Source organism: Thamnophis sirtalis, unplaced genomic scaffold (genome assembly GCF_051295495.1).
Source record: "Thamnophis sirtalis isolate CommonGarterSnake01/CBP01778 unplaced genomic scaffold, rThaSir2_p1.2 scaffold_6, whole genome shotgun sequence".
Classification (NCBI taxonomy): Eukaryota; Metazoa; Chordata; class Lepidosauria; order Squamata; family Natricidae; genus Thamnophis; species Thamnophis sirtalis.
In genome coordinates, this window is record NW_028261386.1 from 21,643,666 (window position 1) to 21,711,484 (window position 67,819).

The window sequence follows — 67,819 nt, forward strand, 5'->3', positions numbered from 1 at the left end:
ATAGCAATTATATGTAGCTCAGTATATCTAGCTCAGAATATCTAGCTCAGTATATAGCAATTATAAGTTTTCCGCGAAGTCCTAAAAGGCGAGATGGAGTTGTGCAAACTAAGTTTCCAATGGTTTCTATTATCAGTTTCTCCCCCCGCCCCACGGCTTCCTCAGTGCAGATTTGAAGACTGCTCCCACAAATAAGTGTCTATTTTGGCGTATCTCTATGGTCCGCGTGGCTCTCCTTTACGTTTCACGCGGAGCCCGTGACGTCATCAGAAGGGGACGTTACTCGGGGTAACAAGAGGAGACGCGGCAATCTCCGGCGGTGGCGATGCAGCTGCGACACGTTCGGACTCTGCTTACTCCGCAGGTTACTTGAGCCGAAGGAAAAACCAGTTTGGGGAAGGAGAAGTTCGAAACCTGGGGAGAAATACCACACCTCCAGTCCCTCGCCCATAGACTGAACCGTAGCATATTTTCCCTTCCCCGGGGAAAAATTGGGCTGGCAAAACGGGTCATTAGACCTGAAGAAGTTCTCCTCTGGCTTGGTGGAAGTCTGCCTGCATGTCCTACCTGTAACTTTTCTTGCATTTCTTTCTTCCAGGATGGGGCAGCTAAAGTTACCTGCATGGCCTGGGCCCCAAATAATGCCAAATTTGCTGTTTGCACTGTGGATCGCGTGGTTCTCTTATATGATGAACAGGGCGAGCGTAGGGACAAGTTTTCCACCAAGCCTGCAGATGCTAAGGTAAACTGTTATTTGAGTGGCCGAGCTGTATGAAATCGTATTTCAGAGTTTGTCCAAAGTTAAGGTTTGAAAAAGGGAGTCATAGGTTGTTCATTTGGTATATTAGACTCAACAAAGGGGAAGATTCATTCCCTCTCATTACATGCTGCCCTTCTGGATGTTGTTAGTCATGAAGTCGTGTCCCACCCATTGCGACCCCATGAACAACGTTTTTCCAGGCCATCCTGTCCTCTGCCATCCTCTGGAGTCCATTTAAGCTGGCATCTACTGCTTCAGTGACTCCCTCCAGCCACCTCATTCTCTGTCATCCCCTTCTTTTGGCCTCAATCTTTCCCAGTATTAGGCTCTTCTCCAATGAGTCTATTCATCCCTCTGGATGAATCAGTGTTAATTATTTAGTACTTCATTGTTGTAGAGCTATGCGTTGAGAGAGGAAAAATGCACTCTATTCTATGAAGATTTCTCCTAAACCGATCTTCAGAAGTTTTCAAAAATGCATTTACATTGGAATTGCTTGAGTAATGTTTTACAAGATAGTCGTCAGATTATTCTTATACAAAATACTTATTAGAAATGATGAATGCAAACATGAAGGAAAGAGACAAATTTTGTAACTGGCAGCAAGTAGCATAATTCAATATACCAGCATCATTTATGTATTGTGAGTTCTTGTACAGAAGCTCAATTATCTCCCAAGGCTTTAAAAGTACAGTAAAACGAGAAGAAATCATTTCAGGAAATAATTAAAAATCAGTTTCACAATGTTGCAATGAAGCAGAAACCATACTAAACCACAACTAAGGTCCCCCTGAAGGACGGAAATACTACTTGTTCCTTTTAGTCCAGTGGTTCTCAACCTGTGGGTCGGGACCCCTTTGGGGGTCGAATGACCCTTTCACAGGGGTCGCCTAAGACCATCAGAAAACACATATTTTCGATGGTCTTAGGAACCGAGACACCAATTTTATGTGGAACTGTATTAAAGGGTCACGGCATTGGGAAGGTTGAGAATCACTGTTTTAGTCGGAGACCCAGCCATAACTCAAACAAATGTCAATTTCCAGTTTCTACAGTTGATGTTTTTTAACTAAAAACATCACTCATTTACATATTTATATATGTTTGTCAAAATCACAGTCGCGGAAAAATTGCAGATGCCCATGTATTATACCTCTTTCTGGATGATGACTCCAAAGCACTACAGTTTCCACACATTTTTATATTTTTTAATGATTTGACCAGTCAATTAAATTGGGCCAGTTTCATTTTGGCATCTATCACAGACCTGGTAATTTTCTAGAGTGTTGTCTCATTGGTTCTAGAAAATAGCCTTTTTTGTTATATATAACCCCACAACTTTTGTCCTGAATAAACTATTTCACATTTTTGGCCTAATTTGCTGGATTTCACATATTCCAGCTTTCATGTATGTCCATAATATATGGCATAAAGCCACACATTAATAGTGACACATTGGCATCAACATATTGATACATGGTTGACATATTCTGGATATATTCTCAGCCTGTAGTAAATTGTATAATCTCATAGCTTTTTTTGTTGATCTTGTCTCCTATGTATATTATTGATATTATTTTTGAATGCCCCAGAAATTTCTTTCATCTCTTATTGTTTGTATTTCTGTTTTGTAAATCTGGGTTCCTTTTTGCCTGCTTTGTTTGCAAAACGCTTCCTGCTCCCTCAATGAAATAACCTTTTCTTCTAATAGTTTTTCTTGGTGCACTGATGTGAGTGACTTTTTCAGTCATGATGATACCTCTTGATATACAATTTTTTTGGATTATGATTTTGAATAAGCATCAGGCACATTATGTTACAGCCTTTACCTTTCTTCTTTTTCCAGTATGGCAGGAAGAGCTATGTGGTAAAAGGAATGGCATTTTCCCCAGATTCTACTAAGATTGCTGTTGGACAGTCGGACAACATAATCTTTGTATACAAAATTGGGGAAGAATGGTAAGTGCCTTTGGGAGGATATAATGAAAATGGAAATTCATTCTTTTAAATAACAATAGATTGTGTTGAATTGATAGCCCTTCAGTTGCACATCTGGTGTTACTGTGGATATGGATGAAGAGGATTCATTTCCTGCTTCTTGGAGTTCTAAATTGCAAGGACCGTCACATTAACCAGGAGACTATGGGGATACTCTGGGTGCCTGTCCCCTGCTTTACTGGCACTATTCCTATATTACTTCATCCATCTGGATCTCTTAGGGGAGCTTTGTAATATTTGTTGGTCCTTGACAGTAATGTTGTCTCTGTTTATTCCTGTCCAGGGGTGACAAAAAAGTGATCTGCAACAAGTTTATTCAGACGGTAAGTGTCCTTGTAATGAGAGACCTTATACATCCTTGCCTACTGTCAGGTCTACTTTTCTTTTTGATTAATACGAGACAGGTGCCTGAACTGAAGTTTGGGAGGGAGGGAAAGAGCTGGATATTGGATTCGCTACGCTGACCAAGATTTGTGAATGGAATAAACAGGAAGGGAAGACAATCAGAATAGCTCTGCCTAATAGTACTATCATTTTTCACAGTTGCTAAGAGGAAGTTCAGCCATGGGAGGAGTCAGCATTGCCACTCCAATTTCAGAAACAGACCATTCAGTTGACAGATTTCTTTGTCTTCATGCAGAATAGCTTTTTTTCTTCTGCTCCTGATTATCCTGTTTACTTTGTTCTTTATTAGAGCGCTGTGACGTGTTTGCTATGGCCAGAGGAGAATACCATTGTGTTTGGACTTGTTGAAGGCAAGGTGAGAGAAGCTGAGTCATAGAGTCTTTTGGGGAAATGAACTGGGGAAAAATACACCCACATCTAGATGCTGCTGCAGATTGATTCATCTTAGATGTCATTGGCTGTCCCCAAAGTCTCCCTAAGCAATACAGATATTGAGGGGTGTCTATTCTGGTTCTCTTCTTGCTCCCTGATTGTTGTGATGACCTGATTTTTTTTCTTTTCTGAAGATTCGTTTAGCTAACACCAAGACCAACAAATCCTCTACCATTTATGGAACAGATTCCTATGTGGTGTCATTGGCCTCCAAGTAAGTGAGGGGATGGGAGAGGTGCCTTGACTGCTTAGAAGTTGCTAGCTCTGATTCCTCTCCTGGCCAGCTCTGGCCAGGAGCGTAGAGCACAGGTCCCCAATCCCCAGGCCCTGGCCTGTCACTGGGCTGCGGCATGCCAAAAACCAGGCCATGCATGCAAGTGAAGGCCCATTGGCGGGATGCAGGCAGCACACAAAACCATGCCTCCTTCCGGTCTGCAGAAAAACCTCTCCACAGAACTGGTCCCTGGTACCCAAAAGGTTAGGGGCTGCTAGCATAGAGTACTAGTTTATTGTAAGTACCTGTTTTTAGGCTGCAGTTTAGGAGTAGATTAGCTACATGATACTTAGCACATCATTGTAACACTGTTGTTACATCATTGTAACCAGTGTTTACAAGCACTGTTGTTACATCATTGTAACCAGTGCTTACAAGCACTGTTGTTACATCATTGTAAACAGAATTACAAATGATTGTGGAGAATCTTTTCTCCACAAAAAGTGGAGTGGCTTAAAGAAATGATTCCCTGCAATACCATATTGATCACTCCTTATATATCCCCTCTGCAGTGTCTCGGGGAAGGGTATCCTCTCTGGACATGCAGATGGAACCATTGTGCGTTACTTCTTTGATGATGAAGGCTCTGGGGAATCACAGGTACGAAAAAGTTTGTCCTCCTCCTCTAACCCAACTAAGCCTGTAAAGAGGTGAGTGTAAAATGGAAAGCAATTATTCCTTCAAGATATAGTGTTACTCCTGGAGTGGCAGCTTTATTTTAGCCTTATTTCATTCTTCTGGAAAAGATGGATACTTCCCTAACAAGAATTTCCACTAAACTGGAGAGGTAGTTTAGAATGAGGTGAATGGAGCACCTCTTAGTTAGAGACACGAAGGTTGCTGTGATAGTCTTCTTATATAGAGAGATATTTGTGTGCATACACACACACACTGTACATTTTCTTTTCTATTTTGTGAAAGATTTTGTATACTGTTCCAAACTTTCATATACTTCAAAGGCAATGGAGTTGTACAGTTCATACAGTCTTCATTCTTTCTACCAACGTCATCTCATTTCCTGATTTTCTGCCTTTCTTTCAAGATGATGCACTCTCCCTACTCTTCTTCCCCTGGCATGTGAAGAAGAAAGTAATTTAAAATATCATTGTATACCCCCACCCCATCTCCTCTACTTTGGCCTTTTCCCTGCAGTACTGGGTAGAATAGGAAAGCAATTTGTGTGTACTACTATACACAGAAAAGGATATTTGTACGAGACAGGAAATGAAGGAAAGATTTCCCCCTGGTATTTTATGTTATGAGCAGGAAGTTCTCCTTAAAAAATGGAAAGGTTATCCTATCCTAATAAGGTTATTCCTTATTGCATCTATCTAGTTTGTTATATTGGCTGTGTTTGTTTTAGAACAAATGTGCACTTGGAGCCCAAGCTAAATTAGGCTGCTGAAGCTCCCCACAGCGGGGGAAAAAAAAACCTATTGCATTTCCTGTGCAGATTAATAAGCTTATACCTGGAATTTAACAGAGAAAACAAGACTGCCTTTTTAGGCGAACCTGGTTGTAGAATTGGTCTTAAGAGAAATTAGTCTGATTAAAATAGTTTTTCAGTATAATGTCTAGGAAAGGATATCTAAAATGCCATTGCGTATCCAGTTAATGGATAGAAGAAAATGTCATGGGTCTTCTCAGCAGCATGATATTTTATGTTAGCTTGTGTTAAGTATTTGCACAACCTTTATTGAGAGCACTGTACAGTATTTGCTGTCTGTTGCCACCTGCCTCTTTCACCTCTCTCATTTTTGCTTCTGGATTTTCAACAGGGCAAATTGGTGATGCACCCCTGTCCCCCTTATGCCTTGGCATGGGCATCCAACAGCATTGTGGCTTGTGGCTGTGACAAAAAGATCGTAGCCTATGGGAAAGAAGGGCATGTGATCCAAACCTTTGACTACAGTCGAGATGCTTCAGAGAAGGAGTTCACTGTCGCGGCCGCCAGTCCAGGGGGCCAGTCAGTAGTAATTGGCAGTTTTGACAGGTGTGATGCTCGAGGATGGAACAAGGGAACAGATTGAAGTAGGGCAAACCTCTCCTGGCTACTCATTCCATCTTTGATCTCCCAGGCTGAGAGTGTTGAACTGGAGTCCTCGTCGCAGTGCATGGGAGGAGGCCAAGCCCAAGGAGATTTCTCATCTATATACCATCACAGCCTTGGCCTGGAAACGAGATGGCTCACGACTCTGTGCGGTGTGTTTCCCCTCTCCGTGGATACATGTATCATGCCAATGGATACAATTCCTGGATGGCCTTGTGTTGTGATCTCATGTTCTGGGTTGGAGGGCTGGTACACAAAGGATACCTGAAGGAAACTTTTGTTTGCACAGGGTACCCTGTGTGGTGGAGTGGAACAGTTTGACTGCTGCCTTCGCAGGAGCATTTACAAGAACAAATTTGAAATGACGTATGTGGGGCCAAGCCAGGTATGAGTGTGAAGTTTAGAATACAAGAACCTTTGCTCTTGCTGGCATCAAATACCAGCAGAACTGGAACTAAAAAATTGTTTTCCAAGTGGTATGGACAGTGATAGTTTGTTAGTCACAAAATTGATGCTATTGCCTTAGTGAATTAATGCATACAATGTTATAACAATGTATATGTGAATGTTGTATGTGTACCTGTTTTATATATCGCTTCAGAGTGCTTTACAGTTCTCTCTAAGCGGTTTATAGAGCCAGCATATTGCCCCCAACAATCTGAGTCCTCATTTTACTGACCTCAGAAGGATGGAAGGCTGAGTAAACATTGAGCTGGTGAGAATCGAACTGCTGACAGTTGGCAGAATTAGCTTGCAATTCTGCATTCTAACCACTGCTCCACCACAGCTCTTTTATGCCTAATATGTGCAACACACATTTATGTTGTAGTAATGACAATAGCACTTAGACTTTACAGCACACTCTGGCTGGTTTACAATGTCAGCGTATTGCCCCCAACAATCTCATTTTACTGACCTCAGAAGGATGGAAGGCTGAGTCAACATAATGATATACATAGTGCTACTAAAAGCACATAACAGGACATATCCATTTCCATCCATACCCAGTACTTTTCCCCCTAAAGTCTAAAAATCTTTGATTTCACCTGCCTTATGACACTGGCATATCACTTAATATATTCTGATTCCTACCTTTGATCAGGAAAATACGTTGCCTTTAAAGTATCTCTGGCAAACTAGTGATTTGTGGAGATAAAACTTGAAAATGTATTATTGGAAGGCAGAGGCAGAAATATTAGCATGGTATGAGGCTGTGCTATTGATCTGTATAGTCTTCTTAAAGTTCAATGTAATAGTGAGTGAATACAAAATGACAGAATTTGATGATTGCAACAATTTAGCTAATAATGCTAGGCTGTCTTACCCTCCGGGAAACCAACTTGGCTTTCTTAGGACCAGCTAGTCTCTAATGAGCTGTCCTCATCTTTTTGCTCTACACATAATTCTACAGATCACCCATATACATGTATATAGGTTGGGGGAAAGAGAATGCTGCTTTGCTATGATATCTTTTGATCTATATATGCCAGGTCATCGTGAAGAATTTGTCCACTGGTATGCGAGTAGTTTTGAAATCCCACTATGGCTATGAAATTGATGAGGTGAAAATCCTGGGAAAGGAACGCTACCTTGTTGCCCACACCTCAGATACGCTGCTTCTGGGTGACCTGAGTTCCACCAAACTCAGTGAGGTAACGTGTTTTACATGTAAGATGGTGGGCCAATAGATTTTGGGAGACTGCATAAGGTCTGTTTCTGAATTAGTTGCTGCCCATTGCATTCAGTTAGATACAGTGATTTATTTGTTCAAGCCATAGATTTAGGCTTCACGCATTAAAAAAAAATTCCAAACAGGCAAGGCCTTGATCATACCATTGTGGCTGCCATTTTGACTTTTTTGACCACACTCTGCAGACATCCCTGATTCAGATGTCTTTTTGGATTCCTCCAGCCAGGCTTGTTTCTGTATCTACAACCATGATTAATGGCAAGAGATCAAAGCTCTCCCTGAGTGCCTTTGGCTGTCCTCAGGCTTTCAATTCCCCTGAGGCCTCTGCTGCTTATCACTTTGGCTTGGATTGGCTTTTCTGCAGCTTTTTTCCCCGGAAGGATGGTTGTTCATTCATTTTTGCTGGATAACCTTTAAAGAAATGGATGTGAATCTCTTTTTCCCCACCCCGTTCTCTCTTTTTCCAAATGTCAATCCTCAGTGCCTGGGACTTCACCATTTTCCTGTGATTTCCCAGAGAGAGACAATAGTTTATAAAAGTCAGCTTAACCTTTTTGAATACGTCTGTCTCTTTTCAGTCATGGCACCTTAAATTACCGGCAGTTGAAATATAAAGCCAGTCCTGACACTGCTTGAACAGGCTGGTTATTTATGGGTGAGAGTCTGCGGACTGGGGCTTGGCTGACAGAACTTAATCACTTTGTAGAAAGTTATAAATGATGTGAGCAGCATGCATGCTGAGAAATGGGTGTCAAACTGGATTTCTTCGAGGGCCGGATCAGCACTGTAGTTCTCCTCTGCAGGTGTGTGTGCGCGTATGTGTGTAGACAGGACAGCAGGAGGCCATCCAAGCCAAAAATGGGGCGCGGGGGGCTGAGCATGGGCCCCTGTGCTCTGTTTTGACTGCTAGCAGTACTGTGGGCCGGTCCTTTGCTATTTCCAGGATGACCTTGCAGGCAGATTAAACCTTGCGGGCCTTGAGTTTGACACCCCTGTGCTAGTGGAAGCATATTATGTGAAGAACAATCTTGTCAAATTGTATCAGACAGGTGTGAATGGCGTGAGCAAGGTAAGATTGTCTGATTTCATGCACACTGTCTCTTCTTCTCAGGTGGCCTGGCAGGGATCTGGTGGGAATGAGAAGTTTTTCTTTGACAATGAAAATGTAAGTCTGTATATGCTACCCATTTGAATCTTGCCAGTATTTCTGTTGCTTCACTTTTTGTCTGCAAGAGCATGCTCTACTCTTCTGGTTGGCACTTCTATAATATTGGAAGGGGAAGAAGTATGAGAAACCATAACGTATGAAGGCCCTATGCCCCTTTTCCTTGCCATTCAGGTGGTCATGTTTCCCATCTCACTCTAGGTCTGCATGATCTTCAACGCAGGAGAGTTGACTGTAGTGGAATACGGGAGTAATGAGATTTTGGGTTCTGTGCGCACCGAGTTTATGAACCCCCATCTCATCAGGTGAATAATGAGACCTTTTTCTGATGTTAGAACTTGAAGAGTAAAAGCACCTGCCCTCCCAACATGCACATACATGTTCCTATTTTTGTACTTTCTTTTAGTGTCCGACTCAATGAGAGGAGGCAACGAGGCACTGAGGAGAACAAACGCCTAGCTTATTTAGTTGACATTAAGACCATTGCAGCAGGTGAATGACGTTCCTATTTTCTACCCAAGCTTTGACTGCTGGAGGTTGATCTCAACTTTAATTCTCAGCCTTGTACTTTTTTTTCCTGACTATAGTGGACCTTGTGGCCAGCTATAATATTGGCACGATCAGCCATGACAGCAAGATTGACTGGCTGGAGCTGAATGAAACTGGTCATAAATTGCTTTTCCGGGATAAAAAGATGAAGGTAACAGGAGGAGATAGAAGGGGAGGGAATTATATACCCTAAGTGGAAGGAACAAGGAAGATAGCATGAAAAACATGCCTCTGTTGATGCTGTGTTTCTTTTCTCCCACCCACCTCACCTGTTATAATTCCCAGCTGCATCTCTATGACATTGACAATGCTGTAAAGACCACCATCCTTAGCTACTGTTCCTATGTGCAGTGGGTTCCAGGGAGTGACGTGGTGGTAGCCCAGAATCGAAACAGTCTCTGTGTATGGTATAATATTGATACACCAGAACGAGTGACCATGTTCCCCATGAAGGTAATATTTGCTCTCCACCTGCTGGCATCAGGCCAACAGACTGGCTTAAGTGCTTAGTTGGAAAAGATTAGCTGGAGTTTGTGAGGCTGCAGAGGGTCACAATCTCTCAGCTAGGGAAGGGAAGAGCTAGCCTGGCAGATTGTATAGTATGGGGAAAGAACTAAGTTTAAAAAAATTGGCTCCTGCAGGGTGATATTGTGGACTTGGAGAGGAGCAATGGAAAGACAGAGGTGATTGTGACTGAAGGTGTAAATACCGTGTCCTACACTCTGGATGAGGGGCTCATTGAGTTTGGCACAGCAATTGATGATGGTGACTACCACAGGTGAGAGGCTGAAATGGATTCCAGAGAGGCTTAAATTTCCAACCAGGTGAGCATCTGGAAGCAGCCACCAAGCAACATCCCCAGAAAAGCTTTGGTGGGGATCCATAAGCAAGCAATGTCGGTCCACCCTTATTCTTGAAGGGAGGAACCTGCCCTTGCATGTGAAGCCTTGATGGAGTCTACAAAGAGTTTGAAGAAAATCTGATTTCTTATTCTTAATCATTTAGTGTCCCATTGTCATGGGTGACTGGTATTGAGCCCCTTTGCTTTCTGCTTTTAGAGCTGTAGCTTTCTTAGAAACATTGGAGATGTCTGCTGAGACAGAGGCCATGTGGAAGACACTAAGTCGACTAGCATTGGAGGCCAAACAGCTGCATATTGCTGAAAGGTGAGTGATTTGGTCCGGCAAGCTCCCTAAAAGTATCTGATAGAGCTGAACTGGCACTGTTAGCCAGAGAATCAGGAGTCTGGTTTTAGATAAACACATTTTCTAAAAAGGCACAAGCTTTCGTCAGCTGCATTCCCTTTCAGCTCCTGACATGCATAGTGGCTAGGCTGATGTAGGATTGAAATTGGGGTGAAGCAGAGGAGGTGATGGTGAAAGACAAATTGGTTATATGGATGCAGGTTATAAAATAACTTAGTTGGAAAAGATGACGACAGACTCCTGTTTTTTTGATACCATAGATCAGGGATGTCAAACTCTTATTTCATTGAGGGCCGCATCAGGGTTGTGTTTGACATCCAGGAGGCGGTCTGTGTGTGTGGCCAGCTTGACAGCACTCGTGTCGGGGGCACCTGTGGCGGCACGAGTGCTTTGCCAGTGAAAACGGGCTCCCAATCTTCTTTTCCAGCTGGGACGGCCTCCTACAACCCTCTGCCAGCGAAAATGGAGCTCGGGATAGGAGTCCAATTTCTCTGGCAGGGGCACCATAGTCTGGTCCTTCGCTGTTTCCAGGGCAGACCCATGGACCAGAGCTAAGCACCCCGTGGGCCTGATCCAGCCCGCAGGCCTTGAGTTTGACACCCCTGCCATAGATTAACTTAATTCTCCCACAGGGTCACTCGAAGAGCAATCCACTTAACCAAGGAATTCTTTTTGATTCAGTCTGCCATCTTTCATGAAATACCTTGATTGGATTGTCATTTCTGCTGTTAACAGTCTTGTTTACTTACCTTTTTAATAGTTATATTTTTACGAATTTCCTTTAGCTCAGTTATGAGCTGGAAGACACTTTATTCTGCTTCCTATCCACTTCAGACCACAAAAACCTGCATCCCTTTGAATTTATACATTGATTGTTTGCTGTTTGTATTATTATGTATTTTTGTTGTGCACCACCCAGAATCACCCTGTCTTGAGTTGGGTGTCCTTATCTGGAAACAAATAAAATTGCCAAAATAAAATAAAATAAACCCTAATAATATTTTCTTCTAGGTGTTTTGCTGCTCTTGGACAAGTATCCAAGGCTCGATTTCTCCATGAAACAAATGAGATTGCTGACCAAGTGGCCAAGGAATACGTGAGTGAAATGCAGAGCTTGCTTTTGCTCTTTTAATTCTCCTATCTCCTAGGTTTCCCTATCCATATTCCTGCAATTCCCTTTTCCTTCAATCTGGGATTCCTAAATTGGGGAGGTACAGGTAGAGTTCTGGGTGGGCCGAAGAACCTTTTAGTTACATTGCTACCATAAATCCACCTTTCCCAAAGATCCGTTGTATTGTTTATATTGTTCATTTTGGTGTTTGGGTTTTGGGGTGAGGTATATACATTAAGATTACTTTAAAGGGAGATGTGATGGCAAAAATGTCTAGGAACTCTTGCTTCAAAGGGAAAGAGGAGCCTACTAATCCAATAGGGCACTTGTCTCATTTGGGTTCTCCTTGCACTTGGTAGTTGCTTAACTTACATGGATGGAGTTGGATGGAGGGGGGGGGATCTATTTTTCCCAACAGTTTGAGAATGATATTTCCTCCTCTGTTTAATTGCTGGCTTCAGGGAGGGGATGGCACAGACTATTATCAAGTCCGAGTCCGCCTGGCTATGTTAGAAAAAAACTACAAACTGGCAGAGATGATCTTTCTGGAGCAAGTAAGTCTGGGAGCAGGGATTGCTTATTTTGAACACTTCAGTCCCCTACGCCTTTCTGTACCCTAACCCATTATTGTAATTTCCCCCTTTTTTAGAATGCTGTGGAGGAAGCCATGGAGATGTATCAAGAGCTTCACATGTGGGATGAATGCATCTCAGTGGCGGAGGCCAAAGTAAGTGAAGCACTGAAGCCTCGAGTTTCCTGGATAGTGTGGTATCTCCTCTGTTGTCCTCTCTCTCTCTCTCTCTCTCTCTTAGAACCATCCTGCACTAGAGAAATTGCGTCAAAGCTATTATGAGTGGCTGCTGCAGACACAGCAGGAGGAGAGGGCTGCTGAGGTGCAGGAGATCCAAGGGGACTTGCAAGCAGCCATTGGCCTCTATCTGAAGGCTGGACTACCGGCTAAAGCAGCACAGCTGACCATGGACCGAGAGGAGCTGCTGGCTAATACCGACCTCATCAATCGTATTGCTACAGCCCTCGTTCGAGGAGAGCTTTTTGAGCAGGTGAGGCATCGATTACATTTACTGTATTCAATAGATATACAGCCTCTTTAATTACACTACATTCCTCTTTTGAAGGAGACGTGCATCACCCAGTGGCAGTGGTGGGTATGCTTGTTACCTTCCTTTCATTTTCTTCAGGGCTGTAGTTGATAGCATTTTGGCAGATCTTCCCAGTGTTATTTAGGCCATAGGTGATAACCTACACAGCAGTGAGCATAAAGAGTGGTAGGAGTGGCTAGATTGCCAGAGTTGGGAAGGAGATAGGGCTTATACAATAATACGATAGCAGAGTTGGAAGGGACCTTGGAGGTCTTCTAGTCCAACCCCCTGCAGGAAACCCTATACTGTTCCAGACAAATGGCTATCCAACATCTTCTTAAAGACTTCCAGTGTTGGGGCATTCACAACTTCTGGAGGCAACTTCTGTTCCACTGATTAATTGTTCTAACTGTCAGGAAATTTCTCCCCAGCTCTAAGTTGCTTCTCTCCTTGATTAGTTTCCACCCATTGCTTCTTGTTCTGCCCTCAGGTGCCTTGGAGAATAGTTTGACTCCCTCTTCTTTGTGGCAATCCCTTTGTGGCTTGCAATAAACAAGTTCATTGCTTTTAGAGATTGAAAGAAAAGGGATCTATGTGACAATGAAGGTGATGATGGAATAGGAGGAAGGCCTAAGCCAGTAGTCCCAAACCTGAATGGCCTGGGTGGGTGGGTGGGAGGAGTGGAACTGGCCCGTGCAAGTGGCAGACTGGCCCGTGCTCAAATGCGCACACCTCAGTTCGCATGCAGCTCAACTTAGAAGTGTGTGTGTGTGCGTGTATGCATGAGTGCATGCCACCCTGCCACTCATGCAAGTTAAGCTGCACACATATGGGTAAGCCCGCCACTCGCATGGCCCGGTTCGAAATTGGCCATAACCTGGTAGTGGGCCGCAGCCTTGGGGTTGGGGAACCCCGGCCTAGGCTATCGGTTGCTTTTGTGTTCAGCTCATTAATTTCAATATGTTTCTAAGGATTACCCATATTAGTGTCTTTTTGTCTTGAGTGTCTTGAGTTTTGCCTCAAGATGAAAAAAAGAACCTTTACTAAGAGAAAGGAAAGTTCTTCTACAGGTCAGTCTAGTAGAAGTTATACCCTATATTTTAATTCATTAAATCTTGCAATTACTCTCTAAATTTGGTTACTCTTTCTCCCAAAACATCCTTTTTTAAAATTATAAATGGGCTATTAGTATGAGTCCATGTAGTTGTTCAATTTTCAAGGCACTTCAAAGTCTCCGGTTCTGCTGCAGTGATTTTCAATCTAAGGACTTTTGTGGTGAGGCCTTGGAGCAGTGAGATGTCATCGTTCCATGAGAAAAATACGATGATGTAGGGAGTCGGTTGGGTCGTCTGACATCAGGAGGGAGTTTGATAGACCTCACTTTGCTTACAGAATACTTCCCTGCAGTGGTTCTGCCTTTGAAAATTGGGTATTGTTGGGCAGGTTTTCCTCTGGTAAACTTTCAACCGATGCATTTCTCCCCTTTTTCAGGCCGGGGAGCTCTTTGAAAAAATCCGTAACCCACAAAGAGCTCTGGAGTGCTATCGCAAGGGCAACTCCTTTCTGAAAGGTAAGAGAGGGAGGGAGGGAGGCTCCTCTCAGGTTGCACCTTGACTGTAAGTTCTCAGATGTTTTCATTTAATTTTTGTATGGAGTTTTTATTGAAAAATGTTAATATTAGAAGGCAAAACAAAGTCATTTACAGGGAATCCTTGTTTAGCAACCACAATTGGAACCAGCAACTCAGGTTATTGAAGCAGTCACTAAGTTAAAATCATGTGATGATTTTGGCGAGCATGCTTGTGATTTCACTTCAGCTTTCCTTGGCTTCTTGCTACGTCCCTCAGCCAAACTGGGCTTCTTTCCTCCTTGAGGATATTTTGGTAGGAGATAAATAAGCAAGTGAAAATAAGAGCAGAGAGGCGACGTGAAGGTCGTAAATGGGAGGTCACTAGGTTGTTTTAGCACCATTGTAACTGTGAAGGATCATTAACGAGGCAATTACTAAGTGAGGACTACTTACATAGCAAATCTTGTTTATGGCACAAAAAAAAAAATCTCAAAAAGTAAAAAGGACCAAGGGGAGAGGGTTCACCGACAAAAAGGCGAACGTCAAAACTGCGCCCGACTAAACCACGGTGACAAAATCGTGTGTTCTAAAGCGCTCCGAGGAATGAGCGCTGAATCGTGCCGACAACAGCATGGCGACAGAAGCGCGCTGTAAACCTAAACCTAACCCTAACCCTAAACATAACACTAAATCTAACTCCAAACCTAACCCTAAACCTAACCCTAAACCTAACCCTTACCTTGTTAAATTGGCTTTCTGTCGACGCGATGTTGTAAAGCGCCCTTCTGTCTCCACGCTGTTGTCGCCGTGCTGTTGTCGGCACGTTGATGATGTCGCGGTTTTAGCGACGTGGTTTTGTCGGCGCGCTTTTGTCATGCGCGCTTTTGTCGGGTCATGGGGGAGAGATATTTTAAAAAGGGCATTGTTTCTCCCTTCCATCCTTGGATTGGCAGATTTAGATTCTGCATGCTTCTTAAGAGACTTGCTTGCCCCAGATCTGGTCCTTTTAGTTCCTCTTACATGCTCTTTGTTCTTCCTTTCCCTGCAGCTGTAGAACTTTCTCGTTCAGTTTTTCCAGCAGAAGTGGTAAAGCTGGAGGAGGGCTGGGGAGACCACCTTGTACAACAGAAGCAACTAGACGCAGCTATCAACCACTACATTGAGGCCAGGTCTGTGGTGGCCATACGGACTAGACTCTTTGGGGCTACCTTTCTTGTAGTTACTGGTATCCTGAAAGTTGTATGTTGGACTGGCACTCGGGATCAGGGTGGGTCCTGTTGCAGTTTGCCCTAAGGCCTATGAGCTGGATCCACCCCGCGGGGCTGCCGTGTAAACAACGAAGGACTGGCCCGCGATGCCTCTGCCAGCGACAATGGACGACCAAGCTCCGTTTTCAGCTGGGACGCCCTCCTGCAATGGCTTTAACTGGCAGAGGGTTGCAGGAGGTCATCCCAGCCGAAAACTGAGATTGGGAGCCTCTTTTTGCTGGCAGAGTATCCAAGCAACCACAGGCGCCCCTGACACAAGTGCTGTCAAGCTGGCCATGCCCCCTCCAGATCAAACAACCCTGATTAAATCGTGTTTGACACCCCTGCTTTAAGGAATGTGATATTTTCCAGGTGTGCTATCAAGGCCATAGAAGCAGCCATTGGGGCTCGGCAGTGGAAGAAAGCTATATACATTCTTGACATGCAGGATAGGAAAACAGCAGCCAACTATTACCCCAAAATTGCCCAACACTATGCAGCCTTGCAAGAGTATGAGGTAACAATTTTCTTCCTGCACACACTCTCATCCATTGACACGATCGAAAAAGTAACAAGCTGTTTGTCCCTTTAGATAGCAGAGGAGCTGTATGTTAAAGGAGACCACATCAAGGATGCTATTGATATGTACACCCAAGCTGGACATTGGGAAAAGGCACATAAGGTAAGAACATTCCAGGAAAATGCCCTTTTGTGTTCAGTGAATGCCAGAAGAGCATAGTAAACACTTCTCAACCAATTGTTTCTCCCGTCAAAAAAACCTTCAAGAAGTTTACCATAGGGACAATTACAGGTAGGCCTTGCTTACCATGGTCATACGTTGAGGCACTCATATGACTGAATCCACTTTTACAACTGTTTGTAGGGTGATTGTTAAGCGAATCACACAGTCCTAAGCCTAATCCATTCTCCCAAATGGCCTTTTTTTAAAACCATAAATTGGCAACAAATTGTGGTCATAGGACCACATGATGTTGCAGCCGGTCATAAATATGAGCCAGTTGCCAAGAGCCTGGAAATAATGGTCATGTGGCAACCTTTTACGTTTTACAACGGCCAGAAGTGCTTCATGATCTGTAATGCACCTTTTTCAAGGCCATCATGACTCCCGATTGGTCATTAAAGGATTTTCTTACTGATGTCAAGTTGCAATATTCTTCATTGCATTTTAAACCTATTGTCTCTTCCCTTTCCCTCTGGAACAGCTGTGAACTATTATGTCCTCCCTCAGTCTTCTCTTCTCCTAGCTAAACAAAAATTAAGGCCTCCAGGCGTTGCAGGTAGTCCACAACTTATTACAGTTCATTCAGTGACCGTTCACTGGTCACTAAATTACAACAGCCCTGAAAAAAGTGAGTTGTGACTGTTTTTTCATACTTTTAATGGCTGTAGCATCCCCATGGTCACATGATCAACATTCAGATGCTTGGCAACCAACTCGCACTTATGACACATTGCTGTGTCCCAGAATCATGTGATCCCCTCTTGTGGCCTTCTGACAAGCAAAGTCAATGGGGAAACCAGATTCAATTAACAAACGTGTTACTAATTTAAGAACTGCAATGATTCACTTAACACGCGTTGAGAAAAGTTGTAAAACAGGGTAAAACTCACTTAATAAATTTCTCACTTAGCAACATACATTTGGGCCTCAATTGTGGACGTAAGTTGGGGACTACCTATATTCATACGTTTTTCCTTTCAGGCACCTTATCTGGACACATTCTCACTAAATGCATTTCAGCTTGTCAACGTCCTTCCTAAAATGCACCTAGAATCGGATGCAATAATCTACTGTAGGTGTATTCTGGTCAGCCCAGAGCAGAGGGGAATGAGGCATCGAATGGCCATGTGTTCCCAGTTCCAGAAAGTGCATTTCAATAAAGCTTGCAATGGGAGGGTGTGAAGCAATTTGCTTTGGTTATCCAGAAGGGTTCAAAATGGGGTATTGTACATCTCTTGTGGGTATTTGGAGAAGGGGAGTTTATCCTTTCATGCCCAGGCCTTGCTCCCACTTCTCCTTGCAGCTGGCATCAAAATGCATGAAGCCAGAGGATGTGTCAGTGTTGTACATTACACAAGCTCAGGAGCTGGAGCGACAGGGAAAATACAAGGAAGCTGAGAGGTGAGAAGTGTTTGAGTTCTGTATCTTTTAAACCAGAAGAATGGAATTTGTAAGAGAGGCTGGGGGAAGAAAGTGAAGAGAACCTTCCAACTGGTGTAAACAAACTATTAAGTAGAACTCTTGGGGACATGTCAATGAATCCCACAGACTAATTTTTTTTTTGCTAAGTTATATGTATCAGCACGGTAGTTCTAGGTGGGATCCTTATTTGGGGATGCAACATTTTCAGTGCCAAGTTTATGCTTTTTCCAGGCTCTACATAACTGTGGATGAACCAGACTTGGCCATTACGATGTACAAGAATTGCAAGATGTATGATGAGATGATTCGCCTGCTGGCCAAATACCATAAGGATCTGCTGAGCGATACCCATTTGCACTTGGGCAAGGTAAAGCATTTGAGGAGAAGTAACAGGAGAAAAGCAGGTTTGGTGGTGACCTTCTGACTTATTTTTCAGGAACTGGAAGCTGATGGGCATCTGCAGGAGGCGGAATATCACTACCTTGAAGCCAAGGATTGGAAGGCAGCTGTTAACATGTATCGTGTGAACAATATGTGGGATGAGGCCTACAGGGTAAGAGCAGCATATATAATTCCTTTTGGTGCAACAGCTGGGGCATGAGCTCTCCAAGCTGTTCCAGGCTGAGCTTAGGAGCTAAGTATGTGGTCCAGAATCACATCACTAGCATACTTCCTACCTGTGTGCTTACTACATAGCCTTAAAGAGTAGAGCATTAGGGGGTGCCAGAGGTATGCATCCACAAAGAAAAGACTGAAGGAAGGACATACCGTATTTTTCGGAGTATAAGACGGACCTTTTTCCCTCAAAAAAAGAGGCTGAAAATCTGGGTGCGTCTTATACACTGAATACAGCATTTTTTGCCTCCCGAAACCCCACCCCTTCACCAAAATGGCCGTGCATAGCCTTTAGGAGTCTTGCAGAGTGCTCCTGGGGGCTGGGGAGGGAAGAAATGAGCAAAAAACGTGCCATTTTTGCTCAATTGTGCCCCTCCCCCAGCCCCCAGGAGCACTCTATAAGCCTCCTAAAGGCTATGCATGCCCTTTTTTTTGACAAAAAATGGGCCCATTTTTGTGAAAAACGGGCCATTTTTTGCTCGTTTTGGGGGGGCACCCTCCAGGAGCACTCTATAAGCCTCCTAAAGGCTATTCATGCCCTTTTTTTGAAGAAAAAAAAAACGGGCCTGTTTTCGGGAAAAATGGGCCATTTTTGGGAGGTCTGCAAAGTGCAAAACCTTTTTAAAAAAAATTTGCCTCTTCAAAACCATGATGGGTCTTATACTCCGGTGCATCTTATACTCCAAAAAATATGGTACTCATTAGTCTTGGAAAAGTCACGTTTGATGAGCAGCCACAGTAAGCTGCTTTAGGTTCAATTGCCTTTTCACTTCTGTTTTGATCTGAGACAGGTAGCAAAAGCTCACGGTGGAGCAAATTCTCACAAGCATGTGGCCTTCTTGTGGGCAAAGAGTCTTGGTGGAGAGGCTGCCATGAAACTCCTCAACAAATTTGGACTTCTGGAAATGGCCATTGACCATGCAGCTGACAACAAGTGAGCAGCAAGGAGAGAAAGACTTACTGGTGTATCCAAGTAAGGTCTCCCATTGCAAAGGAGGCAAGATCCGCCAATGCCTTGTCTCATACCAGAGATTCTCAAGGGGTAGAACCTGCCCATAGGTTTCCACAAGGCATGGGGTTCTGCAAGAACTACGGGTGCCCTTTCTTGTGTGGCTTGAGTGGGGTTTTCTTGCTGTGCTTCTTTTGTAATCAGGTTGGTTTTAACCTCATGTGATAGTTGCCCAATAGTTTTCACTGCTGAAATTGAAGTGGTTTGGGATGGGAGACATAATTCCTCCTTCCACCTCCTTTTCTTCTTCCATAGCATTTTTGATTTTGCCTTTGAGTTGGCTAGACTCTCCCTGAAGCAGAAACTACCTGAGATCCACTTCAAATATGGCTCTTTCCTGGAAGATGAGGTAGAATCCCTTGTGTTTCTTAATGGTTGCTCTCTTTCCTGGAGTAATGCGGTAGTGAATATGTCACTCTTGTTAAATGCAGGGCAAGTTTGAAGAGGCAGAGGTGGAGTTTGTGAAGGCCGGGAAGCCTAAAGAAGCAGTTCTAATGTGAGTGTACCTCCACTCTCCTATAATACTCTTGATTTCTGCCTCTGTCCTATTCCAGTGGTTTCATGTGCTCCCCACTCACTTAGGTATGCTCATGCCCAGAACTGGACTGCTGCCCAGCGAGTAGCTGAAGTCCATGACCCAGAGAGTGTAGTCATTGTGCTAGTTGGTCAAGCTGATGCTGCCTTCAAGCAAAAAGAGTTCCAGAAAGCAGAAGCTTTGTTGCTGCGGGCTCAGCGACTTGACCTTGCTGTGAAACACTACAAGGTAAATAGAAAAAAAACGCCAGGACTGGTCTATTTGACAAAATGTTTTGGTTGGGTTGGGAGATGTTTAGTAAACTCTGGTCCTGCGTGAAATTTACCGTAGATGGCTTTTAAACCCTGATTTGTTATCCAGTTGTTAATTCTATGGCCGTGAGGAAGCCATTCTATTTAGACCAAATACCATCTTATTAAAGCTTATTAAAGGGATTTCCAAAGAAGTTCCATTTGACATTCTCTGCAACCAAATTGTGATCGAAACATGATAGCATTTCTTTGGTGATGGGAGCTGTAGATGAAATTGAATTTCAGAGAAGCATGCTAGCTTCTCCTCCTCCTGTTCTCCCTAGCAGTGCCAAAGATGCTGGTGGCCAACAACATGGGACATTGGCTTAGTAAAACAAACAATTATTTTGAATGATTGATTGCAAATTAAGTATGACCCCTTGCAAATTAAATATGGTCTGATATATCCTTCAGTGATCTGGCAAGGCAAATTTCTGCTGCCTTCCCACAACCAATGTAATGGGAAAGCCAGCAGGAAGTTAAAAGGGCTAGGCCAGCAGGCAGGTAAGTAGCTGCTGCTGGGTGGGGGAAGTGAGAGGATGCATGGGAAAGGGCCTACAAGAGTTGGGGAAGGTTTGCAAGGGTGTGTGTGAGCACGTGAGTTAGGAAGGGTACATGGGGGTGCAATACAGATCAAGAAGGAAGCATGATGTACAGCACCAGTCCATGAGGGGGTGCAAATGGCTGGCCTTGCATGAGCGCAGAGGGGCTGGGAGAGACTGACCAGTGACCAGTGACCTGCAACCTTCCTGCTGGCTTCCTATTGACTTTCTGGGGAAACTGATAGGGAAGATTGTTAATGGTGATCACAGGGCATTGTAATTGGTTGTAAATGCAAACTGATTGCCAAGCACCAGATTGTGACCATGATCTACCAAGGATGCCATAACCTGTCACAACTGCTATTCATTCAGTACCATTTGTTAGGTAAGCTCCCTGTTGGGAGAGCGAGTACGTTCAGAGAAGCATTGTGAGAGTGTTGTTGGAGAACACACAAACCAGCATAGAGAGACACTGCAGTTTAAATAGGCTTTTACTTTCATGGAAATAGAGGTATCAGAGTCCATCAAACAGTCCAAGTCATACACGCAAAAGACAGTCAGTCATCAATGTCTTTCAGTTAAGGGATAATCCAAATAACATAGTCCAGTATCATATAATCAGTTCGGTATTCAAAGTTTGCTAGCAGTTGCAAAACTTACAATAGCTCACGGCACTTCCAGGTTCCAAAAACATCAGATCAGCCCAGTATCTAACAAACAGAGAGAGCTAACAGTCATTCTGGCTCTCTCTTATGGCCGGATTGAGGAAACAACCAATCACATTTTACAGTATGATTTAAAGAAACAGGTATAGCATTGTTACATGATTTATATATTGCCAACCCAACCGTTAGATTATATTCCTAACACCATTGTCACTTTAAACAGTTGCTGAACAAATAATCCTGTCAAGGACTATCTATAGTTCCTAAGGCTGGAAGTTATGACAATTATAATTATTACAATTGTTCTTTTTTTTACGGGGGAAAAAAGATAAGTAGAGGGGTTTTTCCCTTTCTCCTTTGCCAAGTAAGGATACTTTTCATGATTCTTTTCCCAAGGAAGCTGCTATGTGGACGGATGCTCTCCGAATCTGTAAAGAATTTCTACCTGGAGATCTGGAAGCTCTACAGGAAGAGTATGAACGGGAAGTGGCTAAAAAAGGACCCAGGTATATAGGTCATGAGAGGTATGGGAAAATTGGCTTGCAAAAGTCACTTAGGCAAGTCACTCAGCCCTAAGATTAAGGCCTGATTTTTCAAAGACCTAATCACTTAGCCTTCTTTTATTGAGGTTTCTACAACTAATTGCTTCAAAGGACCAGGATCTCCTCTTCAAGCTATCTCTGGGACTATCCTAATTTTATGGGATGGGGTAGATTGGAGTTTCCACATCAAGTTGTAGGGAATCTCCTGGTCCCTTTGTGGCATCAACTAATATTCTGTTGATTGGTAGGGGCATCGAGGGCCTCCTGGAGCAGGCACGTGAGTGGGAGCAAGCAGGCGAATATGCCAGAGCTGTGGACTGCTATCTCAAGGTGCGGGACCCCAGCAACAGTGCACTGATGGAAAAATGTTCCATGAAGGTAGGAAATTGCTCGAGGTCCACCTTGCCTTCTCTGTTTATAGAATTTTAGTTCAGTTGGATGCACACAATGTACTTGAAGGAGAGAAATGGAGAAAAAGTTGGAAATTGAAAGACGTTTCTGTGGGGGAATTCTTTTGGCAACTGAGACACTGAGCTTGTCGATCAGAAAGATTGGCAGTTGGTGGTTCAAATCCCTTGTATAGGTCTCCTGCATGAGCAGGGGGTTGGACTAGATGACCTCCAAGATCCCTTCCAACTCTGTTACTGTTAAATCAATTGCGCCTCTGCTTCCTTTTTACATTTGAACTAGATTTGACCTTTGATTGTCGTTGATCAGTTGCTCATTTTCTAAAAGTTCATAATTCCCATTCCAACGGGTCTCTGATAGAGTCTTGTAAGCTGTAAATCATTATGGCAGGAGTCTCTGCACAAAGAAAAAAATACTGCACAGGGGACATTTCTTCATTTGTGAATGCTTCTTTTCATGTCAGGCAGCTGAACTTTCTATCAAGTTTCTTGGCCAGTCTCGGAGCATTGAGGTGATGAGGACAGTGGGACCACAGCTTGTCAGCATTGGCAAGTTCAGCGTGGTAAGAGTAAATCTCTGAAGGGCAGTTCCGTCTCATCTGTGTTTGAATAAACAATTCTTTCCCAGTTTTTTTTTTTTTTAAGATTAGAAAGAGGACAAAGGGGATAAAAATATTCCAGTAAAACATTTTATTTTAGAATACTGAAAGAAAAGATACATGTTTTCTATTGTTATAGGAAGACTTTTATGTATACAGAAGAGAGGCTGTGCAGCCCAGGTCTCTGGTAATAATAAAAAAATGAATTTAGGTTTAGGTTTAGGTTTAGGTTTATTGGGATTTATATGCCGCCCTTTTCCCTGAGGGGACTCAGGGCGGCTTACAACCACAGGGGAGGGGAAGTGCAAGGTCAAAACAAACACTTTGTGAACAAAAGAAAAATAATAAAACACAGCTTTCATTCAGCAATCAAACACTCGGGCGGGTAATTGGAAGCCTATCCCCAGGCCTGCTGGGAGAGCCAGATCTTGAGGGCTGCGCGGAAGGTCTGGGTCGTGGTGAGGGTGCGGATCTCCATGGGGAGCTCGTTCCATAGGGTCGGGGCAGCAACAGAAAAGGCTCTCCTCCGTGTGGTCGCCAGTCGACATTGACTGGCAGATGGAATTCGGAGGAGGCCCAGTCTGTGCGATCTGATTGGTCGATTTAGGGAGGTAATCGGCAGAAGGCGGTCTCTCAAGTACCTAGATCCACTACCATGGAGTGCTTTAAAGATGGTCATCATTATCCTGAAGCGCACCCGGAGACCAACAGGCAGCCAGTGCAGCTCGCGGAGGACAGGTGTAACGTGGGCGAACCGAGGTGCGCCCACTATCACTCGCGCGGCTGCATTTTGGACTAGCTGTAGTCGCCGGATGCACTTCAGGGGCAACCCCATGTAGAGCCCATTGCAGTATTCCAGTCTAGAGATCACAAGGGCTCGAGTGACTGTTGTGAGGGCCCCCCGATCTAGGTAGGGCCGCAACTGGCGGACCAGGCGAACCTGGGCAAATGCCCCCCTGGTCACAGCTGACAGCTGGTGGTCAAAAGTCAGCTGTGGATCCAGGAGGACTCCTAAGTTGCGGACCCTATCTGAGGGGTATAAAATTTGACCCCCCAGCCTAAGCGTTGGTGTATTAGCCAAATTATTGGGGGGGAAACACAACAGCCACTCGGTCTTATCCGGGTTGAGCACCAGTTTGTTAGCACTCATCCAGTCCTTAACGGCCTCCAGACCCCGGTTCATCACGTCCACCGCTTCATTGAGTTGGCACGGGGCGGACAGATACAATTGTGTATCGTCCGCATATTGATGGTATTTTATCCCGTGCCTCCGAATGATCTCGCCCAGCGGTTTCATGTATATGTTAAATAGTAGGGGGGATAGGACCGAACCCTGAGGTACTCCACATGTTAGGGGCCTCAGGGACGATCTCTGCCCCCCCACTAACACCGACTGCGACCTGTCCGAGAGGTAAGAGGAGAACCACCGCAAAACAGTGCCTCCCACTCCCACCTCCCGCAGTCGTCGCAGAAGGATACCATGGTCGATGGTATCGAAAGCCGCTGAGAGGTCAAGGAGAACCAGGATGGACGCATAGCCTCCATCTCTGGCCCTCCAGAGATCATCGGTCAATGCGACCAAAGCGGTTTCTGTGCTGTAACCAGGTCTGAAGCCGGACTGGAAGGGGTCAAGATAGCTAGCTTCCTCCAAGGCCCGTCGAAGCTGAAAGGCCACCACTTTCTCAACAACCTTCCCGATAAAGGGAAGGTTGGAGACAGGACGAAAGTTGTTTAAGATGGCTGGATCTAACGATGGTTTCTTTAGGAGGGGTCTCACCACCGCCGTTTTGAGTACGGCGGGGAAGTGCCCCTCCCGAAGAGAGGCGGTGACAACCGCCTGGATCCAGCCATGTGTCACCTCCCTGCTGTTAGCCACCAGCCAGGAGGGACACGGGTCCAGAATACAAGTGGAGGCACTTACAGCTCGGATGGCCTTGTCCACATCCCCAGAGGCAACTTCCTGGAACTCAACCCAGAACTGATGTGGCAAATGATCCTCCTGTGTCTCAGCTGGATCTACTGCGGTGGAGTCCAAGTCCGATCGCAACCGAGCTACTTTGTCCGCCAAGAATTGAGCATAATCCTCAGCCCTACCCTGCAAGGGGTCTCCCGCATCCCTCCTATTAAGGAGGGAGCGGGTTATCCTGAACAGGGCGGCTGGGCGTGACTCGGCGGACGCAACCAAGGAAGAAATATATGATCTTTTTGCAGTTCTTAATGCTCGGACATAGTCCTTGGTGCAGGTAGTTAAGAGTGCTCGGTTTACCTCGGACCTATCGGACCTCCACTGGTGCTCTAGGCATCTCCTCCGGCGTTTCTTCTCCCGGAGTTCCTCGGTAAACCAGGGAGCTCTCCGGGATCCACTGACCCGGAGGGGCCGTAGTGTCCCCAGAGGACAAAATGCTTTTTATCAATGAAGAAAGGAGAATTTAGTTTCTGTGAAACTCTCTGTTTCTGTGAAAAGTCAATTATCTGTGGCTGACTTTTATATAGAGGTTGGTGGGTCAGTTTACTAGCCTTAAGGATAAAAGAAGCATAAAGGAATGCCAGAACAAATGTTTTAAAAATCTTTAAAAGTAAATTCAGTTATTCAAAGTAGTCACTGATGAAATTACAGTTTTACATTTAAAAAATATTCCAAGCATAATTGTATGCGGAAACATGTCAGACATATTCTCCTGTACGTTTTTAACTTAGCCAAGTGAATTTAAATTGATAAAATGTGGCATGCAAATAAATATTGCATATATTTTAATTTTCCCCAACATTTCCATTTTTTGAATAGTTTTTTTACCGTAGTTTCAAAACTCCTGGGAAGTTTATCTCTTCTCAGGCCAGACATGCAATGAGCCTACAACCACTCTGTACAGCCCCAAACATCATATCTACTTCTATTTTAATACGCAATAGAAATTTTTTCATTTCTATCCTCAGGCGGTAGAGCTATACCTCAACCTTGATCTAATCAAGGAAGCCATCGATGCCCTCATGGAGGGGGAAGAGTGGAACAAAGCTAAGTGTGTGGCCAAAGAACTTGACCCCAGGTACTAAACTCTGCTTCTGAGAGTGATTTGCAAATAATACACTTTGAATAAGAATATATAATGCTGCTTAGGTGGAAGGCTGTCAGTTTCTCAGGTCTCCTGTTGCATCACCTTATTACTAAGGTTGCCTTATTACTAGGACAGAAATGACAAATTTCCTTTCTGGCAGATATGAAGAATATGTGGATCAACACTATAAAGAATACCTCAAGAATCAAGGCAAAGTAGATTCGGTGAGAAGGAATCTTGAATGGGATGAATGGGAAAGTGGGAGGCACTGAAAGTTGGGAGAACACTTCAAGTAAATTGTTTGAAGAACCTTTACGTCTATATAAATAGAAATGTGACAGATTTTTGAAGTGCAACTTAAATTGAATACATCTGTCATTGTTCTATCAATATTTATTTTTGAAAATGTTAAAAACTGTGACAGGGGAATCAAAAATCAAAGGCTTAGGAAAAAGTAGTGAAATTTAAATCGAAGTCTTGATGCAGCCAAACATATTATTTGGCAATTCTAGAAGGAGACTAGAGAATATGAGATGACATTAAGTGTACAAAAGATAGAACAGGTTGGTACTGCTGTATCATTATTGTTTAAAGTGACTGACTTATAACTGATCTCTCTTTGACAGCTTGTGGGCGTGGATGTTATGGCTGCCCTCGATATGTATGTGGAAAGGGGGCAGTGGGAAAAGTGCCTGGAGACAGCTGCCAAACAGGTATATAAAAAATCCAAGTGGTTCTATGAAAAGAGCCAAATGTTGTCTGACCACACACCCTAAGCATCTTCCCAAAAGCTATCTAAAACATTGAGTTTGAAACCAGATGGAATTGAGTCCATCTTCCATTCACCACTGCTTTAGTTAGGGGCCAAAGATCTGTCTGCAAAAGAGACTGAAAAGCAATTGTTAATTCAACAATGAATAGCAATAGCAGTAGACTTATATACCGCTTCATAGGCCTTTCAGGCCTCTCTAAGCGGTTTACAGAGAGTCAGCATATTGCCCCCAACAATCTGGGTCCTCATTTTACCCACCTCGGAAGGATGGAAGGCTGAGTCAACCCTGAGCCGGTGAGATTTGAACCGCTGACCTGCTGATCTAGCAGTAGCCTGCAGTGCTGCATTTAACCACTGCGCCACCTTGGCTCTATGAAAGCCAGTTTGATCTAGTGGTTAAGACAGTGGGAGACTGTGAGTTCAAGTTACTTAGCCATGAAAGCCAGCTGGATGATCTTGGGCCAGTCACTCACTCTCAGCCCAACTCACTTCACAGAGTTGTTGTTATGGGGAAAATAGGAGGTGGGAAGTGAGTTGGATATATTTGTGGCCTTCAGTTATTTGTAAAACTAATAAAGGCAGCTTACAAATAAAGAACAAGCATGAGATGGATAGTTATGTAAACCAAATGTATAAATAAATAAATAGCTATCACCCTGCTGGCACTCCCGAAAGCCTTAAAAGACCAGGCTGTTCTCTCAAGCTTTGGGTGGTTGCCTTCACTCCCTCAGATTGCACATGGTTAGGAAAATACATCATCACTTCTTGTTTTATTTTTATTCTGTTGGTTGTATGGTATGTTGCCCTGAGCCAGTTTGGAGATGGGTATTAAATTCATTTAATTGAATGAATTAAATCATCAATCAAGGCATCATGCCGAGCCTTCAGGAGAAGTAATTGGCATTTCTGTTGGAGTTATACTGACATTGTCTGTTGAATGTAGTGCTGCCTGCCTGCGCAGAATTGATTGGGATAAAATTGGATTTCAGAACTGATGAATGGAGTATCAGTTTGGACAGAATGCAAACAAAGGCATGATTTGTTTTTCCCACTAAGAAATGGGAAGCACTAAAGATACATAGTTCACCCAGAAAGGAATTTTCCCACTTGACCAGATCATTTCTCATAATGGGAAACTGCTATTTGTTTTACAGTTTTCCATATTATTTTGTTACTCTTTTGGATTTTTATAGAACTATAAAGTGCTGCATAAATATGTGGCTCTTTATGCCACATACTTGATCCGCGAGAACAATTGGGACAAAGTCTTGGGCCTCTATGTTCAGAATGGTGCCCCCGCCAATGCCCAGGTAAGATATAGTCCCAGCTGGCTAGGAAAATTTGCTTGCTTCTTCTTTTTAAAAAAATAGAATTTATTTTTATTTTCAAAACAAACACACATAAAATCTTCCTTCTTTACATACTCTAGAAAGTGTATCAGTTGGTTACAAAAGGTTTTCGTGCATCTCTTCCACAGTCATCAAGCATAATTCATATTAACTCAAGTATTTTAACTCAAATATTTATACTGTTACCCTTATACCTCCATTTTTATTTGACTATAATTAAACGTCCATCATAAAATATACCAAAATTTAATACATAAACACATACTGGCATGTCATTTAATATTTCTAAAATCCTCCAATAACACTGAATCCTTATGTCCTATTCTAGCTAAACATTCATAATATTTAATAACAAACTTTTCTAATCTTCCTTTCCAAATCGCTGTTGGCAATTTTCATCTAAAATTTGCTTGCTTCTGTTCATAGCAAAGCTATTCCCACATTTTCTCTTCAGAATTTCAATATCTATAAACGACTATTTGTGGAGATGGTGAATGCAGCCAATATGAATCGCTCAGAGGCTTATCACAGCTGGGCTGATTTGCGGGACGTGCTTTTCAACCTGGTAAGTACGGCTTAAAAGTAAATTATGATGTACCATTGAATGTAAAGTGCCTGATCTTCTTTTTACTCCTCTCTGCACTGCTGCTAATACCACACAAAAGTTTTCCTAAGTAAAGCTGCAATGCAAAATATCTGTGTGGCACCACTCTATATTTTCAGAGAGTAGCTTTTTCATTACTCAATCTCTTTGGTGGGGTGAATAAAATGTTTAGATGGCCTTAAATAAGGTGAGGTGTTTCTTTCTTTTTAATAAATATGTAAGATAAAGATCTTTTTTTCCCCAATTTTAAGTGATTAAGATTCCAGCAAACTTAACATGATCCCCTTTCTTACAGTGTGAAAATTTAGGGAAATCAAGTGAAGCTAATTCGCCAGCTCATGAGGAGTTTGAAACCATGTTGCTTATATCCCACTACTATGCTACACGATCTGCAGCCCAAAGCATCAAACAGCTGGTAAGAGAAGGATGGCAGCAGGTCAAAGGGATTTAACCAGTTTTCTAGTCTCTGGCTTGTTCCTGAACACCAGCTTTCTTACTATTTCACTACTCCAAGCATGGAGTTCTGATTGCATTATCTTTGATACAGTATTCGCCCTGCTAGTACAGCTTCAGACTTAGATGGCTACAAAGTCTGTGGGCCTTGTGCAACTGGCAACCAAATCTGTTTGCTTAGGTTTGCCGGTCATGAAAGAATAGTTCTTATGACATCTCTGAGTCATTTGTTTACAGCTTAATTTTCTCATGAAGAGTCCTATTTTCAGAACTTTTCTACTTTTTAGATTCATTGTGTACTAGCTGAATACCCGTGTTCCGCTATGAAACTATGTGAGCGGGCTTGATCAATTGACTTACAACTTGAAAATTAATGAGTAGTTACTATCAGCCTCTCCTCTCACCTTCTCTCCCTTAGGCTTGCCTCACAGAAGCCCCACCTTTCTTATCACCTCCTCTCCGACAGGCTCCTCTCCAAACTCCCAGCCAGCAGGCGGATGGGCAGCATGCCCATGTCCAAGTTTTCAGGTTGGGAGGGAGAGTAGAACGTCTAACTTCTTAGCATCAGAGCGTGTTAATAATAATATACAAAATACTAAGATCTGATAGTCATTTCAAAAAATCCTTTGTTAACGAGCACCTAGAAGCCAAGAGGAACATATGTGCCAAATTTCAAGTTTGTAGGCTTTATGGTTCTGAGATTTCGTGATTCCTGTGTGTGTGTTTTCGCGTTTATATATATATATATTTCACTCTGTGCAAATATCAAATTGCAATCCTTGATAACCAAGTTCTTTTCCTGAGACTTTGGAGGGAGAGGGTGACTCTCTCAACTCATTTAACTTATGACTTATAATTACAGTAGTATTTTTAAAAAGAAGGCAAGGGTGGGGCAACTAGCTCCACTTGAATAGACTGCCTTTGTCTGAGAAGGGCTGGTTTGCCAGAAGACGTGTCATCTCTTAAGAATGGAAGCTAGGGAGCAGAGTTTTGAGTTTGTGGTTTTTCGCCTCCAGGAAACTGTGGCAGCCAAGCTCTCCATCTCTTTGTTGCGTCATACTGAGATCATTCCAGCAGACAAGGCCTTCTATGAAGCAGGAGCAGCAGCTAAGGTGAGGAACAGGAAGCTCCTGTTTGTAGGTCACATCAAGGTAGTTGGTGGGGAAAATATGTGGTCAATTAATGCCAAATAAGGCAAAATGGAAAATGGCTGGTTCCTTGTATGCCTGGTAGGAATATGACAAACTTGCTGTCAGCTCTGAGACTGACCTGGCTGAAGCCGTTTTTTTTGTGCCTCATAGTTGCACAAACTTTAAAGGGGGGAAAAGTAGACAGACAGGCTACTTGGTCAAAACAAAAAGTTTTCTTGTGGTAACCAAGATCAACCCAGATGGCAGAGGAGTGACCAAGCAGCCTCCCAGTTACCTTCATTGAACAATGTGACACCTGGGGAGGGAATATTTGTTTTTGTAATTAGGGGGGAAACTGCGGGAACCGTTAGAGTTGGTTTTCACTAGCTGTGCCAATTTGAAGTGTCCAATAAACATGTTCTTTGAGGAATATATCTGTCTCTGAGTTCTGCTTTTGGTGGATGCAATACTTAGAATCCTGACACTTGCACTGACTTCCTGAGGATTCCACCTCTTACATTCAGAATCACCTTTAGATTTTACCTTTCAAACAAATGATCTCCAGAAAATGTTTAAAAGGGTTAAGACATTTTACAGTATAAGACCAAATGATCAAGAGAACTGAAGCAGTGTATCTACCATCTCATTCCAGATAGACTCTAGGCAGAGACTCGAAGGAATTAGTTGGATTCTTGAGCATGGTAAAAGGAAAGATGGGATACAATACAATACAATACAATACACAGCACTAGTAAAGTGGAGAAGAATCATTGTTTTCCTTTCTCAAAATATTACTCATGCTCATCCCATTAAAGTTAAATAGTGGCAGATGATTGACACAGTGCTCATTTAAACTATGGAATTTACTTTCACACTGTAACAATGCCTCCCAATTTAGGTACCTTAAAAAGAGGATTCAACAAGGTTATTGTGATGTTTATAAGTTTCCCAATCAGTGACCTTATTTTTTACAGGTCTTGCAGAAAAAAAAGTCTTTTTTTGTTCATATTATGTTTGGCAGGCTTTATGGTTGCATCTATCCTATCAGATTACTGTTGAATGAGAACATTAGATTATCAAGTCTTCATCCCACAGATAAATGTGAGAGAGTGATTATCGGTCTCCTTTGATTCTAATTAAACTTTTTTTAAAAAAAGTAGTACTTTTGTGGAGCACAATTTCCAATATGCTACTCAAAAGTCCAGCAATCATAGCTTGAAAACATTTGAACACTCTTGCCATGTTGAACTGAAATCAGATTTGACTTTTGGCAGAGAACTGGGAAAGATAGTTTATCTTTCTCTCTTTCCTCTTTCCAGGGTGTTGGTTGGCAGAACATGGCTTTTATCTTCCTAAACCGTTTCCTTGATTTGACTGATGTGAGTTTTATCGGAGACTCTTGAGAGTGGTGGTGGGGGGAAAAGGATTCCATGTTTTTCCTTTCTGATGTTATTTGCTCTCCTAGGCAATTGAAGAGGGCTCCCTTGATGCTCTAGACCACTCAGACTTCCAGAATACAGATATCCCTTTTGAAATACCACTGCCTGCCAAGCCACATATCTCTGTGAGTGTGTTCTCATATGCATACACAATTTCAATCCATTTGTATTATGAGCAGAGAGATAATATTTCTAAGGGGCCTTGGAAAAAGGACATTCCTTGCCCAATCCCCAGTCCAATTGACTTGCACACTTCCACCACCCATCCCAAGTATTACTGCTGCCGCCACTTTTCTTTCATTCTGAGCATCATATGTCTATCCGTGCTAGGAAGACCAGCGTGAGGAGATCCGTGACTGGGTTCTCACTGTCTCCATGGATCAGCGGTTGGAACAGGTTTTGCCACAAGATGAACGTGATACTTACGAAGCTTCTCTGGTAGCGGCGAGCACAGGTGTGCGCTCTCTGCCCTGCCTTATCACAGGTGAGCAGAGCAGTGTGGCATTTCAGCATGGCTGAAGCCATAACACAACATATTCCATCTTCTTTCCTCCATAAGATTTTCTAACGGTGCCTCTCCCCCACCCCAATATAAACGTCCATTTTTTCAGACCCTATTCTCATCCACTGTGGGAGAAAAAGTATTTAAATTTTTGTCCCATAGTTGTTTAGAAAGTCCCTCTTCTTCCAAACAGAAAAATATATGATGCTGCTTTGCTTACATTCCGAAGAATGTTAAACTTAACCTCTACTCTCCATTTGATTTCTTTTAATATGCTGTGCCTTTAACTAAGACACTTATCACTATTCAATTTTTTTGTTTTGCCTAATATATATTTTAGCATTTACTTCTGTACATTTTAACTTGTAAGTTTTTATCTTGAAAGATTATTTTAAGCATTTCATATTTTTAAAATCATATCTAAGAGTTCTGACTAGTGATGAAGTTTTCTCACTAAAGAAAGCTAATTTGTCCTGGTTGAATCCATGAGTCCATTTGTAGTTATTTGTAACTACTCGTTTTTAAAATTGTTCATTGCGTTACGATAGGCAATAAAGACAATTACAGCATTCAGAATGAATTAATCTAACTATAAGGATTACTCACAATTTTTCAAAACAAAGATATAGTAGAGTAAAATAATAAAACACAAGGCACCATGTATAATTTAGGGGAGAGGTGCATTCCAGACCATGGGAGTAACCACGGAGAAGGCTTGACAGACCTTATTCACACCCTATGAATTTCACAACAGAAAGAATTTCATCAGGACACTCATAAATGTTTGAACTGGATTGGATGGATAGAATCAATTTTCTAAGTGTTTGATATCTTAACCATTACACCAGACTGGTTCATTAGTCATGTCTGATATACTTTGTTTCATGGCTGATATAATTTTGTGCTATGCACAAAATATCATATGTATATACTAAGGCTACAAGGGCACTTACAGCTAGTCCTCCACTTCATTCAAAGTTACAACGGTGCTGAAAAAAGTGACATAAGTTTTTCACACTCAACCACTGCAGCATCCCCCGTGGACATGTGGTCAAAATATAGATGCTTGGAAACTGATCCATATTTATGACAGTTGCAGTGTCCTGGGGTAATTGTTTTTTGCAACCTTCTAAAAAGCAAAGTCAATGAGGAAGCCAGATTCACTTAGCAACTATGGCAAGAAAGATTGTAACATGTGACAAAACTCAATAGCTGCCTTGTTTAGCAATGGGAATTTGGGGCCAATTCTGATCTTAAGTTGAAGAGTACCCTGTATTAAGGCATTCAATATTTAAAACAGTCCAAATTAATCTCTAGTGTAATTAAGAAGCTACCCTGAGGTTCAATAGAATACATAGAAAGATTTTGTGCTTGCCGAAATTTGAACAGAGAAATTATTTGCTGGCCAGGAACTTGCTCCTTCAGGTGAGTTTTACAATATGTGAGACCCTCTTTATGCCCTTTTAATATGTTTTGTTTTCCTTCTCCCCACTCAGGTTATCCTGTACTAAGAAATAAGGTGGAATTCAAGAGTCCTAGCAAAGAAGCAAACAAGGAAAGCTGGAATAAGTTTTTGATGGCAGTCAAGGTGAGGAATAGAATGAAGGTATAAGAAAGAAAGCTAGCAATCATAAGAGAAGAGGGCATAGGGCAACAAAAGTAGGCAAGCTTGCCCTATAGCCTAAATCTATAAACTTTGATCTCAGCCCTAGCTTTACTCATGCCTTTCTTGCAGATGTCACACAGCCCCCCCTGCCAGGATGTTCTCAAGTTCATCAGCCAGTGGTGTGGAGGGCTGCCCAGCACCAGCTTCTCCTTCCAATGACCAACTCAACCAAAGCATTTCCTTAAGTCTTCAACCCCTTTTAGATATTTATTCTCCCATATTAAATATCTTGTTTATATAATGTCTGCCTTCTTTAATTGATGTGGCATTTATTATAGGTATGTCAAATGTCCTGCAACTCTAGAGACAAACTCAATGGAGATGACCAAAGATAACAGGATGAAAGGGGAGACTGGAAAATTAGATTATAGTGGTCACGTTGCATTGGAACAAAACTCACTTTCGCATGAGATTACATTTCAAATGGATTCAATAGGCAACTGCCTCCAATCTGTAATGGCTACTATATCTATTTGGCTACTGTGAACTGTTGAAGTTTGTGGTTTTATTCCAGTGGATCTAAAGGCATTAGATGAGGAAGACTATTTAAATATTATTTATTTTCTCTAAAAATCCAAGCAGGGTCAAACCTGTTTGGTACTTGCAGTGGAGGCAACTAAGACATCTCAAGGCTATAAACTAACTTGGATTTTTTTAAAAAACCATCCTTCAAGAAGGCATTAATGAATGAATCATGAAGGCATCTGGAGCTGAGTTCAATTTACCTTGACTTGGAAAAGGTGGAAGGAAAGAGAAGATGACCAGTAGCAAGATCAATGAACTCAGTTACAGTACTGATGAATGCACCTTTGGAAGTTCCGGAAAAAAACAAGCATTGGTTGTCAGGGAAAATGTCATTAGGAGTCAAAAATGATTTGATCAATCAATCAATCAATCAATCAAAGCCATGTGTAAATATCAACCAGCACCATGAGATGCTGTGGGAAGCTAACTGCAAAGACATAAGTAAGGGTCCTTCTGGCATGGCTTCTTAAGAGATGCAAATTTACCAAGAGCTTCAGATGACAATACTTTTTCCCTCTGAGAAAGGGCAGCCCCATCCAGATCTAAAGCTGGAAAGCTATTAAAAGATAAAAGAACTTGGAATCCATATCCAGTGTTGCTTGGGTTGATTCCAAACCTGCTCCTCACTATTCAGATCTTAACAAGCTCCAAGGTATGAGAGAACTGTGAGTTGGTTAGCCGAAGCTACACATTTTCTTGATCCATTATTGTAAGTCGGGCATTGGAAGCCTTATTTGTAACTTTGTTTAGTCCCCACAAGTGTTTATGCCTCCTGGTGAGGCCAGTTAATCCCTCAGAAAGTTGCCAATTACTAAGTGACAGTACTGTCATTGTGCTATTCTTAAGATGGCAACAAAGTGCTTCCTACTGGTTTTAGGTGGTTGGAGAATACAGATGTGCTAATGAGAGTTAATGTTCTGTAGTTTCAAGGTGCAGAATGCAACAGAACTACTTTCCCCCCATGTTTAAATACTTCACCCATTTCATTTAGAAAGCAGTGATTATCATGCTATGAAGAATAAGTCTGAATTCAGCGCAAGTGTTTACATTCAAAATTCATTTTGTCATTCCAATCTGACCATGTGTTCCAACCTTAGAACACTTCCAAAAAGACTAAAACTTGCTCTCTCATTCTTGAAGTCACTTAAATTCAAACTGTTTTGCATACCAAGTGCTGATGCAATACTCCTAAGCCTCTTACACTTGTTCTAATTAAGAGGTTCTAATTAAACCGAATGATACAGGTAAGGACCCCAAAAACCTGGTCCCCAAATCAAATTCAGCTGACTGATGCAACCCATGTGATGCTGTACATTAAAAGGGAGTAGGAGCCTGCAACTTACAATCTGCATATTCACCATTAGATAGAATTAATAAGTACCTTTTATCTACATCAGGAACTGTCTAAGGTAAAAGTAATCAAGTACTTAGGAGCTGAGGACTTGGCAGCACAAGGAAATAACAACCAATTGCCGGTCATCAATATACCAATCAACCAATAGGAAAGCACCACATAAATAGGAAACAGAATAACTTAAAGCACATATTCTGGTAGAGAGGAGTTCCCTGAGGATGGGCTCTAACATGAATCTGAAAGCTCGGAAGACTAAACCTCTGGTCCTAGTGATGGACCCAGACTGGATCTTGCAATTATCCTGGGACACATATATTTATTTGCCTTCATTAATAAAAGCAATAAACTCAGAACTATGGAAGATTTTTTCCTGTTCAACATAGAATTGTTAACACTGGAAGGTCTTCAGATATCAACCTACATAAAACCTTAGTACTAGGATCTTTTCCAGATGTTACCTAGACATAAAAATGTCTGCAAAAAACCCAAACAGAGAACTCACACAACCTAGAAACCAATAATATTTGCTGTAGAACATAGTTCCCAGACACCAAGGGAGCATTTTTCTTCTCTTTTTAAAGCAAAGGTTGTGAGCAATTTTTGGTGACTAAGCAGAAGCCAAAATGAGGTTCAGATTCAACCTAGATGCAGTCAGTGGATGAGAGAATACCTTTAAAAATATGAAAGCAGAGATCAAGAAATTTCAGGAGTACAAACAGCCCAACACCAACCACTTGTACCCTTTCCCAAGAGTAGGAGATTGCACAAAGTGGCTCCTTTTAACTCTGTGATTCCGATTCCCAGATTCCAATCACAAACAGGTTGCAGTTAATTATTTACAAAACAATTTATTAAAAATAGGAACAGAAATGACACTTGGAACAGCACCAGCACAGGAAGGGTTGAATTTCTCTGATAAACTGGCTCCAAGCCTGCAGGCATTAGATAATATCCTAAAGGAAAAGATGGTTTAACATTGCCACCTGCTATCTGAACTGGAACTTCCTATCTACTTCCTCTATTGACCAGAGTGAACCCTCACACCACACAATAGATGCAGCCAAGGATACTGGAAGCAAGGCTGGTGCATGTAGCAACTGTGGAGAGGAGGAGAGTCCATCTGGAGGGGGATAAGGCAATGACTGTGGGGCTAGAGAGTGCATGTGTAATGTGGCGGGCCAGCATGGGATGGGGTAGAACTTAACTTCTCTATCCCCCCCCCCACCCTTTTAAATAACAAGACAGACATCTGTGCTGTGCAAAAAAAAAACCTCTGTACAATTCAAGCAAAAGAAAACTCCATGCATGTGAGCCCAAAAAGAGGGAGAGGGAAGGAAGGCCATTGGCCACAGGGAAAATAATACTGACAAGGCACACAGCCCTCCCCCCCACCTTGCCCCCCCTGCCTTTAAGACTGGCAACGATTGTCTGCAGGACCTGGCTATAACACATGCGGGAGGCACATCCAAGCTGGCAACGGTGGTGGCAGCGGCTTAGAGTAGTACCCTACACAGATGCAGAGCAGGTACACCTGCTAGCAGCAAAATAGCCATTATGATGATACAGTGACAGCTGCCAGTGCTCCATTCCGTGAGTAGAAGAACTTGTTGAATGCCTCTTCAAGTAAACAGCTAAGCCGGCTTTGATCAGCCTAGAAAAGAATGGGGGGAAAACACTGTAAGAAAACCTGCCCCTATAGTCTTACTGGCTACAATGAAGTTCCCCAGAAAAAGAAGAAAATAAGTCTTTTGATGAACAGGACTGAAACTGACCTCACTGATGAATCCTAACTGAACCAATTCAGCTGCCAGTTCCTGAATATTGTCACCTAAGGAAGGAAAATGAGAGAATGTGTATGTTCTCTACGATGAAACAGAAAAAAAAAAGAGAAGAACACACACTTACTGGGCAGTAGGTCACAGCTCAAGTGCCGATTCAATTTGTCTTCCAGTTTCAGCAGCAGTGTCAACTGAATGAAAGGTGGGGCATAGAAGAAAAAAGGAAATTGCATTTTCACCTTCAACACTAGGTAGAATTCTGCCCCAAAAGGGAATAGGCCATTGTAGGCAAATAAAAGCCCTAGACTGGTATAAGTCACCCAGCTTGAGGCAGGTACATACATGGTGCTTCACACCCTCCTCCACTGATTCAATGTTGCACTGCATCAAAAGCACCTGGAATGATAAAGGAGTGTGATAAGGTGAAGCTTTGCTATTATCGGCCAAGGAGCTGCGGATTAGCGACCAGCTACTCACTTTGCGAGTCTCCACTTCTGCTGGCTCTGGTGTTGGAGTCTTTACTGATGGGGGGGCAATGGGAGATTTCACCACCTCCTGCTGTGGCTGCTGAGGTCTGGGCAGGCCAAAGGCAGTAAGTGGATAAATTCCATTTCTGTAGAACCACAAACGGAATAACTCAACTCTACGTATTGCCTACTAATTCAGTGTACTAACAACAAAGGGGTCAGGTGGGTTTGGCCAGGACACTAGGTAGCTTCAGTAACAGAATCCCACTGAGAGTCATTATAGGAGAAAGGAACATACCTCACATCTTCCAAGAATTTGTCTAGTTCCAGCGCTGGGGACTGTGAGAATCTAGGACAAGGCAGAGCACCAATTTAGCTTTTACAACAATGTACAGTCACCCTTCAATGAGCCAACTGTCAGTTGCTTCCCATTCCAGCTAATATTCTGCTGACCTCAGTTCATTGCATGGAACCAGAGAAACTCAATTCCAAAACTCCACACTCCACCTCAAAGCTCTCTCCCGCCCATCAGTTCCCAACTATTCAAACTCACATCATACGGACACCATCGCGGTCAGCATGGTTGATTTCAGCCAGTACAGCACTCATGTCCAAGTTCTTGGTCATTTCTTCAAGTGCATTCTCAGGAATCATGTCTATCACAAAATAAAAGCTACACATTACACTATTTTTTTTCAATAACCCACTGTTATAACTAGTGGGTTTCCTAAACATGCTTTCCATTTTTCCCCTGAAGAGTTTTAAAAAACCCGAGATTAAAAAAGCAGATTTAAGAAATACAGCAAAGGACTAACTCGTGAAGAAAGGGGGGGAAAAAGAAGCATGGCTATCCAGAATGCTGTACATGTGCCATAGAAATTTTAAAAAGAAATAAAATATAAATATTTCAGAACCATACATCTCCCTCACTTATCTGAGAATGGAAACTCAATCTTGAAAAAGTAGGTTGCTAATGTCTGAATATTAAGACTGTGAGGTACTAGGAGAAGATACGCGAGAACATCCAAAACTCATTTGTCAGGCTGATCAATCTTGCTTAGTTAGGTACAAAGGAAGCTATTATGGACTTCTCTGTACATCTTGGCTGCCTCCTTTTAGTAGATTTGATTTTTTTCTGCTTTGTAATTTCATTTTGGGGTATTTCTGTATATATTATGATGTATTAATTACTGAGCTACACATTCATTTCATACAAGATATTATTTTTATACACTAGTGAAGGGTTTTGCTCTTAACACTCGTCCACCGACTTCTGTTGGCTATACTCACGCTGATGGCCCACAATGCAATGGGCTGCCAAAAGTTTCAGAGAGGGTACTTCAAACAAAGCCTGATGGAAGAGCAGCTCACGAGCTGTGGGCCGTTTGCTAGGTTGTGGCTCCAGGCACTTCTGAATAAACTCCTAGGAAGGAAAAAGGAAACCAAATTTTGTGTTAGTTCTGAGAGCCAGGAAAAGAATGGAAGAGGAAAGCAAGGAAAAGAACTGAGGACAGTCTTACTCGTTGTAATGGATCCTCTAGCAATTGGATTGCATTATTAATAGCTTCTTGTGGCACATAGGAAGATTCGCCATTTCCCTGGATCTCTAGCACTGCCATCTATCAGCATAGAAACAGATGTCAATGGGTGATATCTTTAGACCTTTTATTAGAAAATTTCATCAGCCACCACGGATTTTTTTTTCTCATCATCCTACAGGTGAACCAAAGCAATACCCCTATTTTTAGCTTTCCACTAGATTTTTACTATCAACAAAGAAATTGCTTTCATTTCAACCATTTAATTTTATTAGTCATATATTCCTTCAGACAAGAGCCAATCGGGATTCAAATCATATAAGGAATTTAGAAACAGTCTTAATTGGAAGAGAACAAGAGAAAAAAATAACAGAACCCTCTCTAGGCCTGTTCTCCAAACCCTGAACTTTTGTTCAGTTTTTGGGGTTGTGGGGATAGTTTTTGTTATAAACTATCCCCACATCTTCTTTGTTGAGTGAGGAAGATGACCTTGACAGAAATACAGAGAATAACTGCCAACACAAAGAGGGCTAAAACATTCCATAAGTCCCAAGAAAAGATAATATTTGGAAGAACCTCAGGTAAACGATTCACTGAAGTACAGGTAGTTCCGATTAACAACGTGAACTCCTCAATTATGTTGGGGGTGTTACTTGGAACCCTGACACAATGATTGGGAACAAGCAGTGGGGTTGTTAATAGGCAATGCTGTGCAACTGTGCCAATTTACAACAGCTCTAGCTGTAGTCATTAAGCAAATCCCACAAGCAGGTGTTAGGTGCAACATCACACGACCACCACTTGCAACCTCCTGCCAGTTTCCTGACTGACTTTGCCCATGGGAAGCTGGCAGCGAAGGTTGCAATGGGTAGAACAAGAAGCAATGGGTGGAAACTAATCAAGGAGAGGAGCAACTTAGAACTGAGGAGAAATTTCCTGACAATTAGAACAATTAATCAGTGGAACAGCTTGCCTCCAGAAGTTGTGAATGCCCCAACACCAGAAGTCTTTAAGAAGATGTTGGATAGCCATTTGTCTGGAACGGTATAGGGTTTCCTGCCTAGGCAGGGGGTTGGACTAGAAGACCTCCAAGGTCCCTTCCAACTCTGCTATTGTATTGTATTAAATAGAAATCGCACGACTACTGGATGCTGCAGCTGTCAAAATTGTAAGGCAATTGCAAATTAAAATCACACAATTTCAGGGGACGCTGCGATGGTCACAACATCTAGGACTAGACCTAAGTCTTTTCATCAAGCACCACTGTAAATTCAAACAATCACTGAATAAATGGTTGTTAACCAAGAACGACCTGCGTAAGAAGGAAGATAAAGCACCGTCCAATTTGCCAGATAGTCATAATATGTACAGGTGGGGCTGACATCTTCATATACTAATTGTCCTCCACTTACCTCTAATGCACACATTCCAAAGGAGTAGATGTCTACTGCTGTAGTGACATGTGCAACTTCTGGAACAAAGAATAATAATCAGAAGCTATCTCTAAGGCAGAGAGAACAGACTGAGCACTTTTTCTGCAGTTAATACAGAACTACAGGTCCCAATACCCTCGTATTCGTACCGCCATACTCTGGAGCGAAGAAATGCAGGTTCTTCTGTTCCTCACGACATGTCTTCACATGATTGTTGATGGTATCCGGGGCAACTATAAGAGAAGAGAGTTGCAGGAGATCAGTCCCCATGCCTCTCTTTCCTTTCTGGTACATGGGACTTGAGGCAGCTCCATCTAGTTCATCTCTGCAAGGAACCCCAAACAAAGAAGCACTGCTCTTGTCCGGCCTCCCCAGCTTTCAGGCAGCACCACATCATAAGCGAACTCAGAAGCAAAAAGAAAGGATGCCTACATTCTTTTCCAGAAACCCCAGGACTTTTCTGCGTCAACTCAAAGCCAGGCAAAGCATCTTTCTAAAGAAACGGACATGAGAAGAAACTAGATTCCGTATGTGTACACACATACACACACACACTATTAGAATAGGTGAGCAGCTTTTGTCCGCTGATGAAAGTAAAAGAGCCCATTCTCCCTAACATTTTTTTTTATTTTTGATAGTTGCACCAAGCCACTATTTTTCCAGGCAGGCACAGATGCAGGCAAAGCTCAAAGTAAATCCCCAAAGCTGGTACTTTACCCATCACCTTGCAGTCTTATGCAAAGAAAGCAACTTCCCAATAACATGCCCAATTGTTCAACAACACTTACCCCCTATTTTTTTCACAACTTTCTCAGTTGATACCGCAAACAAAGCAATGCTTCTGGCAGCACCTGAACATTTATAATTTCTTTTAAAATATATTTAACTTGCTTATTAAAAGTCCCTAAACTGACCAGTAAATAAAGATAAACAAAACGGACAGTGAATGACTACCACCAATTCTTAAGAAGCTCCTGGCACAACAAGCCTCATTTTAGCCAAGATACAAAAATCATCCTGAGAAAATTTGGAAACCAATAAAGATCCACTGCAGACGGGGTATAACTTCGACTGACATAAAAAAAAGAAAGAAAATAACCTAAGCCAGCGTGTTTGCCATAGAGAACTTTTTGTCTGCTATGTTCTTCCAATATTAATTAGCTCAGTTAAAAAACTAGTGGGTGCCTTTGCACAAATGTGCAAAGTATGACTTTTTTTTTGCTTTTGTATGTGTGGCGTAGATATTCTGCAGTTAGTCTGCGTATTTAGTTTATTGTTATTTATATTGCATAGATCCAGGAAATGGATTAATTTATTAACTAAGATACATGTATTGTACAAATCCAGCCTTAGTCTGAAGGACGGTGCAAGCTAATTTATTCTATTTAAGCAGTGTTAAGAGATTTTAGCTCATGCCTCAACTTTTGATAAGTAAGAGGAATAGATTGAAAACGCCAGTTTTCAACAGCTGTTAGACCCTATTGACACGACAGAAAACCAGCATATGGAAGTCAAGCAGCAGAGGGTGCTTAAGACTAATGAGAAAGGTCAATGACTTCTGATGGAAAAGAATATTTGTAGCTCAGAGTTGAACTGTGGAGTCCTTGGTGCTCTGAGTTTGTGGTTTCCTTGCAGACATTTAATTACCAAACTAGATAACATCATCAGTACTACAAGGGAGTGAAGTATGCTCCCATTTTATATAGTAGTGGTTTCCTGTCAGTGTTAGTAGGAGTGTCTTGGTGGTTCCTTGATTAGGCTATTGTTTACTGTTAGTGTTTTTGTCCAAGTTGGTAGTTTCTTCATTATTGGGGTAATCTTGGTATTATCTCTATTCATCTGGGTGTTGATTGTTAGTGAGATGTTTTGGGTTTTTTGGTTTCCTTTTTCACTTTTTGATTGTCTCTTTTGAATGGTATGTAGATGTTGTTTATCTGTATGTGCCTGTTGATATTCCAAGTTGAGAGAGAGCACCAAGGACCCCACACAACTATTTCCACCGAACAGCCAAAAATGCTGGCAGGACCAGACTGAGCCCGCATACCTTAAACCACAGCCCAGAATAAAATTGATCTAGTAGCACCACTACTGTAGTCAAACAAATTAAAAATATGTTAGCTTTAGCTTAATGTCAAAGTCTACTCTCTAATTAAGTATTTCCAGGTATTTGCTCCAGTCTGAAATTTTCCTGCAATACGTTGCTTTCCTTACATCCATATACTTTCTGTGTCAACCAAAAATCTGATAAGTGCTTGAAAACAAGTTGAAAAAGCTTTTTACCAAGCAACCCTTTTTAGGTTCTCATTAAATAAAACCTTTTTCAGAATGAGAAACTGTAGTTGTAGCTCCTTCCAGTGATCACTGTTAGAAATTTTCATTCTATGTATGTACTATATTGCTTACCAAAATAGAGATGGAGATAAATAACAATAAAAATAACTCATTTTCCCATATTATTACCATTATTATTAATTATATTAATTTCTTGCTAATTATTTAAATTTATTAGCTGCCCAACTCCAGTGAATTCTACTTGTTAAAAAAGTAGTACTGTAGGGAATTACAGTTATTTTGGTATAAACTTTCATGTACTAATTTTCATTAATACTATTATAGTTCTTTAATTTGTTATACTCATGTTTCAATTTCTTTCTATACAATTATTAGTTCCTTTCATAACTATCTTTCTTTTCATTAATGCTACGGTTTACATACAGTTTTCTGGTGTTTTTCAGTATGCCAATAGTTAAATATGTACAATGTAACTTTGTTCTCAACAGACTAAAACTAATGCATACTCTGTACTTCTGGATGAACTCACTAGTAATTCCATCTCTTAACACTGCTTAGAGACTAATAAATGATTCTAGAGTTTTAATGTTGTAAGCTGCTCAAAGTCACTGCGTGTTGAGTTGTATACATTTATTTAATAAAATTTTAAAAATATAGTGTATTATAAATATACTACCGTGGTTTCCCGAAAATGACATGTCCTCATAATATAGCCATGCCACATTTTTCTGGTGGGCAAAAATATAAGCCCCCTCGCATATAAGCCCCTGGACAACCCCCCACATCTGGCCAGGCAGAGCGCCGCTCACCAATCTAGCAGTATCCCGAAGGTGCCAAGCCGCGGGAACCTGGGGGGAGGCAAAGGTGATTGCGTTGCTTGGCGCCTTCGGGATACCGCTAGGTTTGTGAGCAGCGCTGTGCTCAGCTGAAGAGGGGGGGGGTTGCTGGGCGGCTGCTCTCTTGCGAGTGGGCTCCCAAAGAGCCAGGCACAGCCTCATGGGTGAATGGCTGTGTTGCACTGTTGCAGCAGCGCAACACAACAGCCATGAAGCGACCACGCTCACGAGCAGCCACCCAGCAAACCCCCTTTGCAGCCGGGCACAGCGCCATTCACTGACCTAGGGGTATCACCAAGCTGCCTGAGTGCCTGTTTGCCGCCGCCTGGCTCCTGTGGCTTGGCGCCTTTCAAATACCAGTGAATGGCGCTCTGCACGACTGGAGAGGGGGGGTTGTGTGAGTGGCTGTTCCACTTTCATTCACCCGCCTTCCAGCCTCACGATGATGGCTCAGTAATGAATAGCGTTGTGCCTGGCTGCAAAGGGGGTTTGCCGGATGGCTGCTTGTGAGCATGGTCGCTTCATGGCTGCGACAGCGCAACACAGCCATTCGCCCATAAGGCTGTGCCCGGTTCTTTGGGAGCCCGCCCACAAGAGAGCAGCCGCCCGGCAACCTCAAAACAATAAATCCTCCCCCCATAATAAAGCCCAAACCATATTTTGTGGGTAAAAGGAAAATAAGACCCTGTCGTATTTTCAGGGAAACACGGTACTTATTTTAATAAATGTAGGCTAGGTTCACCATATCTCATTTTGCTACTAATTAAGAATTAAGCTACAACTGGATTCAGGAAGTCTAAAATTAACTATATTATCGCTTAGCGTGATGTGTAAATCCAGATAATGAAATGAAAGTGATTCCATCTTTGTCCTATCATATGCACAGCTTAAGCAAAAGAATAGTGCTTCCTTTTCATACTGCCTCCATTTGGCAGCCAGCACTCTCCTCTCAGCAGTGTATGGCATCTGTTTTTTGCAATCTTCTGAACTTCCTAGACCAAGGACCACATGGACTTGGTACAAGGTTCTTTTCAGTCCTCATTATTGTTGGACATACAATTATCCCAAGGGTTCCTCTCAGCTGGAAACTCAAAGCCACAGTCTCATCATCAGCATCTCTCTTCCGTCCAAGCTTTTCCTTTCTTTTAATCAGTCCCCAAGGCTTCTGTTTGCCAGACTTGGCTAAAGTTTCACCGGATGTTCATCTTCATTGCCAGCTCTTTCCTGGCAACCTGTCTTATTGTTCAGTTTCAACCACTTTACTCTGCCATAAACAGAAAGGCTGGCTTACCTGTTATACCTAGCACTGGAATAGGGAAGGCAAGCAAACCCCCAAGGGATCCTTCTATAGCTGAAGGGAATTAGCAATAGCAATAGCAGTTAGACTTATATACCGCTTCATAGGGCTTTCAGCCCTCTCTAAGCGGTTTACAGAGTCAGCATATCGCCCCCAACAATCCGGGTCCTCATTTTACCCACCTTGGAAGGATGGAAGGCTGAGTCAACCTTGAGCCGGTGAGATTTGAACCGCTGAACTGCAGATAACAGTCAGCTGAAGTGGCCTGCAGTACTGCACCCTAACCACTACGCCACCTCGGCTCTTACTGAACAGTTCCAAAGCAGAGCCTAATTTTCTGATTCAACTAGAAACCTCAAAAGGAATTCAACGTTATGTCCCTAAACTGGACAACATTTTAGCACTCTTATAAGCCTCACCCATTATCCCTATAAACAGTTGGCCACAGCTCAGGCCACAAGCAAGCAGCAAGCAAAATCCCAATCATGGCCGCAAGGGAAGGAGGTAGCAGCCGCTCCTCAGACAAGAGCAGTTCACATGCAGGAAGAAGCATGCAGCAGGACAGAGAAAACACAGACCAGAAATGAGAGAGAAGGGCAGGACTTCTCTCCAACCAAGAGCCAAGGGCAGGCGCAACTATACTAGAGTCATAAGCAAGGGACACTGAAGGGAAAAAGGAGCTTTTGTATATAATACATATATATATAGATGATGCCATTTATGTGTATATATATATTATTATTATTATTTTTAGAAAGTCACAGTCACATCACAGAGCGGAGAGATTTGCTCACCATTAGCAAAAATCCTATGAAAGACTGTTGGCAAAAGAGAAAGAAAAAGAGAGAGGCAGCCCATCAGCAGGAAATAAAACTCAAGAATTGATGGAAGAGCCAGCCTTTCAGCTAAGCCACTGTACCTCCAGTAGCAATGGGACAGACTGTGTTTGTTTCATGAGGACAGAGTGAAGGTTTTTTTTTATCCTGAATCTCTATAAAAATCCACAAAGGAGGTCAGTGCTCAGCTGTTTTGGGTACACAGTCTCCATATGAAGTGAGGCAGGAGCCAAATATACCACCTACATTTGGCCATCCATCACCTGCAAATTATCTTCTACTTCTCAGAATCAACTTCTTAGTCCACAGCCATCTTTCCACCCTCTACCACTACCCATTCTTTCTCTTGACTTGCTGTTGGGTGGCCAATGAAACAAACAAAACATTAAAAGTTTTGATATTTGTGTAGTTACTTACCAAGCACATCTAAATTATATTAAATTAGCCAAAATTTCTTTACCATCCCCAAGGCATGTCACAACTTTTGAGCACCCCTAATGTTTGGAAATTGAAAGTTGAAAAATTTGACACGCCCTAGGTCACTGGCCAAGTGCCTTTCCTTGGAGGAGGAGAAGAGAAAAGGTTCAGATGGAGGATCTGCCTGAAAACAGAAAGCCTTTCTTGCATTTCATTCACTTAGGATATAATACCTCTGGGTGATTGGTTAGAAGAAAAATGCTGTTCATCTAACTCCAATTCCTTCAATTTTCAAAAATAAAGGTGGATTTTTAAATATTTTAGCATTCTTCCAACTATTCCCAAGGAAAGAATATATTCAATGAATTGCTACTCTCTACCTGGTAAATCCCTATCAGAGATTTTCTAAGTTACATTCCAACCGTTTTCCTTCTCCCTCCTTTTTGGACTACACCTCATTGAGAACTTGTCCTCTGAGTTAGTTATTCAATTTCTCCAACCTCACCTCTGTACCACTGCCTCTGGACTCCTCAAGGGTAGCCTCTGGTGTTGCTGAGTTTGGAAACCTACTCGGATGCATTTGCCTTAACTATGGTAATAGAATGGGGAAGAGGAAGAAAAAGCAGAATGAAGATTGGAAGAATGGGAAGACCTCAAAGAAACAAAATTTGTTTTAAGGGGGAGAGAAAGAATGGAACAGTATTTCTTAATAAATTAGGACAAAGATAGAATTAGATCCTCATTCACCCACTACTGCACTCTTATGCTTCTATAAAGCAGTTAGGGAAGCTGTGTGATCCTTTAGATAACTCCTGAGACGGTTCCATGCAGGATGGGTTCCCTTTCCTGTCATTCAGCACCCTAGCTTCCTTCTCCCTATTCTTCAATGGGAGTTCTTACAGGAAGTCTTCCCCACTTCTGAATTGGACATATTTCTGCTTGCTTTCCTTCTCAACATTCCATCAAATAAGCAAAAGGTGGGTGCATTAAATTTCCTTTCAAAATATTTAATTATATTTCAATGGCACATATCATTTACCAGCTGTGATCAATTTTTCATCATTATAGTATTTTTAATAATTGTTACTAGGATGCTGAGCAAAGAAAGGAAAAAGCAGGTGCTTATTTCAAATAGCTATTTGAAGAATTCTAACTTCACACAAGTGTTCTCGGAGGAACACACAGAATTATTCCTTATTCCCAGGGAAAAGCAGTCCTGGAAACACAGCGATCCCAAAGCTACTTAAGGTTGCTGCATGTCAATTTAAGCTGCTATTAGTCACTGCAAAGCAAACTCTGCTCAGTCTGCTTATTCTCAACTCATGTGAATTACCTGCTCAGAACATGCAGATTCTAATCCATGCACTCTTTCCTCAGACCAACAGAACTATCCATCAAGACACAACACAAACTACACATAGTAGCTACTGCTCTAGTTTTGTTCTTCTGTAAGAGATGGCCAGTAAACATGACCCTCCATTCAAACAGTGTTGAGCTAGGTTTGTTTTAGGTTCACTTCTTGGGTTTAATTATGTATTAATCCTAATAGAAGATAATTACTACAAAAATGTCCTTCAGATACGGTGATAGATGTCTGTGAACCCAACTGCAGAATCAGTAACTTTTTAGTCCAGTAAATATTCTTCCTCTATCTCAAAAGGCAAGGAAACACTTACAAGGTCTTTCTCTCGATTAATTTTATCTAGAGTAAGATTAATTTCAGAATTAGAAATCTTTTTTTTTTTTGAAGAATTGTTCCATTACATACCTCTTGGAACTACATTTTTGTTATTTGGAGGTTTGAGTTGTTCCAATGTCCGCTTCTTTCAAGAAGATATATCTCATGTAAGTAAGACTGACACTAAGATCAGTTAATACAATAACCTACTTCAAGAACTATCTTCACTTTATTACTGGTGCTTGATTCATGGAGTGTGTGGTATGCGTGTGTGTGTCTGTGTTTGTGTGTGTGTGTTTCCTTTTTACTTGGATTTTGCAAGCTTTGAAAGGTTCTCAGTTTTATTTACTTGAGCCATTCTGCATTAAACCCAAAGACACTCACATCATAAATATTGTTATTAATACTTTATATTATGAGGACTTTGATTCCAATATATTCATTATGCCCACCTCTAAATACTTGGAAACTGAAATTTGAAAAGATGCTATTCTTATGGCATTAAAGGTAATCAGATAAATGTTTGAGGAACTTTTTACAGTTACTAAATATGACAGCATTGTGTTATTTTGGATACTGGGGCAACCTATTTACATAAAGAACATGATGTAAATTAATCACTAATTTCTGAGAGTTCAATGTGGCAGGATATACAAATGTAATAAATAAATAAAGTAATATGAGAAGCATATGCTCATATTATCCAGCTTATGGACTTCCCCCGGCATCTTAAGTTGGCTATTGGGGAACCAGAATTATGGGTTTCTGAGACCAACGTAACTATTATATTTGTATTAATTTTGCTTTTTCCCATAATTGGCTATCCAGAAACTATGTTTATATCAATTTATTTGTGGCATTAACATAACCATGGTTAAATCATGATTAATACTGTCCCATAAGCTTCAAAAGTAATCTTGAGAATTTTCATGAATTAAACCAGCATAATTCATTGAATAGGACATAAGCAGCACACAAAAAAAAATGAGATGAATTGCTAAGCATATATTTGTGAAAAATGGAGCAGCCAACAGCGATACTTTGCTTTGTTTACTAACAGCTCACTAACTAAGACTGGCCACAAGAAACTGACAGCCCAAGAAGCGAAACAAAGAGCTCTGCCCATCCTGCCTTCCCCTACAATTCTGATGAATCAGTGTGTTCAAGTGTAAAACTGGCTTGGAAGCAAACAAGAACAAGCAGCATCCCCAAGGTTCCAAATGTTTGAATGACAGAGATAAAAATGAGTTGACAGCAGAGTTTTCTGCCTGCAAAGGAGTAAACAGAGACTCTACAAAAAGAGGATAGAGCAGCCTGCAAGTGGCAAAAGGTCCAGGAAGTTTCCAGAGGTCAACAACAACAGATGTAACGTAGAGGCACCAGTTGCAACAGAGTCCTGCTTTACAGACATAATATATGCTCCAAGCCCTAGAGACTTCCTTGGACTTAGATAAAGCTTGAACCAATATCAGGGAACAAAGCAAGCCAAGAATGGAATTTTAGTATACATTAAATCACAAACTAATTCCACAACAGCCTCACCTGATCCAATCTTAATAAGTCCGTTGTGCTGGATGAAGATGGTATCACAAGTCAAGTTTCCATGAATGATGGGAGGATCACAGGAGTGAAGGTAACTGGAATAGCAACACAATAGAGAGTGAATCACAGCTACCAGGTATACAAATGCATCGTTTACAAAATTAGTTTGCAGAGAGAAGGAAAATGTATTTTTAGTAACAGAAAAATAATCCTCATTTCTATTATTTCTGGTGTCCAAAGAATGTAAAGTTGTGTTGGTAGTTTCTGTTTGGAATCCAAGTCTTTTTTTTTTAGCTTTCTAAGGAAAACTTTACTGCGCTCTGAAACATATCATACTCCAAAGGCTCTAAAAACCAAAGTAAGCAATGGAAGAAGCAAAATTCTTCCCTTTACTTTCTCCAAAGACCTTTCTTATACAATAAATAAAAAAATATAGATATTCCACTGAGCTTCTGAAAAAGTGTAATCATTTGTACAACAACATTGTGCCTAAAACCATTCTCCCTTTCAAATATGTAAAGGCACATACATACCTGAGAGCAGAAAGGATTTGGGTGCACCAACGCTTCCAGGCCTGCAATGCAAATGGAATATCACCAAAAAGCTTTCAGCATCTCCTGCAAAACTAAGTCATCAACTGGTGTCTCTACAGTGCCATTTCTATTCTACTTACTTCGGGGCACTCTTGATTTACAAATCACAGCTGTTTTCCTTTTACTTTGCTCCAGAATTGGATGGATTAGCTCAGGACTCTCAGGCAGGAATCAGGCTTACTAAATAGATAGCTAGATAGACTTTTTTCCCACGTCTTTGGCAGAAAGGGTAGTAGTACCTTGGGCAAGGACTACACACACACACACACGAATAGCACAAACACATATTTAGGGAGTTGGGAAAAGAGTATGAAGTTGGGAAGAAGTTACCTTTTCATTCATGGTCTTGTGGTTCTTCTTTGTTTTCTTCAAAAATTGCTTCAGGCTACCAGAGGACATGTATTCCGTAATGAAGATAACCTAGTAATAGGGTAGAAGTTATCAACTGCTGGTGCTTCATATTTTTCCACACTAAGATAAATGACAATCACACAAAATTCTACGTACCCTGGCTTTATTTTCTTTCACATCTGCCCAGTATTTATGGAATTTCACAATATTCAGATGCTCCAACTGGATCAGGTTGTCAAAAACAGCTTTGACTTTTTCCTGCAGCAGCAGCAAAGCAAAACAGTGTAAACAACTCAAGAAAAGGAAAATGCCATTAGCAGAGTTTCAGCACAGCCCGAAACTGAGCTCATCTACTTCACACACAGCTCTTCATCTACACTTATGCCCAAGGCTGCAAGATGGAGGGTAACGCAGGCATTGGTTAAATTTAAGTCAAGCAAGCAGACTAAACAATAGAAAATAATCCTACAATTCCTTCATTCTCATCTGCTTGATTCCAAGAAACTTATTCATAGTCACACCAAAATTTGAGTCCTCATGCAACAGATATCTTGTCTGCCTTTTCACAAATCTTCATTCCAGTTTCACCAACCTCTTGAAGCTTAAAATTCTTGCGTTCAGAGAACTGGACTTCATTCCAAACCACCTCCACACCTTCTTCTGTATCCATTGCCAAATAGGCACTATCAATTCCAGGAACATTGCGTTGATTAACCTAGATGGAAATAGACAAAAATAAAAACCAAATTTCAGGCAGACTAAAAAGGTTGCTGTATCTGCAACTTATTGCTATTTGAAGATGAATCCTGCTGGATCTGACCAAAGGCTATGTAGACGAATCTCACAAAACAAACAGGTGAATTTGGTAAAATAAAAAGCAGGACGTAATAAATGTATTCCTCTGTTGCTCCTCCGCAACTAGAATTTGTCTCCCTCCTTGAGGAAGATGGGAGATCTAGAAACACTAAAGATGGAAGGATATTTACCCACTACAGATATATACATCACACTATTTTCTTTCAGGATCAGAATGAAATATATAGTATGCCAAATAATTTTTTTTAAAAGATGGGAAAACACAAAAGCCAGCATAGCTAGAATTAATTTAAACTAACACAATTTATATTGTATTTTTCCATAATTTTAAATCTTATGCAAACCATCCTTGCTTCCACGTCTATACTCCACATCATAGCATAGTGTCTGTGTTATTTCAAGATAACCATATTTTAAGAGCCGAGGTGGCGCAGTGGTTAAATGCAGCACTGCAGGCTACTTCAGCTGACTGCAGTTCTGCAGTTCGGCTGTTCAAATCTCACCGGCTCAGGGTTGACTCAGCCTTCCATCCTTCCAAGGTGGGTAAAATGAGGACCCGGATTGTTGTTGGGGGCAATATGCTGACTCTATAAACCGCTTAGAGAGGGCTAAAAGCCCTATGAAGCGGTATATAAGTCTAACTGCTATTGCTATTGCTATAATTCATGGTACTGGTTATCACCTTTAAAGCCCTACATGGCTTGGGGCCAGGCTATTTAAAGGTCTGCTTCTCTTTTTTTTTTAAAAGAGCCGAGGTGGCGTAGTGGTTAGGGTGCAGTACTTCAGGCCACTTCAGCTGACTGTTATCTGCAGTTCAGCGGTTCAAATCTCACCAGCTCAAGGTTGACTCAGCCTTCCATCCTTCCGAGGTGGGTGAAATGAGGACCCAGACTGTGGGGGCAATATGCTGACTCTGTAAACCGCTTACAGAGGGCTGAAAGCGGTATATGTCTAACTGCTATTGCTATTTCACCTGTCCACTTCTTTTTTTCAGAATCCCATCAACACTGCCCTACATATCTATTGAACTTTCTCGTCCTCTGAATCCATTCACTCATTTTTCATATTTCGCAATCCGATTCCCAGTCATCCTCATTTCAATGTCTTTTCCTACTGGTCACTCATCACATTCATTCAATAGCCATTTATTCTTGGTCCTATTTCTTGTTTCACCATATAGCTTCATTAAAACCCAATTCCACTACATTCGACTTATTGCTACATTTCTTTTAATATATCAAACTCTCACTTCCATATAACAAAGTGGAAAGAACCACACTCTTATAGCTTATGAGGAAGTGTGGGAAGAAAATGGAAGGTAAGGAGTTTAGGTTTATGTGAGAAAAGACATAAAAACCTGCATAGCAGAGATATGGGAAGAAAATGTAAGAGAGATTTTATCTTGTTGTAATTCTGGCTACAAATTATTCTCACAGTTTTAAATATTACCTCACATTAAGGTTAAAGTATTTGCCAGAAACCTATTTTGTTTTTACAGGTAGTCCTCAGTTTTCACAACTGGAACTGAGAATTCAATTAACAAACTACACAGTCACTAAGTGAAATATTCCATGACCACAAACTTATACCTCCCACTCGTAGCTGTTAAAGAGTGTCACTGTTGGTCGTTAAGCAAAAGATCACATGACTATAACCCAGGGGTGTCAAACTGATGCATGAGGCACAGGCCATGCCCACCCCAGCTCCATGAAGGGGAAAAAACAGTGTGAAACATCATATAAGGCAACGTGATGCCGTTAGAATGATACCCGTGCTGTAACCTGCAATTTTACTGCTGCCACTGTCAGAAACTGGTTGTGAAGCTCCCATATGTCAACCATGTGACCCCAGGGATGCTAAGACGGTTATAAATGCAAGGACTGGTCATAATATAACATTTTAGCACCTCATAACTTCAAAGAGTTGCTAGACAGGGGCAAGATCTACCTGTATATTTCTAGTTTGCTATCTGCAGCAGGCTGAACACAACTATAGGCAGGATTTTTTCTAAAATGGGTTTAAATGACAAGAAAACACATTTCAACTGAAGATCAAGAAAATGTCCTAAAATGAAGAGCTGTTCAGTAACTAAACAGACTATCTTCAGATTCACCTTTGTTGCATACATGCTGTATCTGTCAGGTATTCCTGTATTAGACAGGTGACTGAACTATGTGTTCTCTTTCTTAAAGTATCAAAGATTTTTTCTCACATTCTTTACCAACTTCTCTTACATTCCACATCACAATCTTCCATGTGTCATCGTCGTCACCAGATAGATCCATAAATTATTGATTATGGCTCGATCAGTCATGAATTTGCCCAATCCCCCTTTGAATCTGTAAACTGGTAACTATCACCATATTTGAATTCAATTATTGGGCTCATATAATACTTTAAAATAAAGAGAGATTATAACTCAAGATCAAGATGCTCTGTAAACCAGTGAACTAATTTTGATTATACTACGCAGTATATATTGTAAACATCCAGTCAACTGTAATTTGTTCAGTGAACAATAGTTGTACCTTAAAATATTTCTAGCTTTGATTCTAAATCACCTGTATTTCACTTCAATATAAAGACCTATACATTTCTTACCAACTCGAGGAATCTCTTATATCACCCATGCTGGAGATTTTCTGAATACGGAAGGAAAGTAAATTCTGCCATCACAGAGCTGCAGGAGGAGAACTGTGCCTATGACAGAAGTCTTCTTAGCATTATTGTGTTTCTGAGCCACTCTTATTTTTAGCATTCCCTTGACTTTAATTCTAAAGCTCAGAGCAGCACCTATTCTTAAGGCTTATAATTCTCAATTCTTCTAAGTTCAAGCTTCCTGTGCCAGTTGTTTCTTCAAATTCCTGTTTACTTTATAATGGTTAAATCCAAGAGAAAGCAGCCTGTAGCCTTAACCCCACAAGTTGAAGCTGCCAAAATTCAGTGGATAAAACCAAAATTATAGTATAGAGAAATGATTTTCATTTTTAAAAGAGTACTAAAATATATGTATTAAATTTCAAGTAAGAATGCATGTGTTGTATTAAGGGGCAGGAGCACAAGAGATGAAAAGTTTGCTCTGACCTCTCCAATGATATTACCAAAACATTCCGTAAAAGAAGTCATTAAAAATATTTCCTAGCATAACTATTCTAGTCGTGATTCCTGAAGTCTTAGGTAAGACGGTATAACAAAAATTACACAACTCATGTTAGGGAATCACATGTCTCTTTTGTTGCCCCTCCCTTTTCTTGATGTGTAGCCAAATCATCTTGTGGGTCAAGCCAGCGAGTCACACATCATTACCAAGCCAAGAGTCAACCTCATTATGATCTCAGAGATATTTAAAAGTATACACTGCTCCTGAAAGACAGGGGGACGGGGAAAAGTGAGAAGATCAAACAATGGCATGACCTAGAGAACAGCTGCAAACAGCAGAGGATGTTAAAGTGCTGAGTCAAAAATGTATACAGAAAACCAGCAATACAAAATCATCCAGCTAAAGTGCTGGTGGCATGGTTAGCAGGCTTTAGCAAATCTATTTTAAGAAAGGAGGAAGAAAACAAGGCAAAAGACAAAGCAACCAAAGCTCAGGACCGAACAAAACACTACACTCAGTTATGGACCACAAGAGGGGAGGAGATAAAGAGTGTTAAACAAAGGCTACAAAGAGAATCTGTAAAGGAAGCTAACTTGATTTTCCCTCCAAAGTTACTAAAGAACATATTAGCCTTAACTTTTTAAGATGAAAAGAAATTGAAAATCTTAATAAAACTGCTATGGTATATCAATGTCTATGTTTAGTTCACAAATAGGAAAATATAAAAGCTGTCCCCCTCTTCATGTTCTCAACTGATCTTGTCAAATATATTATTCATAATAAAGGTATATACATCCATAATGTAGCCATTAATAGCCTAACCCAGAAGCAATAAATCTACAGCCCTCTTTTTCTGGCCTTCGGATTTCTCTGGGTGATTGCTTCAAGGCATAATTTTCTGTTTCGAAAAAAGTACTGTACTTTACAAATATGTATTTGTTTATAAAAAGAAAAACTGCTTCCAAAACTAGTTGTGGCTCCTACCCACTTGCGAGTCTTCAGCTTTTTCCAAATGTTAAATTCCTGATCAACAAAAGGCCATCCAGCCCAAATTTAGTCCATCAGTAGTCACCATCATTACATTTTCTGACAGAGAACTCCATAGCAGAGATTGTGTTTTCTTTTATTTTAGTAACAGTGATAGTCACAGAAGGAGAAGGGCATGAATCTTGTCTTTCTGTATTCAGCAAAGGAAAACTATCTTGTATATCTAAAGATTTATGTATTTGCATATTTAAAGGAAAGTCTTTCCAATGCATCCTACACTGGATTTAGGGTTGAATTAAAAAGCAGAAGACAATACAGAATTAGCCAAGGGTCCCTCACAGCAAAATTTTTGAAATAGGGACTACTAGCATTCAATCTTCATGACAGTTTATTGAAAATAAATCATCAGGATGACTAAATCAAGACTTTCAATACACAAACACGATAACATTGTAAATATCTATGCTAGCCCAGCTAAGTCAATTTCTCCTCAAAATCAGCAATGATGGCTAGTTTTTTCCCCAGCCAAATGACCCATTATCCCAACCCTCTAGACTTCATAACCTTCAGGACTTTCAGGACATTAGTTTTCACAAAAAGGGACACAGCCTCTATTCAAAAGGTTGTTCTAAAATCTTCAATATAAAGTTATGATCTTGTTAATCTCCCATGTTCAATCACCTAAAATATCCAAAATACTTTCTAACTCATAAATAACTTCCTTAATAGCAAGAGATATTGTCCTGTATTTAAAATATCAAGGAAGAGGACACTTCCTCAAAACACACCCCAATCAAGTTTCAGTCAAGGAAGCAGGAAAAAAACATTGGTTCTAAAGGACTGAATCCACATCAGAAAACTGAAGATGGGATGATATCCAGAGCCATATATTACTTAAAGACCATTCAACAATTGCCAGGCATATAGGAAAGGTCTTTCTCACATGTTATTCCCATGCTATAGACTACACATTCTTGGAGCTATGGCAGATCATTTCAGGAGCTGAGTGAAGGCTTTTCTTTTTAGACATGTCTTCAGTTAAAATCCCCTTTGAGTCAAACTAAACTTCTGGTGATTTCATGGACATGTTTGTGCTGTTTTCTTGGCAACAGTAAAAAAAGGGGAGGCTTCCGGGACTACAATCTACAATCCTGGCATTAAAATCAGTTTCTATTATTTCGATACTGAAATTTCAAGTGTTTGTTTTGTATTGGTAGTCCCCTTGGAAATCATCTGGGGAGACCAATGAAACAAAAATAGCAAAATAAGTAATAAAACCTCAATAGATTTCTCAAGATGTCTTTAAAAACAGTTTTTCTCTTTGGGCAAAAAGAGTTTCTTTATAACAGCTGTAAAGCACATAATTTTCGGTCAAATTCCTTAGTTCAAGTCCCATTTTCTATTGATAAGGTTGGAAAAAGAAATCCTAGCAATCCAAACAGACAAGTCACATCTGGCTAGACATACAATTGCAAAAGCCCCAGATTCCTAAACAAGAAAATATTGGATTGAAATGCTGTCTGGATTACTTTGATTATAAACAGAGGCACTTCACCCCAAACCTACCACCGTATTAAAATAACTACTACTTTTTCTGTCTCTGTCTAAGTCGTCCTAAAAACCGCTTATGACTAGTCAAATCTCAACTTCCACACTATATGACCCAACTGGCCCTCTCACAGTCCTTGACAGCTGTTTATCTACAAACCTCTGCAGCGTGGATCCCAGGAGGCGGCACCCAGAGCTCTCGGGGAAAGGAACTTTTTCTATAGCCTCAGCCTCCTCGGGATTGCTCCCTTTTTTGTGCAGGCCTCCCAAAAGCGCCAGCTTCGAGTCAGCCGGAGACGGTGGGAACGCAGGGGCTTCGTCACCTACCTCTTCCCGCCTCTTCTGCCAACGCCCGCAAGGTGATTCCTCCAAGATTTCGGACTCGTCTTCGGACTCGTCCTCTTCTTCTTCCTCTTCCTCCTCCTCTTGGGTGGCCGTCGCTAGCGGCGGCGAAAGGGAGGTCATACCGGATCCCGCAGACGCGGCCTCGGGTTTGTGGTCGGAGCCGATATTGCCCGATACTTGCTTGGTTTCGCCCTCAGACATCGCCGCGACGGAGGAGGCGACCTACACGTTGGAAGAAGAGACTCCTCTCAACAGGAGGGCAGGAGGGGCGGAGGCCGTTCGTGACGCAGCACCAGGACGACGCGCTTCCGCCAGAGTTACGCAGGCCCGTCCCCCCCCCCCAGTGCGCGGGGCAAACGGGGGAAGCCGGCCCCTCGCGCTCTACCAACCCGGTGTGACAAGGCCTCGGCGCGTCCATGGCCATCACCCCGGCGACGGGAGACCGCTGTCCCCCAGCCACGACAACCCCGCAGCCACGAATGTAGAACTCACCGGGGCGCAGGTCAGCCTCCGCCACTGCTCACGACCTGAAGCCCAACTAAGAGACGACCAGCCGCGCCGCGACGGGAGGCGCTCCACCAGGGACGGCGGAGGCAGGATTTAGTTCGAGCCAATAAGAAGCCGACCTGCGCATCAAAGGCGCGTTGGGATTGGACAGATTGCTGCAAGGCGGGCCCCTCGGTTGTTCTCATTCAACTCCAGCCGCCCGCCGAGCTCCGGTGGGACGAGGCGACGGGGCGGGGCCTTTATGGCTGCAGAAAATGGACCGAGATAGTCCTGCGCACGTTGATTACTTTTGAATGCGCGGGGCTTTGCGTGACCCACAACCAGTCCGCCCAGAGAGCTGCTCTATATTTCCAAGCGGTCTGCGGAGCCAGTGCGAGAAAGTTTGCTTTCTGATCGCTGCGTGAAGCAAAGGGAGAATTGGCTGCGCCTTAGTTCCTCTTAGATTCATCATGGAAACGCCGCTAATTACATACATGGCTAAAAAAATCTCCCTCTGATCGTAATAGTTTCTTGATAATAGTTTTTTTTAAAATCAAGACAGCCCTTCATAATAGTTTTGAACATTGGTAATGGAGCAGAAAACTTAACGCACCAATTAACAGCTGGTTCCCACATAGCCTGAATGTAGCCATTGTACACTGAATCATAGTTGAGTAAATCAGAGTTTTGCTGGAATTGGCCGGAAACTACACAAACCTTGATGTATGTGGTTTATCTGAGATGTAATCTAAATAAATTAGCATATCAAAACTTTTCTAATTAAAGCTTCTAATTCTTCAGGTGCTGGTATTGAGATATTATCCCCAGCTGGTGGTTGTCATTTTGGTTACTAGGCAATATCATGAATTTGTGTAATCCCTATCTCAATGGGTCTCAAACTTCCTAATGCAGTTACTCATGTGGTGGTGACCCCCAGCCATAAAATTATTTTATATTTTCCGTATTTTTTCAAAAATATGTGTTTTCTGATGGTCTTAGGCAACCCCTGTGAAAGGGTCGTTGGGACCTCCAAAGTGGTCCCGACCCACAGGTTGAGAACCACTGCCCTATCTAAAGCCATCAAAACTGGTTCAATTGCTACAAGTGTAAAGCCTAAATTCGCCCAGTCAGTTTCCACAGTTGACTGTAGACTTAAACTTGAGTCTCCATTTTTTTTACAAGTATTTGCCATTAAATTGCTGTCAAGTCCTAGCAGCCAGAGATTGTCTTCATGACTATTTTAACTACTCCATCACATTTTGTTACCCTAACTCTACATATCCTTTTTGAGTTATAGTGGATACAATTGCACATACTCGTCTAATTTAAGTGCACATAAAGTTGTGTAAAGGAATTTATTGGCTGTTTGATTTTCAATTCCAAATGATTTTGAGCACAGAATATTTTATTTCAAGTTATATTTATTGCCTTAAAATAGTTTATTAGTAAATGTGACTATATAATTTTCATACTTTTTAACTGCCATTTTTCTAATATAGGGAATCCTTCATTTCTAACCCTTCTCTTTTTAGTGTAAAGCTCCCTTAATATAATGTCTGTTAAGCAATGCGACAAATTACCATTTTGATACTAGATTGACTATGCACTGCCTCCTATTCCCCCTGCCTGACATGATGGAAGTGGCTCAGTACTATTTGGAGGAGGGGGGGAGGAAGCACCTCTGGAACAACCATGACTTGGATGACTGAGAATCTCCGTAGATATTCAGTACTGTAGACTTGCGTAGGAAATGAAATACTGCAAAAGAGAAACGCCACTTCGGTAAATGGAAGTAAAATACCTTCCAGGCCTTTCCCTTCGTTGCTGGGCAACCAGTGCTACGCCCTTTCTTCCTCATAGTCTATGATTTTGCAACATCCCGTCCGGTTTTCTCCCCTCCCACTCTCCCATTCATTCCCTTCTGACGTGCCACGGCCTTTAATTTCCCTCGCCCGCTCTAGCAGCAGCCGCTCTGCTCGGAAACGTCTTTCGTTCTTTTCTTTTTTTTCCTTCGTATCATTTATCGGCGTCACATCCGGTTCCCGTGGTTCCTCGGCGGGGACTCTATGGTGTCTTGTTTCCGGTCCCCAAATCGCCTTCCCCTCTGCCGTTCGCTTTCAGCCTTTGCCGCTCTTCCTTCTTCGGCTCGGCGGGGCCCGCGCCTGCCTTGCCATGGGTGCCTACCTGTCGCAGCCCAGCACGGCCAAGAGTTCCGGGGATGGGGTCGGAATTGGGCCGCGCCCGCTTCACTTCGGCTACAGCGCCATGCAGGGTTGGCGGGTCTCCATGGAGGTGAGGGCGGGACGGACCGAGGGCGGGAGAACGGTGTCTTGCTGGGCGATTCTGCCCTGCGGGAGGCCGCAGCCTCGTTTCTTATGGCGGCTTTTAATGGGGAAAAGCGCTCTGGTTATTCTCAGGGCTAACGGCTAGAGACACACGCACACACCCCGTCATGGAGTCCCCTATACTGGCGGAGCTGTGGATAGTTCGGTGCCCCAGTGGCCCCGGTAGGCTGCGGAGGACCGTTGCGCTTGTGTTATCTGCCTGCTTTCTTTGGCCTCTTCTGAAATTTCTGGGAGTTTCCAGAGCTTGGTCCGCTGTAGTCGCTGTTTCCTTCTTTTTAACCGATCCTTCTCTTTTTCAGGATGCTCACAACTGCATTCCCGATTTAGACAGCGAGACGGCAATGTTCTCGGTATACGATGGTCACGGAGGTAAGGGTTACCCAATAACCACGTGTCCACTCGTTGAAGGACATCTGTTGGGACGGGGCCTTTTGAGAAGGCTGTCTTGTGGATCCTTACATCCCCACCGCTGGAGGTGGTTCATTGCCAGTGCTCTTTATTCTTATGATTAAAACATAGTATAGCCTTTATTGTCATTGTATAAAATAAATACAACGAAATTGGTTATGCAGGCACTTGTTTCTAATTGAAACTGACGAGGTTGACCAGTTACAGCTAGTCCTCAACTCACCACCGTAATTGGATTCAAAATTCCTGTTGTTAAGCAAGACATTTGTTAAGTGAATTTTGCCCCATTCTACAACCTTTCTTGCTTCAGTTGTTCAGGGAATCACTGCAGTTGATAAGTTAGTAACCCAGTTGTTAAGTGAATCTGACTTCCCCGTTGACATTGCTTGTCAGAGGGTCGCAAAAGGTGATCACATGTTCTTGGTACACAGCAACGGTCATAAATACGAACCAGTTGCCAAGCATCTGAATTTTGATCACGTGTTCATGGGGATACCGGAAAGATGGTAACTGAAAAAAGTCATTTTTTCAGTGCAATAATTTTGAACGATCACTAAGTAAGTTGAGGACTACCTGTATTATTACAACATTGCCTTTGTAGGAAGTTTTGATGGTCTGACTGATTAACCTCTCTGGATTTTGTAAATGATGGATTTGTCAATGCTAGGGTCCTAACTCCTGTGCGCCTAATAAATGGATCTTTGCGTTATTTTGGTGGTACCCAATTTGTTCAGCTTGGAGATGCTAATACATGTTTTCTCTGAAACAAACATGAGGTTGTTTTTGAGATGAAACGAGACTCAGTTTCTAACTGTTGGCCTCTTTGCTGTAGGAGAAGAGGTAGCCCTGTATTGTGCCAAATACCTGCCAGAGATCATCAAGGATCAGAAAGCATATAAAGAAGGCAAACTACAAAAGGTAAGATAGAAAGGCTGTCTTTCAAAACTATAGAGGAGCATGCCAAAGAAGTACAGCTAATTCTGTGAAGGATTTTGTTTCATGATTCTTTGCCATCTTAATCTTTTTAAGATATTTTCTTTGACTATGTTGTAAAAAATCTAAATTGCTTATTAAAAACTAGAGTTTAGTGTAAATATGAAGCCAATTCTGGTTATAAATTGGCTATTTTTTGTGTAACAACAAAAGAGAAAGTGACAGAAATTATTTAGCCTCTGGTATCAATTGTGGTGCAGTATAGTATTAGCCTGTTTATTAGGGCTATTAAGAATTGTATCATATCTCTTGGATTAGTTGTTTTTAAATTATTTCTAATATTAATGATGGTCACAAAGAAATCCTTTATTTTTTTCTTATTAGGCACTTGAAGATGCTTTTTTGGCCATTGATGCCAAGTTGACAATGGAAGAAGTGATCAAGGAATTAGCACTGATGTCAGGGCGGTCTCGAGATGAGGGTGATGAGAAAGAGATGAAAGTGGCAGATGAAGATGATGGTGAGTGAAGCGGCAACTTGCAGTCCAGTGCAGATTAGAGGCAAAAGCCAAGTACCACAAAGAGAGCTCTTATATCAACCTTGTATATAACTGAGATTAAATGCCTAAAGTGGAAGGATGTCTGAGGTCACATTCCCTATATTAAAGGAAACATAATTAACTACCAACTTTAAGAAAGACCCTAGACAAAACAGGAGGTGGAAAACTAACAGTTCTAAGCCAGCATTACTGGTGATTGGGGTAAAGGGAATTGTAATCCAGCAACATGTTTGCACTTACACACCCCAATCACTTGCAGCTTGGTAAAAACAGTTTATATGATTAGGAAAACTAGTGTCGGGCCCAGTTATAGTGACATGTGACCTTAGGGCCGGCAATTTGTAGTGAGAAATATGGTTCCATCTGTATTTTAGTAAGTAGATTGATGCCATATGTGTAAAACTCTGTTCCTTTAGTCATAAGAAATGACTTTCCTGAGCTATGATTTAAAAAAGGTAGGTATCTGGATGTGACATTGAGACTGGCTGCACTTTCTCCCCCAATACTCCCATGCAGTGGACAATGAGGAGACTGCCTTGCTGCATGAGGAGGCTGCAATGACTATTGAGGAGCTTCTGACTCGATATGGGCAAAACTGTGTCAAGGGCAAGCTGGGCCCACCAGGCAAAGATGTAACCCAGGAGGATGCCCGGGAGCCAAGTTTGAATGGTGAAGTAGATGCGGAGGAGCCCTCGAGGCGTCATAAAGAGGGTGAAGAAGAGGAGAAAAATGGCAAATTGTGCTCTGAAACCATCAGTACCTCCCATGGTCCAGATGTGGCTGGTGGAGGGGATGCTGGTACTTGCCAAAAAAAGATAGCCGAGGGAGCATCTCCTGCCAGTGGTGAGATGGAGCCATCCTGCTCGTCTGCAAGCAAGAGCCAGCAAGTGATCAAGTCAATGTTCTTTGAGGACAGCGAGGATGAATCAGAGGATGCAGAAGAGGAGGAAGATGACGATAGTGAGGTACCATCACATCATTTGGGCAGTGGGGGGAGGTGCATTTTGTCCTTCCATAGCTGAGCTGAAAAAGCAGAATTTAGCCTTCTTTACAGATGAAGGCTAATAAAAAGATACCCCAGGTCCTGCATGCAGGATAGCAGCCAGAGCCATGGGGTCCATTTTATTTTTGTTACGGGTGGATGTATTACATTTTGATTAGGAATGCAGTGAGGATGAGGATAGCTACAGCAGTGAGGAAGAAGAATATGATACTGAAGAAGCAGAAGAGGAAGATGATGAAGACATGATGCTCCCAGGAATGGAGGGCAAAGAAAAGGTCAGTGTTCGTGAAGAAAGTGGGGAAGAAATAGGGGCACCCTGGTCCTTACTGAGATTTGCTGAGCTTTTGCTCTTACCCTGGTTTGAGGCCCATTCTTTCAGTAAGTCTTGTGCTTCTGCATGGGCTCTCCTCACAGTTCTCTTACTTTCCAGCCTGGCTCAGACAGTGGCACAACGGCGGTAGTAGCGCTTATCAGAGGCAAGCAGCTAATAGTAGCCAATGCTGGAGATTCCCGGTGTGTGGTGTCTGAAGGTGGAAAGGCTGTGGATATGTCCTATGATCATAAGCCCGAAGATGAGGTGGAATTGGCCAGAATAAAGAATGCTGGTGGAAAAGTAACCATGGATGGCCGGGTAAATGGTGGCCTCAATCTCTCCAGAGCAATTGGTGAGTAAACAGTATGCATGTGCTAGAGTTATAGGGCAGTAGCCACTACTGACAATGAACACCAAATCTCCAACTCAACCTTCGATGACGAAAACATCACACATGGCAATCTTTTGCTCTGCAGCCTCCTTTTCTTTGAAAAAGGAAGCTATTTCTTCAATCATCTGACCTGGAGCTATTGAAGTGCCTTAAGTACAAAATGAATTATTTCATAGTATTAAAGAATAGAACAATCTAAAAATATAGTATTTTATAATGCTTCTTGTTTGCAAATCAAATCTTGCACTAATGGGCCTCATTTTTAGCAATTGTCAGGAACCAGCTTTTGAAAACTCAGAAGCAAAGGGCTGACAACTTTTCTTATTGAATGTTCCAGGAACAATTAGAAACCTAGCTCCAGGCTAAACTTTAAAGCTGGCTTAATTGTGGACATGCCCATTCACAAGAATAGGCTTTAAACATGGTACATATGATTGATGCCATCTGTGACTTGGCTAAACAAATACAGCATGTATGAATGTGAAATGTAGAGTGAAGCAAGAATTTGTTGCCAATAGTGAATCCTTTGGCTGAAAGTGGCTTAAATGTTGTGAATGTGGTATCAGGGGTCCCCAGCCACTGGGCCACAGCCTACTGCCTGGCCATGGCTGGTTTGGGAGTGGGCTATGTGAGCAACTGGTCAATGCATGCACTCATGCAGCTCATCTCGCATGAGCAGCGGACCAATATGCGCATGCAACTCAACACATATGAATGGTGGGCTAGGACACATGCACCAGCCCACTACTTGCATGGGCCGGTGTCCCATCCTCCCCCGACCCCTTGCTGGGCCGCCAAGCGTAAAGTTTGGGGACTAGATTAAATAGTCTTTTAGCCAGCTCACCCACATTTGGGGGAGTTATTTTCAGGAGGATTTAATGTTGTGGTTTGTCTATGGGAGCATGAAGCTCAAATTGCAGAATGACCTCAATGAATGTTCGTTATAAAGCTGGTTTGACTTGATCCATCATGCAAGTGAATCCCAGTTGATTGATTTGGAAGAAATGGCATGTGTAGCTAAGCTTCATACAAACCAGAAGTTAACTTTAAAAACTTGATATGGTGAAGGTGTGTTTGAGAAATGCCTTGAATGTTCTGTTATTTGCCAGGGGTAGGGGGTTCAGTTACTGAGCATAGCCCAACTTTCTCCTTGTTGCTGCACTTTTCTCTAGGACAGTGAACCCTCAAATAAATATCTTGATCATTTTTGTATCTTAGGAGATCATTTCTATAAACGTAACAAGAATTTGCCCCCAGAAGAACAGATGATCTCAGCGCTGCCAGATATCAAAGTGCTGACAATCAACGATGACCATGATTTTATGGTCATTGCCTGTGATGGCATCTGGTAGGTGGAAATTGAGCTTTGGGATAAACGAGAATCCTTACAATGGTGCTCAGCTGAAGCTTAATTTTTTCAATATACTTGGGGAGTAGAGAGTGCTGATAAATTGTACCAAATCAAGACCTGGAAGGGATTATAATTGAAGAGATGAGCGCAGGTTGATGTAATTGTGGTTCCACCACAAAACCGCGGTAGACTAAAGCGCGCTCGACGAAAGCGCGTACGTGACGTCATCACAGCGCGACGAAAACAGCACGCTGTGAGCGGTAAACTTAAAATGAACGCGTAAATCTAAACCTAACCCCCCCAAACCTAACCCTTAACCTAACCCTATACCTAATCCTTAACCTAAACCTAACCCTAACGCTTAACGTAACCCTTAACCTAACCCTAACCCTTACCTTTATGTGAATCGGCTTGCTTTAAAAGCGCTTTTTAAAGCGCCCTTTTTTCTCCGCGGTCGTATTTGTCGCACTGCTGATGACGTCAGGTACGCGCTTTAATCGGGCGCGCTTTAGTGGACCGCGGTTTTGACGGGTCATGGTAATTGTAACCTATCCTAGTCTTACATTTATTTTTCATGATCTCTCTCTCTCTCTCACTCCTAATCCAGGAATGTCATGAGCAGCCAAGAGGTGGTGGATTTTATTCAATCCAAGATCACACAGAAGGGCGAAGATGGGGAGTTGCGATCTCTTTCATCTATAGTAGAAGAAGTGAGTTGGAGACTGGGAGATGTGACATTTGAAATTTAGGAATAAATTTCTAAAGCATAGGGAAAAGACATTCAGCTCTTAGGTTTAGGATATTTTTTTTAGGCTGTTGTTCTATTTGATATAGAAAGATTGCCAGGAGACATGATCTGTTTGGGGCTCTAAAAAGTTTCTCTTTGAAAGCACCTAAGAAGGACTGGATCTTGGAATGCAACAGGCATACATTGTTTACTGACTGGGTCCCAGTTGGTTGATTAAGCCTGGGGAACAGTCACCTATCTTGATAACAAATAATCTTCAAGAACTGAAAAATGTTACCGGATAATCATTAAGTTTGTAGTCCACTTCTAGTAAATCTGGTTTGGTTTACACAAAGATTCCTTCCTGCAAGTCTTATTTACAGGCTGCCTAGCAGGTATCTGAAACCATCAGACTATTGCCTGAATTTCTCTGTCTTTCTGATTTAAGGGGCATGTGGTAGAAGCTGAACTTCCTGCTGAAGTCATTCTCTTAACTTTTGTCTAAACAGCTCCTGGATCGCTGTTTGGCTCCTGACACATCTGGTGATGGAACAGGCTGTGACAACATGACTTGTATCATCATCTCTTTTAAACCACACATCAATCAAGGCTCCCCTGCTGAGAGCAGCAAACGGAAACTGGAGGATAGCACAACAACTAGCCCCACAGAAGAGGGTTGTAGCAAGAAGGCCCGACAGGACTAGCAGCCAAGTTGGGTAGGGAATTGCCCACGCGCTCACTGGACTCTTGTTTTCTAAACAAAGCTGAACTTTTGATGCCTGTTTTAGGCTTTTTTATCCTTAGGGAGGCCCATTTTGTCTTTATTATTTGGAGGGGGAAAAGGGATTCAGGGTGGGCCCCATTGGTGTTTGAAACCATTCCAAAGAGTGAATGGCAGGGAGGGTCATACTCTGACCAAAGCCCAGAAGGCAGTTCTACCTGCTCAAACACTCTCTGTCACACACACACTCACACACACAGAGTGAGAGACCACTGCAGCGTTTCTATATGGTTGTTGCCATTTCCGTGCCTGTGAGTTTTCTGTTGGCAGGAAGCAGTTTTACAATGTGGAGATTTCAGAGCTGCAGTTTTATTTAAGGCCTCCACTTTTTTTTAATTTTGTGGGACTGATTGCCATAATTCCCCCCACCCCATGGCTACCAAGCCCCAACTCTGTGTCATTCATTTTCAACTGAGATTTTTTTCAAACTAAAAACTAAAACTCTTTATCAGTGACTGTGTACTTTTGTAAAATTGTGAGGGAAGGAAGATGAACTGAACTGTTATGCCATTCATTGATTCTGTAGTCTCTTCCCTTTTCTTGCTCATTCCAATTTCTTCCCAATTCTAAATCCTTTCCCACTATGAATTCCATGCCTGTGACTTGCAAGGTCTTATTCTGCCAAAGCAAACTAGGACCAACAATACATTGTCTTGTCCGTGGAAACTTTTATCTTAGGGGGTTGGACTAGGTGACCTACAAAGTCCCTTCCAACTATTATCTGTTCTGTTATGATTTCCCCAGGAAAAGACAGATGTCCCCAATTCATTGGGGTGGTGGTGGTGGTTGTGGAAAAGTAGGATTCTTTTCTCTGAAAATAGAAGAACCTAAATTTAGCCACATGATTTTTATTAAGACTTGAGTGCAAGGCCATGAAATATAGCACTCTTATTTTAC

General features: G+C 42.0%; 3 protein-coding genes across 7 annotated transcripts; 2 read left to right on the plus strand and 1 right to left on the minus strand.

Annotated features, from left to right (window-relative positions):
* Window positions 1-275: 275 nt before the first annotated feature.
* On the plus strand, window positions 276-34,133 carry IFT172 (intraflagellar transport 172). Of its 2 annotated transcripts, XM_087717359.1 has the most exons (48): window positions 276-364; window positions 599-742; window positions 2,607-2,719; window positions 3,042-3,081; window positions 3,453-3,518; window positions 3,730-3,809; window positions 4,382-4,469; window positions 5,648-5,862; window positions 5,948-6,071; window positions 6,209-6,304; window positions 7,410-7,571; window positions 8,721-8,774; window positions 8,976-9,079; window positions 9,181-9,266; window positions 9,362-9,474; window positions 9,609-9,776; window positions 9,965-10,101; window positions 10,382-10,489; window positions 11,540-11,624; window positions 12,101-12,193; window positions 12,289-12,366; window positions 12,452-12,700; window positions 14,231-14,309; window positions 15,358-15,478; window positions 15,929-16,073; window positions 16,149-16,238; window positions 17,602-17,699; window positions 17,952-18,087; window positions 18,157-18,273; window positions 19,127-19,269; window positions 19,600-19,693; window positions 19,776-19,840; window positions 19,927-20,107; window positions 21,773-21,882; window positions 22,167-22,296; window positions 22,790-22,888; window positions 25,859-25,968; window positions 26,138-26,201; window positions 26,604-26,690; window positions 27,943-28,059; window positions 28,553-28,663; window positions 28,998-29,117; window positions 30,172-30,267; window positions 31,605-31,664; window positions 31,751-31,849; window positions 32,055-32,208; window positions 33,723-33,814; window positions 33,962-34,133. In XM_087717359.1, the coding sequence occupies exons 1-48, from the start codon at window positions 326-328 to the stop codon at window positions 34,049-34,051; spliced, it is 5,250 nt and encodes a 1,749-aa protein (XP_087573485.1). In that variant the 5' UTR covers window positions 276-325; the 3' UTR covers window positions 34,052-34,133. The 2 variants fall into 2 exon arrangements, with proteins under 2 accessions (XP_087573485.1, XP_087573486.1); XM_087717360.1 differs by lacking the exon at window positions 33,962-34,133 and having other exon boundaries at window positions 32,059-32,208; window positions 33,723-33,818.
* Window positions 34,134-36,603: 2,470 nt separating this feature from the next.
* On the minus strand, window positions 36,604-58,219 carry NRBP1 (nuclear receptor binding protein 1). 3 transcript variants are annotated; one of them, XM_087717361.1, is made up of 19 exons: window positions 58,118-58,219; window positions 57,608-57,847; window positions 51,422-51,544; window positions 50,986-51,087; window positions 50,809-50,898; window positions 50,419-50,459; window positions 49,886-49,980; window positions 41,776-41,838; window positions 41,137-41,220; window positions 40,967-41,025; window positions 39,537-39,635; window positions 39,307-39,439; window positions 38,570-38,672; window positions 38,315-38,365; window positions 38,027-38,162; window positions 37,892-37,945; window positions 37,677-37,740; window positions 37,544-37,599; window positions 36,604-37,422 (listed from the first exon to the last, which is right to left on the minus strand). In XM_087717361.1, the coding sequence occupies exons 2-19, from the start codon at window positions 57,824-57,826 to the stop codon at window positions 37,324-37,326; spliced, it is 1,671 nt and encodes a 556-aa protein (XP_087573487.1). In that variant the 5' UTR covers window positions 57,827-57,847; window positions 58,118-58,219; the 3' UTR covers window positions 36,604-37,323. The 3 variants fall into 3 exon arrangements, with proteins under 3 accessions (XP_087573487.1, XP_013918066.1, XP_013918067.1); XM_014062591.2 differs by lacking the exon at window positions 41,776-41,838 and adding an exon at window positions 46,207-46,230; XM_014062592.2 differs by lacking the exon at window positions 41,776-41,838.
* Window positions 58,220-60,194: 1,975 nt separating this feature from the next.
* On the plus strand, window positions 60,195-67,368 carry PPM1G (protein phosphatase, Mg2+/Mn2+ dependent 1G). Of its 2 annotated transcripts, XM_014062593.2 has the most exons (10): window positions 60,197-60,403; window positions 60,756-60,825; window positions 61,697-61,782; window positions 62,182-62,317; window positions 62,873-63,321; window positions 63,518-63,634; window positions 63,790-64,024; window positions 65,282-65,411; window positions 66,022-66,124; window positions 66,651-67,368. In XM_014062593.2, exons 1-10 carry the CDS (start codon window positions 60,284-60,286, stop codon window positions 66,843-66,845), a joined length of 1,641 nt encoding a protein of 546 aa, XP_013918068.2. In that variant the 5' UTR covers window positions 60,197-60,283; the 3' UTR covers window positions 66,846-67,368. The 2 variants fall into 2 exon arrangements, with proteins under 2 accessions (XP_087573489.1, XP_013918068.2); XM_087717363.1 differs by lacking the exon at window positions 63,518-63,634 and having other exon boundaries at window positions 60,195-60,403.
* Window positions 67,369-67,819: the final 451 nt, after the last annotated feature.

Bases quoted from the DNA above. Each gene is read 5' to 3' on its own strand.
- IFT172 (XM_087717359.1), top strand. From the start codon at position 326: ATGCAGCTGCGACACGTTCGGACTCTGCTTACTCCGCAG. The intron at 16,239-17,601 runs GTAAGAACATTC...TTCTCCTTGCAG, and splicing joins ATTGGGAAAAGGCACATAAG to CTGGCATCAAAATGCATGAA. The intron at 17,700-17,951 runs GTGAGAAGTGTT...TGCTTTTTCCAG, and splicing joins AAATACAAGGAAGCTGAGAG to GCTCTACATAACTGTGGATG.
- NRBP1 (XM_087717361.1), bottom strand. From the start codon at position 57,826: ATGTCTGAGGGCGAAACCAAGCAAGTATCGGGCAATATCGGCTCCGAC. The intron at 51,088-51,421 runs GTTGGTGAAACT...CTGCTGCTGCAG, and splicing joins AGAATTTTAAGCTTCAAGAG to GAAAAAGTCAAAGCTGTTTT. The intron at 41,026-41,136 runs GTACGAATACGA...TCTTTGTTCCAG, and splicing joins CTTCGCTCCAGAGTATGGCG to AAGTTGCACATGTCACTACA.
- PPM1G (XM_014062593.2), top strand. From the start codon at position 60,284: ATGGGTGCCTACCTGTCGCAGCCCAGCACGGCCAAGAGTTCCGGGGAT. The intron at 61,783-62,181 runs GTAAGATAGAAA...TTTTCTTATTAG, and splicing joins AAGAAGGCAAACTACAAAAG to GCACTTGAAGATGCTTTTTT. The intron at 65,412-66,021 runs GTAGGTGGAAAT...CTCCTAATCCAG, and splicing joins ATTGCCTGTGATGGCATCTG to GAATGTCATGAGCAGCCAAG.